This window comes from Heterocephalus glaber, unplaced genomic scaffold (genome assembly GCF_053883595.1).
Source record: "Heterocephalus glaber isolate CG9 unplaced genomic scaffold, H.glaber_assembly_v1.0 deba00001185, whole genome shotgun sequence".
Taxonomy (NCBI): domain Eukaryota; kingdom Metazoa; phylum Chordata; class Mammalia; order Rodentia; family Bathyergidae; genus Heterocephalus; species Heterocephalus glaber.
The window spans coordinates 114,672-186,760 of NW_028258208.1; the positions used below are offsets into that span (position 1 = coordinate 114,672).

General features: G+C 37.2%; 2 protein-coding genes and 1 pseudogene across 2 annotated transcripts; 2 read left to right on the plus strand and 1 right to left on the minus strand.

The window, feature by feature from the left end:
* The first annotated feature begins 10,325 nt into the window (after positions 1–10,325).
* On the plus strand, positions 10,326–10,976 carry LOC147828245 (olfactory receptor 14I1-like). Its single transcript, XM_087210705.1, has one exon. It carries the CDS (start codon positions 10,326–10,328, stop codon positions 10,974–10,976), a length of 651 nt encoding a protein of 216 aa, XP_087066831.1.
* Positions 10,977–44,019: 33,043 nt separating this feature from the next.
* LOC147828246 (olfactory receptor 14I1-like) lies at positions 44,020–45,000 on the minus strand. The gene has a single exon (XM_087210706.1). The coding sequence runs from the start codon at positions 44,998–45,000 to the stop codon at positions 44,020–44,022; it is 981 nt and encodes a 326-aa protein (XP_087066832.1).
* Positions 45,001–60,856: 15,856 nt separating this feature from the next.
* LOC106008712 (olfactory receptor 14I1-like) lies at positions 60,857–61,983 on the plus strand (annotated as a pseudogene).
* The last annotated feature ends 10,106 nt before the right edge of the window (positions 61,984–72,089 follow it).

A 72,089-nucleotide genomic window follows, 5' to 3' on the forward strand; every position in this document is an offset into this window, starting at 1 on the left:
TTCAGCCAAAAATAAAGCCCACTGGCCCACCATAAACATCACAGATGTGTATAGTGTGTCATATCTCTCTTACCATCTGTAGAGTCTTTGGGTGGGTCACGGGCCTCTAATCCCAGAAAATGGTAAATAAGAAAACTAGGAAAACCTGTTTTTCTCCTGTGAGACTTTTACAAGGTCTCAAAGTTTTTTGGCATTCTTTTAACAAACAGACTTGTGGAATTTCCCAGAAACGACTTAATTCTCTTAGTTAACAAACTTCTTGTGATCTATTCTTACAACTAGATAGCTGAATTCTACCATTTCCCACACTAGAGGATACAATTTATAGAAAAAATATGCCTGCCTAGTTATTTTGAGATTTTCCTCCTATTGGTTTTGTTGAGCCCAATCTGTTTCTTCTAAAAGCTCCTTGTTACTCAAAGATGATAAGGAAGCTAAAAACATGACTCTCATCAGTCACTTGCTTCCTTCTTTGGTGCTTTCAGACAAAGATTATAACTCTAATTTCTGAGATTAATACAAAAGGAGCTTTTCTGACTGGTCAATGACAAGCAGAACAAAACTGCCTCCTTGGGCAGTTCTGATCTGGCTTGTGGCACTTATTATTGGTGACACCAGAGTGTATTAACCATATTTATGTTTCACAAATGTATATGCCTTCAAAGAAACAAAACTAAAAAACTTCTCATCATACTAGTGACTTTCAGGCTAAAATTATTTCTGGTGGTAAATATTTAGGCTCAATGTCTGGCTTTCCCTTATGTATTTTCCAATTATTTGTGATAAAATAATGTCAATTCAACATGACACATCCAGTTAAAGATGCAAACACTTTTTCAGGGTTATGCTTACTTGATTGTTATGTGTATGTCATACATATATTACATACATGCTCAAAAAATTTATAGTACAATGTCACATAAAATGTCTACAGACAGATATGTTCATCTTAGATTATACTCTATTAAAAATAACAAATTTAGATAAAAATTTCTTTATGTTATTTGATACAATGATATCATCAGGATTGTAATGCTGTTATGATTTGTTTCCCTCAAGATTAAGTTTTCTGTATAAAATTTTAAAATTGCTATATGTTAATATTATATAGGGATTCAAACTGTGGGGCAATCATGATTGTGAAAAATTATCATTTCCCTAATTAACCCCTAAATATTTTTGCTGACTCAGCATATGTTGTGGAGCTTGTACAAGTGCATAATGTAATGATGAGACACTTTCATATGTTTAGACATTTACAAGGACTGTCAAGCAACACACTATCCTCTTTTATGTTGTAAATATATGCTTTCACTCTACCCTTCCTGGTCCTATAGTGGCAGGCAATGCACTGGATGATGTTCTTGCTTCTCATCAGTTCTTTCATAAAGTATCTAAAGCCCATGTCCACTCCTTCCTTATGACAGATAATCCAGCTAAAAAATGGTTCGTAGTAGTCCCAACTGCAGAAAGAGTTAAGATCTATTCCTAAAACAGGAGCCAACACAGATGGATAGACAATAAAATTTAACAAATAAACATAACTCATCATATCCCTTCTGATAAATTTAAATCTATTCATGTTTCTATAGATAGCTGCTCTGATGAAATATATGCCACCTCCCAGTATAATGAATCTATAAAACATGAAAAATATCTTTAAATTCATATTTCTCTGCAATAGCATTATACTCATATATTAAAACAGAATATGGCTCTATTTTATACTTCCAATTCCCTATGAACTTTCCTTCAACTCCGGAATATTATGTGAGCCTAGGAACATCCTCAAACCCCATGAGAAAAGCCAGAGCAAGGCAATGAGCTCCTCAAAATCCAATTATTAAAACAACAAAAATGTGGAATATACTGGGAAGACTTCTCCTGTAGGAAAAATGACACAAAGCACTTTTTATTTTCATGTTTTAAAAATTGTGATTCAGAAGGTTTCACAGCTGTGTAGAACAACTCACCTCTGAAGCTGAGCAGACATTGCAAAGCATGAGAATTCCTTTCACTTCCAAAAACCTGTTTCTTGCAAAGGTTACATAAATCACTTACAAGTCCAAAATTAGAAAGATAAAAAGACTCCTGGTATTTCTGAGTTTTCTAACATATACACGACATATAATTAGTGTGATTTATAGGGCTCTTGCTATTACCTCATCTGTCTTTGACATAGTTACAGAGGGAGATACAAAACCACCTTTTTTTTCTAATCTCATCTCATATACAGGCAGAGCTTAGCTTCCACTTCATGGACACTTAAGAACTATGGAAGGGACTATAGCCACTCTAGCTATTCCAGTGTTTGTCTTCTGTTTCACCAGACATAGTATCTCCTGGCAGAAAAATTTCCATTATGCATAATCACCAGTATTTCCAATAGTGGTTATTGTATTCCATTCCAGCCAAAATAGTATATTAATAATTATAGTATCTTTTAATTAAACATTCTTCATAGTATGATACTTAGAAAATGAGCCCAAGCTTGGCACCCCACCCATATCATCCATGAGTGGATAGGAAGTATCACTCTTAAACACATTAGCTGGATGCTTGAACATATCTGACAAAAGCACTATCTAGGCATTTTGATCACAACTATTATTGATGCTTCTACATTGACCACTACTGTGGCTATGGCATCAGTTGCCTAGATTCACTCTATCCAAACTGCTCAGACAATGAATGGCTATTTACAAAATATTACCTCAGAATTACTGACTCAAGCTACTACTGACAAAGAAATTCTAGAAAGACTTGATGCCCTGGAGGTACCTGTCATCTGCCTTGGCAAACACCAACAGGCCCTATGGACATATACTCAACTTAATTGTGATGCTTGGTGGTGCTCAATGTGCATTACTTCTATTCCCTTTAATCATTCTGAATCTTGGGAGAAATGCCAGTACCAACAAGGTGCCTTTAGTGCAAATCTAGAAATAGACATTAACAATCTTAGGACTAAATACAAGCTTGACTTCCTAAGCTTTAAACAGAGCTTTGCAACCTTACTTTAGTTCATCTCAATGATATTACCTACTGTTTCAACACTTGAAATTGTTTCTCTGTCTTCAACCTTCACATTTGGGTTCTTATAGTTATTGGAACAATCATTTTTCTGCTCTTTCTTGAAGTACTAAGAGAATTCTAAAATGTGTTCCAATGCACCCCCTGTGCATAATGCCCAATGACCTTTCTATGCCAAGCCCAACACTGCCCTGCCCTCTACCCCCTCTTCTCTGCTCAATGTGAGATATAAGACAAAAAAGGCAGAAACGTGTGGAGACGCTGGCTGGTGGAGTGATTGGATTGAATTTAAAGACCAAAGGACACTTAGAACAATAGAACAAGCTCCTCGAGTGCATGTTTAAAGATTACAGCAAATCTTCAGAGCAACAGCTAAGCAGAATCAACAATAATGTATTCTTAGAGACATTTGTCCCAGTTGTTATGCTTCATGTGCCCTGAAAAATTTGCTTAACCTAGGTTGACCTGTGGCATGTAGCAAACCATCCTGTTTCTTCCCTTCTCCTGTTCAAAATTCCTATATGAGTGTTTTTCTTCTACCTTTTTGTTCTCACATCCTTGCATTGCAAATAAAAGGACAGGAGTTTCTCAGCTTGGCACTGTTTTTCTGAGACTATCTCACACTAATATGTCTTGGTAAATCAGTCCTTCTGGGAATCTTGGAATATAAGGGGAACTTCAAATCTGAGCACTCTTTCATCCTCTGTGGTGCCAGAGTTATACACTGCAAGAAGGAAAGAGTAAAGGTCACTGGAAAAGAAAAGTGAATAAACAATAGAAAGAAATCAAAAGCCAGAAAAATCCAAAATGACAGGAATTAATGAACTGCTTTTAATGATAGCAATATATGTTTTCTTAGCTCTGCAATTAAAAGACATGGATTAGAAGACTGGATCAAAAACATATTCTTATGTGGTCTGGAATAAACACACCTCATCTTCAAAGACATACAGAAACTCAAATTGTTAGTACAAAAATAATACTCCAAGTGACTAGAGCACTAAATTGTCCACAAGTATCTATATTCATATCTATCAAGGTAGACTTCAACCCAAAGCTGGTCAGAAGAGACAAAGAAGGCCATCAAATAGTGGTAAGTGTAAGAGCTCTCCAAAAAGTGATAAAAATCATAAATATACATGCATTGAGCTTTTTTCTATGTGTAGTATGAGGTTTTGGTCTCATGACCTTGTTCTTATGAGGCAGAAGCAGTGGCACTATGCTAAATCCAGTGCCCTCCCCTGAGCTTTTGCACAACAACTTCATAAAAAATATTACTTGACATTAAAGGAGTGTTAAACACCAAGATAATCATGGTGGGAGACATCAACATTTCCTTATCACAAATATATAGATCACATGGACAAAAAAATCTGAAAGAACCACCAAATTTATACTATACCAAAGATCAAATGTACTGATAGCTATAGAATATTTAATTTAGTATTAACACAGTATGCTTCCATTTCAGTATGCCATAGAACCATCTTCAAAAGAAAGCATTATTTTGGCCATTAAATCTCAAAATTACTGAAACTATTTGGTATTTACACATGTGTGTCCTATTTATTTCACTTAAGAGTATGGCCTCGACATGCATCTATTTAGCTATAAATGATTCTAGTTTTTTCATTCTTTATGGCTGAGTAGTACTCCATTTTATTTAAAAAAAAACCCAACATTTTCTTTATCCAGTTTCCAGTTGATGGGCACTTGGGCTGCTTCCAAGCTTTAGCTATTACAAACTGTGTCGCTATGAACACTAGTGTGAGAAACTGATAGTGTAAACAAGGGTTAAAATGATTAAAATGAATAATTGATAATTTTAAATAGGAAAAAAGGTCCAAAGACAAAGGAGTGAAGGGAGGGGAAAGGGAAAGGAAAAGAGGGAAAGGAAAAACTATGAGAAAAGGAAAAAAATGAAGTGAAATCTATATAAATAGGGAAGGGTGGAGGGGGTGAAGGGTGTACATGTAATGGGGAAAAAAAATAAGAACCAAGATATATCAAATACAGGTACAAACATCCAATACCCAATGATAAATGTAAGTGAATTGTATACCTAAAATATAACAATAAAAGAACAAAAAAAAATCTCAAAATTAAAAAATAATTGAAAGAATCCCATACATCCTGTCAGAATGAAACTTCAAGTCAACAATAAAAGAAACTATAGAAACTGCATGAACATTAGAGGATTAATGATGTACTCTTAACTGACTGATGGTGTTTTGAACAAATTGGAGGAGTTAAAAATATGCTTCCATCAAGTGATACTAGAATAATTACTTATCAAATATGAGACAAAATATAATCAGTACTAAGAGGAAAGTTTATAGCTGTGTGTACAAACATAAAAATGGAGCAGAACCAAATCAATGACCACATGATGCACCATTCAAGGACCTAAAAATAATTAGAGGTGAAATTCTTGTTCATGGATGTCACAAGCCAGCTCTGGCCAACCACCAACTCTAAATCCAGTCTGTATTTGCTTTTTCTTGATATTGGGCAGCAGGGTTGCCAATCAATTAACTGACTCAATCATGGAGTAGTTCATTGTCCTAGAAAGTCAGCAACTCCAGGGAGAAATAATGATATGGACCACTGGTGCTCACCCTAAGAGAAGCCCATAGATATTATAAGCTACAAAAATATTGTGGGCTTTCACAACAACACTGACTCCTTTAAGGCAGGCTAGAGTTGGAGAAAAAACACAGTGCAGTGCCCACCACATTGCCAGAGTGCATTTAATCAAGGATCATTTGGAAGCTGTTAATTGAGTCTGAGCCAAGAACAACTATAGAACATCTTCACTTCAGGATTCCCATTGGTACCTTCCCACAGTGATTGGGTGAAAGAAATTTAGAAACTGGAAACTTTGAAAAGCTTTGAGGATATTTATATAATTACCTAACTCTCTTATTACTGAAAATTCCTGTTCTACTGTTTGTATAGTTACAGTTGTCAAATTTAGCCACTATTTACTGTGTGGCAATATTTGGTTTGTCTTGATGTTTAGAATTTCATTATTGAGCATTTTTTATAACTGTGTTACTTGTTCATAGAGCATGTCACTATACAGTTTGTATTTGTTACAATTACTGTTGCTGATTGCACTGCTGTTGTCAAGGTGACATAGTTTTCACTATTAATTAGGTATTTTTATGCCACAATCCAGACTGCTTTTGTGGCAATAACAATACTGTTGGTCATTCCTGGAAAACTATGTGCTGGGCCAAATATATGCAGCTTTCCCTCCCAAATAAATGCAGCGAGTTGAATCTTGTGAGAGTCACAGGCCAAAAGTTAGCCAATACCAGAATGCCTCACTGAAAAGCAGATTGTAACAGAAGAGGCCTCTGTACTAGTAATTGTGTCTTCCAAATTCATCAACCTCACTACATACCCAGGCACATACACATAACACCTTCCCCCAATCCTTAAATACCCACACAAATCATGCTCCACAAAATATTAGGAACATGAGAAGACAAGCCAACAAATGCCTCCAACTCCTTCTATGCCAATGTATGGTGAGCTGAGGGGATGGAAATAAAAACCAGGGCCAAATTAGTAAAAAGAGCATAGAGGAGATAAAAAAGAACATAAATCAGAAATGATGAGTGGGTTTACAGAAGTCAATAATGTAAAGTTAGCTCAGTTAAACAAAAAGGCAAAACATGAATGATCTGTATAGCAAACAAGTAGAGTCCATGAATATGTAACAAACAGAAACTCAGGAAATTAAAATTCTATTGAAAATACTGGCAGCAGAAACACCCAATGTTGAGGACAGAGTGTGAGAACTAAAAAATAGGTCTGCTCTTGGGGATGAATTATTCAGAGACACCTTAAAATAAAAGAACTTGGAAACTGGGTACAGCAACTGCTACATGACACAATGAAGATTAATATGAGATTAAATTGAATTAGTGAAAATCAGAAGACAACACAAAAGGCATAAAAAACCTTTTTTCTGAAATTACAGCAGAACATTTTTCAAATATGGGGAAAAATTGAACATACAGGTAAGTCTCAAACAACCACAATCAGAAAAGAACCTCCAAAAGACACATCATAGCTAAAATCCTCCAATTCCAACTTAAGGACTGAAGCTTAAAAGCTGTTAGAGAAAAGTAGCAATTCATGTACAAAGTTAATTAAATCAGTTAGAATTATAGCTGTCTTCTCAACACATACTTTAAGGGGCAGGAGAACTTGAAGTGAAGGGTTTCAATCCCCAAAAATTTCTTCTAACCTAGTATGAGATAGCCTGCAAAATTATCTTTAAAAATTTATGGGGAAACAATGTACTTCCATAACAGATGGAATCTTAAAAATTCATGACATAGAAGATAGTAGATGCAATAGCAGAATTTATTATTTGAGCAGGGTCTTTAGCCATTGTTTCAGGCACAATTTGCACACATTTAAATAATCAAAAGTTAAATAGACCTAATGACATTCACCAAATAAATAGAATCCTGAGACAAAATCCAGCAGCCAGATTTTCATGGAAAATGCATTGTATTCCAAAACCAAAATTAGTGAGGAGGGAGAAACATTTATTCATCTGAAAATATATTTGTTTTCTGGCTGAGTAAATGGCAAGTGAAATCCCATATCTTTTCATTTATCTTTTTGCAGTATTGTGTTTAGTTGAACTACAAGAAAAATATTGCTTTACACTGATGTATGATTAGAAAGGGCAGGAGTAATTTAATCTTACTTTCATATAAGTTTTGATATTTTCCATGTATTCCATAATAACACAAAACATACTTATGAAGAATAAGTAAAGTTTGGAAACTGAAGCCCTATGAGTAAATTTTTCATGGTCTGATTTAAATTTTTGAACACTTCAGTATTTGTCATCTGAAAAATACCAACTCACAGAGAGAAGCCACTCTTCCAAATGTAGAACACTTGACTATTTAATGTCAAGTGTTGGATTTATTATAGTGTAAGTAAATTAATTTTATAATCAGATATGAACTTTAAAATGTATTGATTCTCTAGTAAGGTATGAAACATTTTTAATACCTGTATATTTAATAATTGACAATCACACAAAATTTAGTTATTAAGAGCTCTGTTGTAAATTTATGTAGTCTCAATTGTATAGCCGAGAATCCTCACTAATTAGAGGCTGCAGGAAACTTGGGCTCCTTGGAGCTGGGGGTCACAGGTCCCCAGACCTCATCATAGGTGTGACCTCCATGCATCCTTGGTGGACACTCAGCAGGATCTCAGGTATTTCAGAAGCAGGGATGCATATGCCATCCACACTGGGAGTCTCACTGAGAACTGAGTTTATATTTTACTCACTGAAGTAAGAAGCAGGAGCAAGCATCTCATCATGTCTCCTAATGTGCAAATTAATATTCCTGTAGTGAAGTCTCACTCATCAATGCTCAGGTAAGTTTTTACATATTAATACATGTATTTCTATTAATATCAGAATTGCATAAGTCATATACAAACATCTATTAAATACTTTAAAATTTTAAGCCAGTGTAACTGTTTCAGTTCCTTAAGATCTTTCTGTCCTTGAAGAATAGCCAGGTTATTTCAGATTCCAGAGTTCATTTTAGGAAAGTAGTTCTCAAATGTTCTCCCAAAATCAATGTTTCATATTTGGTTCAGATCAAAGGAAGAAATCATAGTGATTGGATATTAATTACCTTGGAATGGAGCATCAGCCCATCTAAATTCAATATTTTCTTGACCTGGATTTAAAAGAGTAACAAAGAAATCTATAAGCAGATGAGATCTATGGGGCATTTCATGAAAATCAAACCAGAATTAGTATTTAAATTAGCAAACAATGTTGTGATGTTTACTATTAACAATAGGAAGGTTATTATTATTATTAATTATTTTTAATTTTATTATTAACAATAACAAATTTAACAATAGCTGAATTTTAATATATTTAATAATGTTAAATTTTTAGATATATTATTATTTTTCACTCATTTAACAATTTCTGGAAAATAAGTATTCACAATCATTCTGCTGTCCACATTTTAAATTGTGAGTTAAATAATTTCAAAATAGTACTGAGCAAATGAAGGAGATTTAGAAGGAATTATTCTTGAATTTCCTCTGCTGCACTGGATCATGATGCTTGTGAAGAATAGAAATGAATTTAGCACCTACTATAAGTAATAAGAGATGGAGAGTGGGAAGGAGAATTTTATGATTCATATCTGTTATTTTGATAAAGAAAAGTAAAAATAGATATAAGTGTGTTTGCAGGTGTAACTTACTGGATGTTAATAGTATCAACTTTACCAGTTAGTACTGATTTTGATTGTAACCTCTGTGATGAAAATATTTTCTACTCATTTAGAAAAATGAAGCAAATTGATGTAACCACATGTTATTCAGAGAAATCCATTCATATAAAATATTCTGTAAACAACTAGAAAGCTATATGAATGTGTGACTAAACAATTAAAATTATGCATGAAAAGAAAAGAAAAATTATAAATGTTTCTGTAATATCAAATTAAATATATAGTATTAACAAATATATAGATGATAATAGTTTATATATTATATTTCAATTTTGTTTCTCAACAATGAAAATAAAATAATACTGAAAAAAGTTCTTTTTATAACTAATTTAGTACAGAAAGATAATTTCTAACAAAATTACTGAAGATTTGGAATGCTTCAAACAAGCTCAGATAAGTAAGTTAAATTTACAATAATGATTACAGAATGAGGAGATTTTAGCAGAAGATTTGAAAGCAAGTAGAGGGAAGGTCAGGAGAGAAAATTGGTACCTAAGTAAATATTACAATCCATGCATAGCAGAAGGTTACATTTTGGAGACATACTTCAAGAAGTCTTTTTATTTGTTTTTTCTAAGTTAAAACGTGCAGACAAGAAAGCACAAAATGGAAACAGTGTACACATCACAAAAAGGAAAGCAGAATTTCTATGATCTGAATCAAATGTCATAAATGGTGTGCAAAGAGGGAAAGAGAGTGCTCAGCCACACACCTTTTGAAAGCACCTGAAGGGGGAGAATGGTGTGGGGTGACAAGTTGTTGTCATTCTCAGACTATTCCTGTAGAAACTAACAGGAAAGCTATCAGCAGTTTGGGAAAGGAAAGAGAAATATGTACATTTACTTGATTTCAGGATACTTTATTTTATTCATTTATTCTATCCTGATTACCTGATTAGAAGCCATGCTGTAGTTTTACCAGGTGCTGCACAATCTCCTTGTAGCATCATCAGCTCAGTTTAACTGCTGACTCTGCAGGTGGGCAGACATGGACAACCTCACAGTCTTCACAGAATTCCTCCTTATGGATGTCACAGGCTCCCGTGAGCTCCAGGTTCTGCAAGGTGTGCTGTTCTTGCTGATTTATCTGGGAACATTAACAGGGAATCTTGTGACTGTCGCTGTAACCTTGACAGACACACATCTGCACTCTCCCATGTACTTTTTCATAAACAATGTGGCCCTCCTAGACTTTGGCAGCATCTCAGTTATTGTTCCCAAAGTCAGACTGAATTCCATGACTGCTAGTATGTCAATCTCCCTGACAGAGCATGGTGCACAGATTTCCCTCTATGTTCTTTTTGCAGAGGTTGAATTTGCCTTCCTGGTGGTCATGTCCTATGACCACTATGTGGCCATTTGCCACCCTCTTCACTCTCGGCTCGTGATCACCCTGAGCCTGTGTTCCCAGGCTGCTGCTGGCTCCTGGGCTGCTGGTCTGGCCTACTCAGCTATCCACACAGGCTGTATGTTCAGACTTCCCTTCACCAAGAACAATGTGATCCAGCAATATTTCTGTGATGTTCCTCAAATTCTGAGGATTTCATCTTCAGATGTCCCGTTTTCAGAATTTGTAATCATTGCTATAAGCATTTGTCTTGAGTTACTGTTTCTCTTTTACGTTTATGTCATACATTAACATATTTTTAAGTGTGCTTGAGATGCAATCTGTGGAATCCCAAAACAAAGCCATATCCACCTGTACCCTACAGTTGGCCATTCTTCTGCTGTTCATCTTTTCGGGGCAATAGCTTACTTAGGTGCCATTGCAAAGAAACCATCCCTTAAGAATATGCTAACTGCCATGTTCTACACCATGGTACCCCCATATGTGAACCCCATCATCTACTGTCTACACAACAGGGAGATCAGTGCTGCTCTATGAAGGATGTTGAATAGATATTCTCAGTACACAGTCAAGGATTTTATTGACTAAAATACGAATAAGAACATTTCAGTTGAAAGCATTTTATTTGCAGCATGTTCTTACATTAGAATCTACACCTGTATATTATCTATTTTAGTTGCCTTTATATATTTTCTTGTCTGTTCTTGTTATGGTGAAGTTTTTTTCTTTGCTGGATATTTTGTATATGTTGTATATTATATGTCCATTTTCTGAAACACTAGACATCTGGCCCACATATGTTTTGAAAATATTTGGGATAACTTTGAGCTAAGAACAAAGTCAGGTACCATCAGGAGCAGGGCATGTATTACATGTTGCACCTTAATACATGACTGTGTTGCTGAGAGAACCTCAGTTCTGGATCTGACCAACCAAGAGAAGCATACTTAGTTGTCCTGTGAGAAGACTTTGCTGTCTGTACTGTGCTCTTTGGACTCACTCTTTCACTCTGGCTAGGATAAGTAACAAGGAGATAGGCAGGGGAACAACTCAGGCCTGAGGACACAATGGGGATATTAACACTAAGAACCTCACCAACTACTTCTGCATCATCTTCTGAAATGCTTTTGATACATTCAATGTAATTTAGGACACAAAAATCCCCTGAACTTCAAAGTATTGCAGTTTGGAAATTTTTGGGTTCTCCCTTTGGTCTGGATGAAAAGATGAACCATGTTGGCCACTTAAACATTGGCAGTAGTGAACTATAACACTGTGCACTAACACTGATTCTAGGATATCTGAAACATCATTATGGCCCTACAAAAAGAGTAGGGGCCTATGGGGGCCAGGTGACCAACGGAAATTTACCCAAGGTCCAACTTACAATAGGTACTATGGGTCTTCAAATTCATGTTGTGATGATTTCTCTAGTTCCAGAATACTTAGTTCTTGAAAGAATCTCCATTCCCCCATATTGTTTCCCTAATCTGTGGAGTGTGGACTATTGGTGGAAAATGCCAACTCAAACCCATTACAGTTGTCTACATCTGGGAAAATAGTAAATTTGAAAAGTCACATCCCATAGAAAGACTGTGGAAATTAGAGTCCCAAAAGGAATTGAAAGATGCAGAGGAGGTAGTTCTCATCATATCCTAGTTTAACTCTCCTATTTGATCTGTGTAGAAGATACATGATCTCAGATGATGGTGGGTTTCCATAAGATTTATTTAAACTGCAACTGCTATACCAGATATGGTTTCCTTAGTTGAACAGATTACCACATCTCTTGGTACTTGGTATGGAGCTATTAATTTGGCAAATGCCTTTTTCTCCATACCTGTCCACATGGCCCACTAGAACAACTGTCTTTCATCTAGGAAGGTATCACACTCTTCTTTTGCATTGATGGAATAATGCAGATTGGATGGAGTGAGCAAGAGTAATGACCACTCTGAAGTTGCTGGTGAAACATTTGAATGTCACACAATAGGAAAAAAGTCCTCCTAAAACTCAAGTGAGTTTTCAGGCCTTTGACCATGAAGTGGTGCTGCATTGTTGATCCTCCTTATCCTGAGCTTCCTTGTTGGACTGAGCAGCTACTGTACTCTCCAGCTCTCAAGCATGCACTCAGCCAATGGGGACTCTTCCATCCCTCATCCTGTAAGCCTACCTCATAATATATCCATGCATATTATAATATATTTTCTGTTGATTCTGACTTGATAGAACCCTAATAGAGGAAGCAAGCCTGGAGGAACAGCACCAGGAGAAAAATAATTAAAAGTAAAAAAATCGAAAGAGAGAAGAAGGAATAAAGTCATTACTGTTTAGTACACTTGAAGTTAATCAAACAAATGAAATACACATTCATTTGAAGGATTAATCAACTGTGTCAAAACAATGAAAAAATACAAAATGGTTCAAGTGTAATGTGGCCTGAGAAGTAATTAGCTGTCACATTTATTTAAATAAACTTCCTTGAAAGGACAGGTGAGAATCCTGACATGAGAGGGTGTGAGAGCAGATGAGAGGAGAAGAGTTAAACAGCAGAGTTGGTGAAGGATGTGGCTAGGAAAGGGGCAGTAGCACTGTGTCAGGTCAGTAGGAACAGGGTGCTCATCAGCAATTATGCTGACAGCTTCACTTGTTCCTGTGGAAACTCCATCTCTCTTCACATTCCTCAGATCCACTCTACACAGATCAGTGGGCAAAATGTGGAGAGAGCAAAAACAAAGCTTTTGAAAGACAAGATAGGAGAATATCTTGCATAGTAGAAAGGGATTGTGTAAATGAGCCATGAAATTCTCTAATATAAAAAAATTGGTAATTTATTTTATATAAAACAAAATATACACAAAGATAGGTCAGAAACTAGCAGATCAAATAAAAACTAGAAAAAAATTCTTTCATATATATTAAAATACTCATGCAGCAACAAAATCAGGTGTTTGATGGGAAAAGGGCAATAGACTTCATAAGGTCTTCACAAAAGACAAACTTTAAATGACAGGTAGATCAAAGAAAAGCTCATCAATGCAAATAGAAGTCTCAAGAATACATATTTAAATCATTTTTATCAGTAGATATTAAATGGATTTGAAAATATTAAAACTCCAAAACACTAAGTTTTGGTTAAATGTGAAACTTCATTGTTGGAGGAACTCTACAGTGATATAGCTATTTCAAATTTAAATTCTAGTGTATTTTACAGTTTGCATCTTTTTTGATTCATAAACTCTACCCTTTGGCATAGGCCCTAAATTTTCCATTTAGGAATAAGGACACAGGTACAGAATAATTTACACATCCTTTACCTGGAATAATCAAACATATGTAAGAGCCACAAAATAGGTGTGTCAGCTCTCATATGTGCATCCAGTGGAATTCCATATACTATGGAAATGTACAAACTATTTCTATAGAGGGCAGTGTGATAGGTATTGCAAATATAATATTTAGCTAAAGAAGCAAAGGCCAAATTTTTTTCTAAACATTTTTTGTTAACTTGCTTTTATTTTTTCTTTATTTTTTTATTAGTACATGTTTGCAGTACACAGTGATCACATTCATCATGGGAATTTGTACCTTTACATAACACATCTTAATTCTTTTTTGGTTCCTTTTTTCTCCCTTCCCTGCAATAGTTCTTCCCCTCCCCATTTACAAAATCTTTAGCTCCATTTCTTTTTGCTTCAATTCTTTTTTTCTTTAAATCCCTTTTGCTTTCCTTCTAGCCCCCAAACCCATTTCTTGTTCCCCTTCCTATTTGAACAAGTTCTTACTAAAATCTATCCTGTAGCAAAGCATTAAGTACAAAGCAATACCATTTTAAAAGTTCAAAATAGGAAAAAAATAAGCTATGCTGTAATATATACATAAATGGTAGAACTATCAAAAAAAAAAGACAGAGGAGACCAGTCTGCAATGGCTCTCACAGTGCCTTTCCATCCATTAGGCCTGGAAGGGAGTGGTCATGTGCTCTGGGACTAAGCAGTCCCTGCAGAGCCCTGTGTGCTGCTGGTATCCAGAGGCTGGAATGCAGGAATCATCAGCATGCTGCATTGCAGGGGCTACACAGACTCCTGTGCTGTGCTGCAGGTTTGCTGTGATCCAGGATCATAAAACAGAAGGGGATGGTGTCTGGGTTTATGGGTCTGATGACTAGTGCTGAAGGTGAGAAAAAGTAGCATCTTTTCCTCACCCTGACAGCTTCATGAATAAAGAGGGATCAACAAAAGCATAACAATTCATTAATGTAATTTTTGTGGCACTGGAGACTTCAGAAGCAAAACTCCAAAGATCTAGGGAAAAAATGTGTGTTTTCATGATGGTCATGCGGGAGTCTGATTGGAAGATAATGGGGTGTAATCTCTAGGTAATAACTTCAGGAGGGGAACTGGGCAAGGGTGGGTCCTTCATGGCCTGTTTGGGAAGTCTCCTCCCTTTGGTAGCAGGGCAGAACCCTTCTACAATGAGGATCTTAGCACCTCCTTTCAGAGGGAAGGTAGAGAAATCTTCCATGGCAGCTCCCAGGGAAGAAAGAGGAAGAAGATAAGGGGGTGTCCTTTCTGCTTCCCCAGTTTCCTCAATTTATTTCACCTTAAAATATTTAGGAAAAATATTGAGGCCAACAAGGTGCCATATTCTGTGGTGTCATATTCTGAGCCCTGAGAATTGGATTTAAAACCTTTCATGTTCATGTACATAATCCTAATAGACTAAACTAGTTGAAGAAGTTAAATGACATAGTCATCTCTGTCAAAAGTGTCCTTATCAGATAGTGCCTGCACAGCCATAGCAATGCAACCATCACTGGATGAGCCTGTGACAGGAGAAAGACTGGGGAGGTGGGAAAGGGGCTAGAAATGGAGGGCAAAGGGGAGGGAAATGGAAGTAAAGGTATGAAGATGTGATACATATATGAACTGAATCCCAATGGTGAATATATAACTAAGGAAATAAATAAAAGAGAGGAGATGGGTACCTCATTCACTGAAGAGCTTCCTGCCACAGAGAAATGATTGCAGGTGTAACAAAAAGAGGCACTGGCAGATGTGTTAGGCAGAAGCAAACAAGCCCACACTGAGAAGGCAGTGTCAGTGCTTACAGAGTGAGTTGCAGGCCAGGCTGGGGTATTTATGTGTTCTTGGGGATGTTGGTGACTTAGGATGTGTTTTTCTAGTGTCTATCAGGCTACCTATTAGTGACTGGTTCAGAATGGAAACTGTTTGCATCGGTTTGAAATTTATACATAATGTGTATATAATACTGTATCTAATGGGGAATGGAAGCCTCAGGAATTTGTGAACTTGTAGTAGAGGAAAAATACAGGTCCAATTTATAGGAGAAGAGCAGAGACTCATTTTATAAGCTTATTGTATCTTAATGTCCTTAGTATTTTTTTTTTTTTTCATTTTGGAGGCATGAGTATCCTGGAAGGGAAAATAGGCATGGTGACATTGGGTAAATTTATATCTTGAAGCTGCAATATTCTTAAAGTAAAATTTAAATGTTACCATTTTTTCTGTCTCTTTTCTTCCTACACTTGATTTCTATCCTACCTCATAGCTGTTAAGATTGTGTGAAGGTTTTCAGTTTTTGACCACTTAGTATGATATTGGCTGTTGGTTTTTCAAAGATGGCTTTTACCAGATTGAGTTAAATACCATCTATTCCAATTTTTATGTAGGATTTTTATCATTATGCATGTTGGATTTTGTCAAATGCTTTTTCTTTGTCAATTGAAATGATCATATGGTTTTTGTCCTTGGCTATATTAATATAGTGTATTACACTTATTGATTTGCATATGCTGAACCATCCTTGCATCATTGGGATGAATCTCACTTGGTTAATGTATATGATCTTCTTGATTATCTTCAGCATTCTGTTTGCCAATATCTTACTGAGGAATTTTGCATCCATGTTCATTAGTGAGATTGGGCTATAGTTCTTTTTTCAGTTGAATCTTTTTCTGGTTATGGTATCAAAGTGTTGCTTGCTTCCAGGAATGAATTTGGGAGTTTTGCTTTTCTTTCAATTTCATTGAAGAGTTTAAACAATACTGGCAATAGCTCTTCTTTAAAGGTGTTGTAGCATTCAGCAGTGAAGCCATCAGGACTCGAGCTTTTCTTCATTGGTAAGTTTTTAATTACATCTTCGATTTCATTGATTGATATTGCGTTGTTTAGAATTTTTAGGCCTTCTTCATTCAACTTTGTTAATTCATATGTATCTAGGAATCAGTCCATTTCTTCTGTGTTTTCCATCTTATTGTCATACAGGTTCTCAAAGTAAGTATTGGTGATCCTTACGATTTCTGCTGGGTCCACTGTAAATTCACCATTTTCATTCCTAATTGTATGGATTTAGCACTTTTTTGTCCCTTTTTTAATAAAATTAGCTAACAATTTATCAGTAGTCTTTATTCTTTTGAAGAACCAACTCTGAATTATTGATTTTTTGTATCATTATCTTAGTCTCCATTGTATTGATTTCTTCTCTGATCTTTATAATTTCCATCCTTCCATGAGCTTTGGGTTTATTGTGCTCTTCTTTATATAGAAGGTTGGGATTCAGCATCATTGTTTATTTGAGCTCCCTCTTTTTTCCTAATATGAGTATTAACTACTATGTACTTCCCTTGTAATACTGCTTTCATTGTGTCCCATAGATTCTGATATGTTGTATTGGCATTGTCCTGTAATTGTAGAAAATGCCTGAATTCTTCTTTAATTTATTCTTTGACCCATTGGTTATTCAGAAGGGTGTTGTTCATTTTCCATGTATTTATGAATTTCTTGGGATTTCTTGTCTGATTGATTACAATTTCATCTCACAATGGTCTGATAATGTACAGGGGATAAATTTAATTACATTGTCCTTACTTAAAAATGTTGTATGAACAGCTATGTGGTATATTTTGGAGAATTAACCATGTGTAGCTGAAGTGAATGTGTATTCTGTTTTTGTGGAGTGGAACACCCTGTAAACGTCTGTTAAGTCCATTTGTTCAAGTGTTTCATTGAGTCCTATTCTATTATTTTGTTTTTTAATTTTTGTCTAGTTGATCAATCTATTTGTGACTGTGGGGTGTTGAGGTCCCCCACTATTATTGTATTAGTGCTCATTTGATTTTTCATGTTGATTAGTGTTTGTTTTATATAGTTGGATGCACTAGTGTTTAGTGCATATTTATTCATGATTGTTACCTCTTCCTCTTGAATTGTTCCCTTTAGAAGGTCTTTTGTCTCTCTTCAACAGTGTGGGTTTATAATCTTGTTTATCTGTAAATAGGATAGCTATTCTTGCTTTTTTTCATTTTCCTGTGACATGGAATACTATTTTCCACCCTTTAACTTTCAGTCTAGGAGGTTCTTTTTGAGTTAGGTGCATTTCTTTAATTTCCCCATTAAGTTTATTGGTACATTTTAAGTATAAAATTCAGTTACATTCATCACTGGGATCTTGTACCATTACATGAGTATCTTGGTTCTTATTTTTTCCCCTTCCCCTGCCCTCCATTCACCCCCTCCAGCCTTCCCTATTTGCAAAGAATTTGTTTCCATTTTTCCTCTTTTCATATTTTTTCTTTTCCGTTCTTTCTATTCCCTTACCCCTCCCACTTCCCATGTTCCTTTAGACCTTTCATTTCTATTACAAAATATCAATTATGCATTTTAAAAATTACTATATCAAGATCTAAGTGACATTACCCCAGATTTTACAGAATTTAAAAGGATATAGAACGCAGATTACAAAAATCTTTTTTGAAATAAATTTGATAACTTCTAAGAAGTACTTGGAAGACAAATTAAGGAAACTTACTCTGGAGAAAACATAAAATTTGAATAGCACCTATTAAAGAAAGTGTATTCCTAGCTTGAAAACCTACCTATATGACAACAACAGGCTCATATACATTTTAACTGATAAATTACATCAAATATTTAAAGCAGAAAAAAGGAAAACTTCTCCCCTCATTTTAGGAAATCAAATTATGCTAATACTAAAATAGGATAAAGATAGTAGAAGCAAAATGTATGAACATAGAAATTTGTTTAACAAAACAAACTATTAGAAATCAGATATGGCAGCATATAAAAAGTGTTTTTATTATAAGGATGGCAGTGTTGGTTTAGCATTGGAACATACACCCCTAAAAGTCATCATTTTAACATAGGAAAGGAAAAAGCCATATGATACTGTCACTAGTTGGAGAAAAAGTATTGGACTAAATTCTACAGCTGTTCATGGTAAAAGATATCAGGAGACTAGAAGTAGAACAAAACCTTCTCAACAGATCAAAGACAGGTACTCCATACTTCCAGCAAAAACACCTTATTTGAATGGGGAACATACAATGCTTTCTCCCTAAGGTGGAGAACAAGGGCAGATATGCTTACTCTTCATCTGTCCATTAAACTTTGAAACATAGGCCCAAGCCAAAATAGTCTGGCAATAAAATGATACAATTAGGATAAAATTGACAAGGTAGAAGTAAACTTTATATGTAGATCAAATGATCATCTACAGAGAAAATACTAAGAAATCTCTAGGAGACCCTAGAACTTCTACTCTATATACACTTGCTATAAATGAAGAACTGGATATGGAAATTTGAAAGTTACGTAGGAGTACAAAGGACCTAGAAAAGTAAAAAGAAAAAGAAAAAAAGTGTTGGAAGTCTTTTAGTACCTAATTTTGAGACTTCCTCTAAAGCTATAGTAATCAAGTCAGTGTTGGAGTAAGGAAAGACAGAGATCATTGGAATAAAACAGAGAATCTAGAAATTGAACCACACATATATGGTCCACTGAGTTTTCAAAGATTATTTAACATTAACATTTTATAGAATATAAACTCAATTGAAGAGCAGAGAAAAGATATTGTTTGCAGCAAATGGCACTAGAACACCTGGTATCCATATATTAGAAAAATTAACCACAACCCTTTATTTCCATACATAAAAATAACTTGAAAGTATCTATGAACCTCAATATGAAAGACTAAAGCTATACAACTATAAGAAGAAGTTATAAGGGAAAATGTTTATGAACTTAGAGTAGGCAAGAACATCCTAGGATACAAAAAACATGATGTATAAAAGAGAAAACTGATAAATGAGATTCCACCAAAATTTAGAATTTTAAACTACTTCATTAAAATGAAAAGTAGTCCTTAAAGAGACCATATTTACAATGCATATAACCTAAGACCAGAATATATAAAGAACTCTTACAGCTCATTAATAGACAACCCAACTAAAAAGTAGACACAAGAAGATGATAAATAGCCAGTAAGGAAAGGTGTGCAATACTAATCAGTACAATAACAAGATTGAATTATTCACTCATTAGGGAGATGAAGTTAAAAATTTTAAAAGCCTTGTCATGACTTTTCTCTTTGCTGGATTCTCCTCCTTTGCATTTAATTTGTCATGCCAAATGGATTCACTCTGGTGGGCTTCCTGGGGTAGTGATGCTCATTGTCTTTTTCTAAGATATTATCTAAAATTTTGGGAAGTGCAGGTTTAGTATTCATGAAGTTCCTAAGGTGTTGTCATGAAAGTATCTTATTTCTCCATCAATTTTGAAAGATAGTTTTGCAGGGTACATTAATCTGTGTTGTGTGTTTTTTGTCTGGTGGATCTATCTATTTTTGACAGTGATGTGTTGAGGTCCCCCACTACAATTGTATTAGTGCATATATGACTTTTCATTTCCGTTAGTATTTGTTTTATATAGTTGGGTGCACTAGTGTTTGGTGCATAGATATTTATCATTGTCATCTCTTCCTCTTGGATTCTTCCCTTTACAAGGATGTAGTGTCTTTCTTTGTCTCTCTTAGTCAGTGTTGGTTTGAAATCTACTTGATCTGCAAAGAGGATAGCTATTCCTGCTTTTTTCGTGTTCCTGTCACATGGAGTATTGTTTTCCACACTTTAACGTTCAGTGTATGAGTTTCCTTTTGAATTAAGTGTGTTTCTTGTATGCAGCATATTGTTGGATTTTGCTTCTTGACCCATTCTGCCAGTCTATTTCTATTGATTGGTGAATTCAGACCATTAACATTGATGGTTATCACTGAAACGTATTGACTTGTCATTGCCATGACTTTTTTTTGTTGTTGAGTTCTCCCCCTTTCCATTTAATTTCTTGTCATGCCAGATGGGTTCATTCTGCTTTGCTTCCTGGGGTTGTGATCCTCAATGTCTGCTCCTAGGATATTGTGTAAAATTATTTGGAGTGCTGGTTTGGTATTCACAAAGTTCCTAAGGTGCTGTTTGTCATGAAAATATCTTATGTTTCCATCAAATTTGAAAAATAGTATTGCAGGGTACAACAATCTGGGTTGGAGGCTGTTTTCCTTTAAGGCTTGAAATACATCACTCCAAGCTCTTCTTGTCTTTAGGATTTCCATTGAGAAATCTGCTGTGATTCTGATGGACTTTCCTTTGTATGTGATTTGTTGCTTTTCTCTCACTGCTTATAGAACTTTGTTCTTCTGTTGGGTTTCTGGAATCCTAACTATTATATGCCTATGTGTAGTTTATTTTTGATCAAGGCTATTTGGAGTCCTATATGCTTCACTTACCTGTATGTCAAGTTCTTTTCCCCTGCTTGGGAAGTTTTCTGCCATCACTTCTGTGAACAGTTTTGTTTTTTTTTTGTCATCTGCACTCTCTCCTCTTTCTTCATTGACTCCAATCAGTCTTATGTTATTCTTCTTTGCATTGTCTAGCAGCTGCTGGTTGCTTTCTCATGGTGTCTTACAATTTTAAAGTGATTTTTATTTTCCTGGTCACTAATTGCAATTTTATCTTCTATATCTGAAATTCTGTCCTCACATTGGTTCATTATGCTAGGTAGACTTTCAATGGAGAGTTTAATCTTCTAGAAATCTGTTTGTTCTGTTTTATGGATTGCATTTGTTTCCTATGTTGGGATTCCATCATGTTCCTCAGCTCCTCTATATTTTTATCTGTGACCTCTGTAGATTTATTTATCATGTCTTACACTGGGGGCACAATCTCTGTTGTTATCTGAGAAATTATTTCTGATTTCATTTTTTCCAGATCCTCTTTTGTTGCCAGTTTAGGGAGTCCAGGTGTTTGAGTATCAGATTGTTCCATCTCATTTCCCTTTGGGGTTGCTGTAGGTGATCTGGAAGTCTGTTTTTCAGGCTTGTTTATGTGTTGTCTCATTTCTACTGTGGGGGAGGGAGTGCTGCTGGTGCTCAAGCAGCTCACATCTTCTGCCCTGTGAATGGTGGAATGACGGCCTGGGAGCCTCCTCCTCGGCATTGGGAATGGCTCCTATGTGCATTTCTTATATGCAGTATATTGTTGGATCTTTCATCTTGACCCTATCTGCCAGTCTGTTTTGATTGGTCAATTGAGACCATTAACATTGATGGTTATAACTGATGTTTTGATTTTTTCCTTTCATGACTTTCTTTTAGTTGGATTTTCCCCCTTTGCATTTAATTTCTTGTTATGCCTGATCGATTCATTCTGCTGGGCTTCCCTTGGTTGTGATTCTTATTGTCTTTTCCTAGGATATTGTGTAAAATTTTTTGAAGTGCTGGTTTGGTGTTCATGAATTTCCTAATATGCTCTTTTTCATGAAAGTGTCTTATTTCTCCATCAATTTTGAAAGATATCTTCTCAGGGTACATCATTCTGGGTTGGATGTTGGTTTCTTTTAGGGCTTGAAATACTTCATCCTGGCTTTTTTTTTGCCTTGAGTGTTTGTGTTGTGAAGTCTTCTGTGATTCCAATGGGCTTTCTTTGTATGTGATTTTCTTTCTTTTCTCTACCTGCTTGTAGAATTTTATTCTGTTAGGTCTGTGGGCTTTTAACTATTATATGTCTAGGTGTGGACTTTTTAAATCATGGATAGTTGGAGTCCTATATGCCTCCCTTATCTGTAGGTCTAGTTCTTTTCCCTTGCCTGGGGAGCCTTCTGCCATCACTTCTGTGAACAGTTTTTATGTAATTTTTACTCTCTCTTTCCTCATCTATTCCAATCAATCTTACGTTATTCTTCTTTGCATGGTCTAGCAGCTGCTGAATTGATTTCTCATGGGCTCTTCCTATGAAATTTTTTTTCCTGGTCACTAATTGCAATCCTGTCTTCTTTATCTGATATTCTGCCCTTACATTGGCTTATTCTGTTGCAAAAACTTTCAGTGGATTTGTTAATCTTCTGGAAATGTTTGCATCTGTTTTATGGATTCCATTTGTTTCCTGTGCTGTGATTCCATCATGTTCCTCAGCTCCTTTATTTTTTTATCTGTGTCTGTTCTAGAGTAATCATTTTTTGCACTATGGACACAATCTGTTATCTGAGAAATTATTTTGAATTTAATTTTTTTCCAGATCTTTTTATGTTGCCAGTTCAGAGATTCCAGGTGGTTGAGTATCTAGTTGTACCATCTTGTTGCCCTCTGGGGTTGCCTTAGGTGACCTGGAAGTATGGTTTTGACACTTATTTATGTGTCTTCTCATTTCAAAAGATGCAGCCTGCTGCCCATTTGTTGAGGTGAGTTTTGACTCTCCCAGTGGTCTTCAGTTCTGGGCAAGCCAATGAGAGAAGCCTTTTCTCTGCTGCTCACACCTGCACCAATTCCTAGTTTCTGAATGGTGGCCTTCTGGACCCCTGTGTTGCCATTTTGTTCTGGCAGGGTTTGGGCTGGGGCCTGTGAACACTTGGAATGATGTGTGGGCATGCATTCCTTTGGCTGGGACCTGTCCCTCTGTATAGCTGTTGTCTTGGAGGAACTTTGACTGGTGTCATGCATCTGAATACGAGTTGTGGGATCAGGAAGGCTTCCAACCAGATTTCAGAAGTCCATGCAGGTCAGGCAGCGTGTCCCTGATAGGGAAGAGTGTGAAGCTGAGTGTGAAGCCAGAGGTGAAGTGGAGATTCCAGAAGTTTGGAGAAGCCAGGAGCAAGGATCCTCTGAATAAATCTGTAAGGAGGGTGCATACCTAGTCTTAGAGAGATGCTGTGGGAACTACAACCATCTGCCAGGCCACAGGGTTCCTGTGGAGTTTACAACTTGCCACAGATTTCCAGAAATGCTGTAAGTGGAACTGTGTTATTTAATGTTATCCCTGGTGAATTTTGGACTTGCTTTGTTCCCATTACTTTATATCCTCTGGTTTGTTACTTTTGGAATGGTAATCTCTCTCTTTTGCCATTGAATATCGGAAGAGTTTAACTTTCTCTTCATTTGTACAGGGGCTTGCAGCTAACAGTTTGCCTTAAATCTCAGAGGAGGCTTTGGACTTGGATTTTTCATCAATTCTGAAATTGTTATGATTGGGAACTCTTGGAGATGGACTAAATGCTTTTTTGCATAAAGGACTATGCATGATTATTTGAAAGTCCAGCCCTGGAATTTTATGGCTTGTGCTTAGATATCCTCCCAAAGCCTCATGCTTTTTTAGGGGTGGCTTAATCTACAGTGTGTGTTTAATTCATGGTGAGGCTAGGACCAAGGGAACCAGGATTAAGGGAATGAGTGCTACTTGCCTCAAGTAGTCTAGATGAGATAAAAAGGCCAGAAAGACACTGTTAGGGTCCATTGTTGCTTTTGCTGTCCTCACTACCATGACTGTTGAACCTTTGCCACCTGCCTTGGATCAAGCTGATTATAGACTGAACCTTCTAGGAACTGAAAGCCATATAAACTTTTCCCCCTTTAAAAAAATACTGATGAAAGAAATTGTAGGTGACACAAATAAATGAAAAGGTTCTTGTCTTCCATAATTGGAAGAATCAGAATTGTTCCTTTTATTAAAATGTCCATACTATCTAATCACCTACAGATTCAATGAATTTCTTTTCAAAATTTCAGTATTATTTTTTATGAAAAACAATCTTAAATTTCTGTGAAATCATAAAAAGATGGAAGTATCCAAAGCAATCCTGAAGAAAAGTAATAGGGCTGCAATCATTTTAATACCTGACTTCAAAGTCTAGTACCAATTCACAGTCACACAAAAAGCGTGAGAATAGCATAAAATGCAGTATATTCATTATTGAATGCTGGGTTTCCCTTTCAGGCTATTGTTGACTGGTTGAGCAATTAGGATTGTACAGCTGAAGAACACTTAGATTTTCACTTTTTAAAGATAAAAGAATGGAGAGAAGATTGAGAAAAAGGTTGTTCTGAAGAAGTGTGGAAAAAGAAAATATGTCCTGCACACAGGGTAGACTACAGCAAGAGAAAGAAGAGAGTGGCCCTGAGGCCAATGGCTGCCATCTTTTATACTGCTATTCGGATTTCAGATCCAGCATCTTATCCAGGGCTTGGAAGCTCTTCAGCAAATGGGTCCTGGGCAATTTGACAGGTCTCCTTGGCTGACAGATTGTCTTATTACTTTTCTCCTTGCTGAGACAGAATACCAGACACCCAAAGTGAAAGGAGGAGAGGTTTACTGTAATTTACAGTTTGTAGTGGTTTCAGTTTTTAGTTGGCTGGCTCTGAGACAGGGTAATATGGCAAAGGGGCATCAGAGGGGAAGAGTTCTTGGGGGAGAGAGGTCAGCAAAGCAGAAGCCAGCAAGTGGTGAGCAGCAAGCAACAAGCAACCACAGCAGCCATCCTTCTGTCCCTCATATTCCATCCATATTATATACCTTTAGGGAGCGAGTACTCATACACAGGAGGACCTTCTCATGATCCACCCCCAGAGCTATGCCAAACCAATCAACTATGCTAAACTAATTTAATAATCACCCGCCCTTCATCCCAGCATCACACACTTAATCTCAGCATGACATATTCTAGATTCAGACACCTCTGAAAATGTAAGGCTTTGAGAAGACATCTAGACACGAGCCATAAGATAGGTCATGTCCAGTTGCCCAGCAGCTTGTCATGCTGTAGTCTCTTGCCTCACATTAATCCATAATTCAAGGGAGAGAAAAAGCCCAGAAATAAACCCTCACTCAAAGTCAACTGAATTATTTCAAATTACAACAAACATAGAATAGAGAATGTTATTGAAAACTTTTATATTCAGAACTTGAAAAAGAAAACAGGATGCTTATCTGATACCACACACAAATATCAACTTAAAACTTTTTCACTTGAGTCCTTTTTCTGTGTAACTGCTAGAAGAGAACATAGGGGCATTGCTCCCCTCATTCAGCTGGGCAACAACCTCTTGGATGTGACTCCTAACCTCAGACAGCAACACAAACAAGAAAACATTCACATGAGAATGCATTAAAGTAAATTTTTTTCCTGACAAAGACAAAAAGTGTACAGAGTGAAGAAACAACTTCCAAACTAGGAGGAAGTAATTGCAATCCATACGCTGATATGTGACTAATGTGGAAATATATAAGGAACTGAAGCAACTCAATGTGGAGAACACAAATAATACAGTCCAAGAGGACAGAGCACCTACAGACAGTTCTCAGAAGAAGAAGTAAATTGGCAAAGAGATACATGGAAAATCATCTAATCCCTACCAGTCATCAGGAAATGTAACCTAAAACTGCAAGGAGACATCATCACCTGCCAACTGTTAAGATAGCTGTTGTCAAAAAGACAAAGGGTGACAGTTTGGGTGAGGTGTAGAGTAAAATTACCCTGGGCTCCATTGGTGGGTTTGCACATTAGCCCAGCCCTGGAAACAGCATGGAGGTCCCTCAAAATATTAACTACAGAGTCATTATGTGATAGAAGAATCCCCTCCCTTGTATCTAAGGCTGGTAATCAATCTACTGAAGAAGTATCTGACCTCTCTTCATGGATGTATTGTTTATATAGCTAAAATATGGAAGCAACCTAGGTTCCCTCATCAGATATGGGGTAAAGTCAATGTCCAATATATACTGGGTACAATATTATACAATCTTAAAAATGGGAGAAGAGCTGGGCATGGTGGCTCATGCCTATAATAGCATCCTTTGGGAGGATGAAGCAGGAGGATATCTGCAAGTTTGAGGCCAGCCTAGGTTACCTAATGAGTTCAAGGCCAGTGTGAATTATACAGCAAGAGACTGTCTCAAAAAAAAAAAGAAGTCCTTACATTTAGATCATCATGGCTTCACTTAGAGGACATTCTATGTGACATAAGCCAGGCACAGAAAGACAAACATTATATGTGCTCATGTATATATGGACTATAACAATATTGAATGCATAGAACTACAGAGTAAAATTAATTTTAACATATTCTTGTAGAGGGGATTTATAGCAATGGAGATATATCCATCAAAGTTTAAGAATTTCAATTGCCTGGAAAGAACAACTTTTAGTCATCTGCTGCAGAGGAAGACCACTATAAGAGTAAAAAAAATTAAGCTTTTCAATTGTTCAAGAAAATAAATTTTAAAGGTTTCAGAACCCAAAATTTTAAAGTGGCTGATAGAAGTGTTAATTTGCCACATTAAAACATTTCACTTTGTACAATTTATATCAAAGTATTACACTGCATACTATAAGAACACAAAATTGTTGTTTGTCAGTCATTGAAAAATAAAATTATGAAATGAAAAAATTAGAAATAAAACTTACCCAAGAAAAAAGACTAAGTCATATTGTACCTTACTTTAAAATATACATCATAAATTAACATGAAAGTATAAAAATCTCTTAGTAAAAACATAAGTTCTGGGTAGAAAGTCAAAATAAAAAACTAAAATGTCAAAAGTTTACACATTAACACTAGAAATTAGAACTGGATTTACTTGTTCATTTAAATATTTGGAACAAAAAACCTTGACAAAAAGTCTACATATAAATGTAGAAGGACATATAGGAATTGTGCAAAGTAAATACATATAAAACATTAAAAGATTCAGAATTGTTAACTCCCTTATGTTGTAAGAGTGTTACTTAAATATAAATTTGAAAGTAATGTTGGTTAGTTTGGTTGGGACATTTATTTCACAACAAATGCAGAACTCAAATCAAGATTTGCACCTTAGACACACAATTTTGAATGTCACCTATGTCTAGATAAAGCTGGAGAACAGATGTAGCCTCCTCAGTGATGAAACTTTGAAAGTTGAGGTGTGTCAGGCATCAAAAGAGGGTGAGCCACATCCTGACCTTCCCTAGGATATGAGCTCTGGATAACAGGAGATCCATTGTACCAAACAACACTTGCTTCTGCCAAGAGCAATAAGTACAGAGACACAGGGAGCCTGATGTGCCAGTGGTTTCAATTCTGGACTGCAGCCAGTGCCTCAATGCTGAGGTTTTCCTAGACAGGGCTTCTAGATGAAAAAGACAGGAAATTAGGATTCTGTTCTAAGACACAATATCACCAATATGTGCATTAGCCACAAGTTTGTGGGTTCAGTTCTTGGAAGTCAGAAAGCAAAACACTTGTTTTAGGGTGAATCCATATGTATGCACTATTTGATGCAAAGAGCATCACACAGTGCAAGCATTATCTGCTGATCTAAAAGGAGATTCCAAAAGAAGTTTTCATTTCATTTGTCTCCATGCTACCCTGAGCTGTTTTTCTTCCCTTTCCACAGGTTGAATGCATCAACCACGGCCTGGATATTTTCATCTAGAGCAGAAAAAGAAAACACAAAATTCTAAACTACAGTTTTTTGAAGTTCGGTTGTGTTCATTTTAATTTTCATTGAATGAGAAGAGGGTTTTTGCACATATAGTACAAGGGGCTGGAAGGATCTCATTGTACTCAGGACTGAGTTGTTCCCTGTCTAAACACCTTGTTATTTATCCCAGCCTGAGTGGAAGAGTGAGTACAAAGAACACAGTGCAGACAGCAGGGTCTTCTCACAGGACCACTAAGTACACTTCTCCAGGTTGGTCAAATCCAGCACCTGAGGTTCTCACAACAGCACAGTGGTCTGTTAAGGGGGTACAAATAATATGTGTCCTGCTGTTTATGGTGCCTGTCTTTGTTTTTAGCTCTGAATCATCCCAGATATTTTCAAAACATTTTTAAGTATTGACTAGATTACTAGTTTCTCAGAAAACATGAAATATACTGCAAAGTCAGCATGAAAAGTAAAGCAAAATTTGTGCTTCATCTTAACAAGTACAGACAAAAAATATGTGCAGAGAAATCTAAAATGAGATAACCCACAATTTAGATCCCAGTTTTAAAACATACATCAAAACAATAAAACTACTTTTAACTCATAGATTGACATATATGTGTTATTTGAAAAAACTTTGACTTTGAACAGAGAATATCTGTTGAACATTCTTTGCAGAGCAGCATTGATCTTCCTGTTGGGTAGACAGTAGTGATGGGGTTCGTGAATGGGGGCACCATGGTGTAGAACATGGAAGTCAACAGATTCTTAAGGGATGGTCTATTTGCAATGGGAACAAAAACAGATGAGAAACAAAGGAGAATGGCCAGCTGTGGGGTACAGGTAGATATGGTTTTATTATGCTTTGATTCCAATATTCAGTTCTATCCAGACCTTCCTTCTCCTTGCTTTCATAGCTTTTGATAAAATCTCCTTGTGATAAAATAATTACTTAAATACAATTAAGACATTTGTGCTTGCTTTGAACCATTTCAATTCATAAACAATCCATTTACAAATTATTTTTCAATATTAAAAATATTTGCATTGAACTTATAAAAATAAACTGAAACATTAAATCTGAGGATCAGAGAATTTTTTAGAGGACAGTATGTTTTGAATGAAGAAACCACCATATCACAAAACTCAGAAGAGCATGATCCCACCTTTCCACTGATAGATTCAAGTTCCCAGGACCAGATAAGAAAATTCATCATACTTGAAAAATTGAGTAAAGTATTTCCTGGACTTTTGGGACCTCTTCAGATTACTTTAGGAGATATTTACACTCAACTTCAAAATCTTGTCCAAACTTTCAGATTGACAAATAGAAATATACACAATCCTGTGGAGTGGACTTTAATTGCAGTGGTGTTGCTGTCATTACTGACCCCTGTTCTTGGCATTCAGAAGCATTCTCTTAAAAATGTGTTATTTACACAGTTTATAGCCACCCTGCTTGAAGAATTACTCTTAAAGAATGAAGACCTTAAAAGTTTAACCATCATATTTAGAATTAGCTATTAACTAGAGGGGTATAATTCAGGAAAAGAGAATAGAAGACAAACTTCTCACTATATCTGGAATTCTAGCCATAGTCATGGCCTAGTGGTGACTGATAATAAGCTTTGTTCCAAGAAAGAGCTTTACATTCTCAAGTTTCATTCCCTATCTCCCAGCGCTTACCCAAAGAGGATAACTTCCCCAGATAGAGGAGAACCATTACCCCAATGAAAATAATCCAAGTCCTTGCATCCTTGGCTATAAGACATAATATTTTTATTTGAAAAAACTGAAGTCATAAGTTGAAACTGGAATCAATATTCAAGAAAATGTAAAAAAAGTTGTATGGAGGGTTGGATGTAAATATTATTTTATTTTCTTTGGAATAACCAGAATTTTGGGATTATTATATTAAAAATATTACCATCAACACTTTTTGTTAATACTTTAAATGTAATTAATTTCTATTGCACAAAGAATTCACATTTTTCTGTCTTTTTTATGCATAGTACTAATGATTAGCTTACAATGATATTCTCATATGTCTTTGCATGATTGTAGCAAAATGTTTTTAAGGAATCGCTTTATTTGCTTATCATCTGAATTACCAGTGGTTTCTTCACTTGGCCTTATTTCTCTGCATTAAGAGAAAATCCTCTGAGCACAGCATGTTACTATGGAAACCAATGCTGATTGACTAACTTAATTGCAAGCACTGTTACTATTAGGTCATGAATGCAAACCACATTTCAGGTTCTTTTAACTTCCTTTATCAAAATAACAAATTAGATATGGCCATTCACAGTCTTGTTTCCATCTTGATCTCCCCTTATCATCTCTGCAGTCCAAACAAGGTTTCAGGTTCCCTGTGCTAAATTCACCTTACATTTCTACTCATCATAGTGCATGCCAATCCTCCACAGAATAGAAAATATCCCAGGATCCTTCCTCCTCCTGCTCCTTCAATTCATTGATATTTTGAAATTATTTGCCTCATAATTTTAAAATATAGGCTGTGGGATGAGTATGATGCCTAATTTTCCGTAAATTTTAAATGGATGACATATAATTATATAATATCTAGAAGATCAGCATTATGATTTTATACTTTATTAAAATCAAGCTGTTATTGATATCAAATGTATTAATGACCATACCAGACAACTTAACATTTTTTGCCAATTCAAAAATATTTATTTCATGTAGTTTGATCTCCATGAAATGCCTCATAAATTTCATGAGCTTGTATAAATTTCATTACCCTTTTAATTCCAGCTCAAGAAAACATTAACTCATAAGGCCTACTGCTTAATTCCAAGATAATTTCCAACCACTATGATTTCTGTCCTGTGACCTGGGCCATCCATGAAACACAGATCTTTGATGGGCATTTGAGATCTAACTGCCTAAAACAAACATTAGAATCCAGAAAAAGACATCTATATTATATGGGGATGGAATACTTAAGTTGGTTTAAGAATATAAAGTATTTCTCAGGTATTTGTGTATGTTTTATTTCTTACTGGTGCTAAGGAAAATATATTAATCAGTATGTAAAAATTTACCTGAGCAGTGGAGTAATGAGCCTAATCTCACTGACATGAATATTGTTTTGCAGAATTTTAAGAATCTCAGCAGGATCTTTGCACCTGCTTCTTTCTTTAGTGAGTAAAACACACACTCATCTTCTCAATGAGACTCCTAGTACAGGTCACACTCAGCCCCACTTCTGAAGTAGTTGTGAGCCCAGTGAGTCTTCATCAAGGATGGGTGGGGGTCACACATTTGATGAGCTCTGGGGACCTGGTGATCCCAGACTCCAAGGAGACCAAGTTTCCTCCAGCCTTTAATTGGGAAGATTCTTCTGCCACACCATTGAGACTAATCAAATTTCCAATAGAGTTCTTTTTGGTACCACAGTTTGAAATCAGAACCTTGAACTTTTGAGGCAGGCCACAACACCATTGAGCTAAATCCCCAGCCTGTCCAAAAGAGTTCTTTTTTAAAAAATTAATTTTTATTGATACCTTTTAGGTATACAATATAATATTCATCACTGGAGATTTGTACCTTTACATAATATATCTTGATTCTTATTTTTCACCCTTCTCCTGTCCTCCCTTCAACCCCTCCATCCCTCCCTATTTGCAAAGGCTTTTTTTCCAGTTTTTCATTTTCTTATATTAATTCCATTCCCTTCTTTCATTTCTCCTACCCTTCCCACTTGCCATTCTACTCTGCACCTTTTCTTCCTATTTCACATTATCTGTGATACATTTTTATCCTTATTGACACTTTCCATTTCTCACACCAGAGAAACTACTATTAACACATTTGTGTCCTATATATTTTATTTAAGAGTAATGACTCCATGTGGATCCACTTGGCTATAAATATCTCTAATTTCTCATTCTTTATGGTTGTTTTATATAAAAAAACCACATTTTCTTTATCCAGTATCCAGTTGATGGGCAATTGGTGCTGTTTACAAGTTTTAGCTATTACAAACTGTATTGTTATGAACATAGGTACACATATATCAGTATGGTATGATTCTTTTAATACTTTTGAGAAGATATCCAGCATGGAAAATAGCTGAGTCAAATGGGATCTCTAGTCCTAGTTGTTTGAGGTATCTCTATACTGATTTCCACAGTGGTTGCACCAGTCTGCACTCCCACAAACAGTGGAGCATGGTCCCCACAACCCAGATAGTATTTGTTATTAGTTGATTTCATGATAGCAGCCATTCTTTCTGGGGTGAGGTGTAATCTTAGTGTTTTCATTTGCATCTCTCAAATGACCATGATGTTGAATATTTTTTCATGTTTATTTGCTATTTCTAGTTGTTTGAGAAATGTCTGTTCATTTCAGATGCCAATTTTTCGATTGGGCCTCTAAATTGGGGAGGTCTCATTTATTTAAGTTCTTTATATATTCTATAAGGTAGACTCTCGTCTGAGGAACAGGTGGTAAATTTTTTCTGACATTCTGGATTGTCTCTTCATGTTGTTGGTGGTTTTTCTTACTGTTCAGAAGATTTTTAATAAGATGAGGTCACAGTTGATTACCTTTGTGCTAGTTGATGTGCAACTGATGTTTTCTTCCAATGCTATGAGATGCTAGGCTGTGGTGCTGGCATCTGGGGGCACGTGGTGCTGACTTTGGCAGGATGAAGTGACAATTTGACTTCTTTGTTTCCTATCTTTATTCCGTTTATTTCTTTCTCTTGTCTAATTGCTGGTGCTAATGTTTCCAAAAACAATATTGAATAGGAACGGTGACAGTGGACATCCTTGTCTTGTTTCTAATTTTAGCATGAAGTATTTCAGTTTTTGACCACTTAATATGATATTGGCTATTGGTTTTTCATAGATGGCTTTTATCAGGTTGAGGTTGAGATAGTCTATTCCGATATTTTGCAGGGTCTTTATCATCAATGAGTGTTGGATTTTGTTGAACAATTTTTCTGCATTTATTGATATGATCATATGGATTTTGTACTTGGTTCTATTAATATTGGGTATTACATTTATTAATTTGTGGTTGTTCATCCATCTGTGCATCCCTAGGATGAATCCCACTTGGTTGGGTTATGTGATCTTCTTAATGATCTTCTGCATTCTATTTGCCAGTATCTTAATAAGGAGTTTTGCATCTATGTTCATTAGTGAGATTGGCCTATAGTTCTCTTTTTCAGTTTGGTCTTTCTCTGGTTATGGTATCAAGGTTGTGCTTACTTCCAGGAATGAATTTGGGAGTATTGCTTCCCTTTCAATTTCTCTGAAGTGTTTAAACAGTAGTGCCAATAGTTTCTCTCTAAAGGTTTTGTAGACTTCAGCACTGGCTCCAAGCTAAAATGGTAATGCAGAAGTGATCTCAGAGGAGATGTGCTTACCACATGGCAGCCAGGAAACAGACACAGAGAGGAGGTGCTGGGAAGAGTTTTTCTGCAGTGACCACCCCTAACTTGGCCCCTCTCCCAGAAGGAGAGTCACCAACTGAACTCCCCAGGATGAACTCACTGATGAGGATAGCACACATCATCTAGTCAAGACTCCAACATATGAGGCTCTAGAGGGACTGTTTATTTTTATTATTTTTTTAAAAGTACATTTCCTTTAATCTTTTTTTTTTTTGTACCAGAATTGAACTCTAGACCTTGCACTTGTGAGGCAGGCCCTGGAAACACTGAGCTAAATCCCTGGCCCCTAGAGGGACAGTTTAGATCTAAACTACAAAAGATATTTTGATGTGGTAATAAAACTGTGAGTAGGAGCCACTGGAAATATGACCAAGGTGGCATTTAATCCATCGTGTGTGTGTGTGTGTGTTTGTTCATGTATGTTACTGAAGATCACACATGTGCATGTTGAGTATCTCAGATATACTTACAAATCTCTTTGTTTTATGTAAAAATTCACTTAGCATTTTAAGTCATTGAATTAGGTAAAGAGCTTGAAAGAGAGTTCATTTAAATGCAGATTTCTTGGAGAATGTTTTTTATTCTGTGGAACCAAAGAGGAAAACCTTCAAACTAACTCTTCACCATATCACTGGGGTCAGTTCTGGAAGGTGGCATCCAGGGAGGGAAGACAGCCCCTGCAGGTACAGGGCTTTTCTGTGAGTGAGAACAACAGCCCAGCACCATGACCCAGCTCCCTCAGAGAACACCATGTAACAGCCCTGGGTCCTCCCAACAGAATGAGCTGCTGCTGCCACCACTGAATCCTGCACAACCTGAGATCTCTTCACCCTGAGCTTCTCAGGGAGTCTATGAATAGCCCCTCTTTTCACAACCAGCTCTTGTGAGCATCTCCTACCACATCACTGGTGTAGGTTGAACCAGGGACACTGAAGAGTTTGTTCAGTGACTTTTGATTCCCATAGGAGCTCAGTCTGAACCAATTGGCCTTCTTCTCAAATTGGCCTTCTTATTGGATCACTTATAAATATGGGAGCAATTCAGTGGATTTCTTCAAAGCTAGCCTACCATTCTGAAGGAGGCACTTTCAGAGTAAAACTTTCTCTGCTTTAAGGTTTTTATAAGCATTATTTTTCCTAGTGCTGCTGCTGGTCTGTTGTTTATCACTGGGGCTGCAGGTTCTTTCTGAGTTTACATTGTGCCTGCTGGACCTTCTGGAAGGAATTCTTTCAAATTCAAGTTATATGTCTCACACTATCCCATTACCAAATTTTAAAAAAGACAATACAAGAAAAGACTTTGCCAGCCATTATTCCTCATGAGTATACATGTAATATCCCCAACAAAATCCAGTCAAACCAAATTCAACAGCACATTAAAAGTAAGTTTTAACTTGATCACATGGGAGTTACTCTTGGGAAATGATTTTGGTTGAATGAATGCATATTAGTGTATTGATATAACAGTCTGACACGATGAAGTATATATTTATAGATCATCTCAATAGATGCAGAAAATCATTTGACAAAATTCAATAATCTCTCATGATCAAAACTCTCCATAAAAAGCAATCCAGTTATCACAAACCTATGATCCATATTCATACACCCTAGTTCCAGGAACCTCAAAAAAGCCCCATCTGTGAAGGATAAGGCTTTGTGGGGACATCTATATAGAAGCTAAAGCACATAGGCTAGAGCAATCCCATCCCTGGTATGTATCCAAGACACTAATATCATTCTACTGGAGAAATATCTTCATCTCTTAGTCCCTGAAACTTTGTTGACATGGAAGCAACCTAGGTGTTCCTCATCAGATTAGGAGAGAAAATCCAGCATATACACTAATGGAATGGAACTATACAGTCTTAAAATCGGGAAGTCCTGGCTTTTACTCCAAAGTGGCTGAACCCTGAGGGCTTTATGCTATTTGAAACATGCCAGGCATAATCACTTCTATGTGGAATCTCACAAAGTTAAATTCATACATCTAGAGAATAAAATGATTGCTACCAGATCCTGGAAGAGGGGGTTGAGTGGGCACCATGGGAATATTTACCAAGGAGTACAAAATTTCAACAAAACAGATTAGGCTTTAGTGATCTATTGCAGAGAATAGTAAATATACAGTCATTGTAATGCATGTTATATCTTCAATAGCTGATAAAAGTAAACTTTGAATGCTCACCCTTAAAAGTGGTAAGTGGAATGGATGATAAATTTGATAATTAATCTCAACATTCCACATTGTAAACCTTAAGGAATGCCTATGCATCCTTTAAATGGCTATGATTATATTTTGTAAATAAGTAATTACATAAAATTACTCAAAACAAAAAACTAGACCTAAAAATTTTCCAATGTAAAGGACTTGAGTATTATAATTGAAAAAGTCTAACACATAATAGTATAGCCAATAAAAATATTTAAAAAATACTAGGGGGAGTCATGTGGAAGATGCCGAGTCACCCCGCTGCATACAGGTACACCTGCCCACACCCTGCCGAGGTCCTCAGTCGTGCGGAACACACACCGAGTCACCCCGCTGCAGATGGGCAGGTCTGTGCATGACCTGCCGAGGTCCTGAGTCATGCAGAAGGTGCCAAATCACCCCTCTGTGGATGGGCAGGTCTGCCCACACCATGCCGAGGTCCCCAGGCCCACGGAGCATGTGCTGGGTCAGCCCAATGCAAAGGGGCAGGTCTGTGCAAGCCCTGCCGAGGTCCTGGGTCACATGGGGGATGCCGAGTCAGCCCGCTGCAGACAGGAAGGTCTGTGTGCACCCTGCTGGGGTCCTGAGTCACGCGGAAGACACTGGATCACAACATTGCAGACAGGCAGCCATCTGATTCCACATTACCAAGGCGCAGAGGACACCAGACCACCAGACCAATGTACTGAGTCCCACTGTTCCCGGCCCAGAGGTAGGGGCTTCTGAGCCATCGTCCCACTGCTCCTGGTCCAGAGGAAGGGGCTTCCCAGTCACCATCCATCCTGCTGCTCCCAGCCCAGAGGAAAGGACTTTTGGGCCACCTTCTGTCCTGCTGCTCCTGGCCCAGAGGAAGGGGCTTCTAAGCCACCATCCCACTGCCCCTGGTTCAGAGGAAGGGATTTCCTGGCCAACATCCCTCCGGCTGCTCCCAGCCCACAGGAAAGGGCTTTGGGGTCACCATACCTACCACTGCTCCCGGCCCCTGTCCCACCTCACCCAGCTCAGAGGAGGTAATCTGTGCAGGCGCTAACAGACCCCTGCCCCAGTCAAAATGAGAAAACAAATAAATAAGTCTCACAACCAGATTTCCAGATCACCTACAGCAACCCCAAAGGGAAATGAGATGGAATCCTCTGATACTCAAACACCTGGACCCACTGAACTGGCAACAAAAGGGGATCTGGAAAAAATGAAATCAGAAATAATTTCTCAGATAACAGGAGAAATTGTGCCCCTAGTACAAGACATGATTAATAAATCTAGAGAGGAGCTGAGGAACATGATGGAATCCCAACATAAGAAACAAATGGAATCCATAAAACAGATGCAAATCGATTTCCAGCATATGAAAAACTCCATTGAAAGTCTACACAGCAGAATGAGCCAATGTGAGGACAGAATTTCAGATCTAGAAGATAAGATTGCAATTAGAGACCAGGAAAAGAAAAATTGCTTCAAAATTATAAGGGAACATGAGAAATCAATGCAGCAGTGCTAGATGGTGCAAAAAAGAATAACATAAGACTGAATGGGCTCAATGAAGAAACAGGAGAGAGTGCAGATGACATAAAAAATCTCTTCAGAGAAATAATGGCAGAAAACTTCCCAAGCAGGGGAAAAGAGCTTGACATACAGATAAGTGAGACATATAGGACTCCAAATAGCCTTGATCAAAAAAAAAATCTACACATAGGCATATAACTATTAAGATTCCAGAAACACAACAGAAGAACAAAGTTCTCCAAGCAGTCAGAGAAAAGAAACAAATCACATACAAAGGAAAGCCCATTAGAATCACAGCAGACTTCTCAATGCAAGCCATCAAGGCAAGAAGAGGTTGGAGTGACATATTCCAAGCCCTAAAAGAAAACAGCCTCCAACCCAGATTGATGTACCCTGCAAAACTATCTTTCAAAATGGATGGAGAAATAAGATACTTTCATGACAAAGAGCACCTTAGGAACTTCGTGAATACCAAACCAGCACTCCAAAGAATTTTACACAATATCCTAGGAACAGACACTGAGGATCACAACCCCAGGATGCAAAGCAGAATGAACCCATCTGGCATGATAAGAAATTAAATGTAAAGGGGGAGAACCCAACAAAAAGAAAAAGTCATGGCAATGACAAGTCAATATGTTTCAGTTATAACCATCAACGTTAATGGTCTCAATTCACTAATCAAAACAAATAGACTGGCAGAATGGGTCAAGAAGCAAAATCCAACAATATGCTGCATACAAGAAACACACTTAATTCAAAAGGAAACTCATAGACGGAAAGTTAAAGGGTGGAAAACAATACTGCATGCAACAGGAAACTGAAAAAAAGCAGGAGTAGCTATCCTCTTGGCAGATCAAGTAGATTTCAAACCAACACTAATTAAGACAAATGAAGAAGGACACTACATCCTTGTAAAGGAAAGAATCCAAGAGGAAGAGATGACAATCATAAGTATCTATGCACCAAACACTTGTGCACCCAACTATATAAAACAAATACCAGTGGACATGAAAAGCCATATATGCACTAATACAATTGTAGTGGGGGACCTCAACACCCCACTGTCACAAATAGATAGATCAACTAGACTAAAAATAAGTACTGAAATACTAGAACTCAATCGAACTCTTGAACAAATGAACTTAACAGATGTTTACAGAGTCTTCCACCCCACAAAATCAGAATACACATTCTTCTGAGCTGCACATGGGTCATTCTCCAAAATAGACCACATACTCACATATAGAACGTTTAAGTAAGTGCAAAGGAATTGAAGTTATCCCCTGTATATTATCAGACCATAGTGCAATGAAATTGGAGAGCCATAGCAAAAGAAACTCAAAAAATTTCATAAACACGTGGAAATTGAACAACACACTTCTGAATAACCAATGGGTCATAGAGGGAATTAAAGAAGAAATCAGACAGTTCCTTCAACTAAATGACAACAACAATACAACATATCGGAATCTATGGGACACAATGAAATCAGTCTTATGAGGGAAATTCATAGCAGCGAATACACATATTAGGAAAACAGAACGAGCCCAATTAAACAACCTGATGCTGAACTTCAAGCTTCTAGAAAAAGAAGAGCAGGACAACCCCAAAGCTCATACAAGGGAAGAAATTATAAAGATCAGAGGAGAAATCAATGCAATGGAGACTAAGAGAATGATACAAAAAATCAATGAAGCCAAGAGTTGGTTCTTTGAATCAACAAAATTGACAAAACTTTAGTCAACCTTGTCAGAAAAAGGAAAGAAAAGGCCCAAATCCATGCAATTAGAAATGAAAAGGGTGAAACTACAACAGACCCAGCAGAAATCCAGAGGATCATCAATACCTACTTCCAGAACCTATACACCAATGAGATGGACAACACAGAAGAAATGGACAGATTCCTAGATACATATGAATTACCAAAGTTGAATGAAGAAGACCTAAAAATTCTGAACAACCCAATATCAACCAATGAAATTGAAAACGTACTTAAAAACTTATCACCTAAGAAAAACCCGGGCCCTGATGGCTCCACTGCTGAATTCTACAAGACATTTAGAGAGGAACTGCTGCCACTACTGTTTAAACTCTTCAATGAAATTGAAAAGGAAGCAGTACTCCCAAATACATTCCTGGAAGCAAGCATCACCTTGATCCCCAAAGCAGAGAAAGACCCAACTGAAAAAGAGAACTATAGGCCAATCTCACTAATGAACATAGATGCAAAAATCCTTAATAAGTTACTGGCAAACAGAGTGCAGAAGATCATCAAGCAGATCATACACCCTGATCAATGGGATTCATCCCAGGGATGCAGGGATGGTTCAATATATGAAAATCAATTAATGTAATACACTGTATCAATAGAGCCAAGGACAAAAAACATATGATTATCTCCATAGATGCAGAAAAAAGCATTTGACAAAATCCAACAAGCATTTATGATAAAAACCCTACAAAAAAATTGGAATAGATGGTCTCTACCTCAAACTGATAGAAGTCATCTATGAAAAACCAACAGCCAATATCATACTAAATAGTCAAAAACTGAAATCCTTCACACTCAAATCAGGAACAAGACAAGGATGTCCACTATCACCACTCTTGTTCAACATAGTTCTGGAAACATTAGCTACGGCAATCAGACAAGAGAAAGAAATAAAAGGAATAAAGATAGGCAATGGAGAAGTAAAATTGTCATTATTTGCAGATGACATGATACTCTATATAGAAGACCCCAAGAACTCCACCAAAAGTCTTCTAGACTTAATAACCAAATTCAGTCAAGTAGCTGGTTACAAGGTCAACACACAAAAATCAATAGCTTTCCTCTACACCAATGACAGACTCACTGAGAGAGAAATAGGGCAAATAATTCCTTTCACAATAGCATCTGAAAAACTGAAATACCTAGGAATCATCCTAATGAAAGAAATCAAAGAAGTCTTCTCTGAAAACTATGGCACTCTGAAAAGAGAGATTGAAGATGATATCAGAAAATGGACAGACATCCCCTGCTCCTGGGTAGGAAGGATTAATAGAGTGAAAATGGCCATACTTCCAAAACTGCTATATAGATTTAATGCAATTCCAATTGAGATCCCAGCAGCATACTTCATAGACCTCGAAAAAACAATCCAAAAATTCATTTGGAATAAGAAGAGACCCAGAAGAGCAAAAGCAATTCTAGGTAACAGAGACATGGCAGGGGATATCACAATCCCCAACCTGAAACTCTACTATAAAGCTACTGTGATAAAAACAGCATGGTACTGGCAAAGAAACAGACTTGAGGACCAGTGGAACAGATTAGAAGATGCAGAAACAACACCAGACACACTCAGCCATCTCATCTTTGACAAAGGAGCCAAACACCCTCACTGGAGGAAAGACAGCCTCTTTAATAAATGGTGCTGGAAAAATTGGGTTTCAACTTGTTAAAGATTAAAACTAGACCTATATCTCTCACCATGCAGTAAATTAAAATCAAAATGGATTAAAGATCTAAATATTAAAATAGAAACTCTGAACCACTTGGAACAGAGGTTCGGTAGAGCCCTTGAAGACATCGGTTTAGGAAAAGATTTTATGAACAAAACCTCAGTTACCCGTGAACTAGCACAAACAATCAACAAATTGCATCTCTTCTTATTAAAAAGCTTCTGCACAGCAAGAGAAACCACCAGCAGTGTGAAGAGACAACCCACAATGTGGGAAAAAATCTTCACCTGCTCTTCCTCAGACAAAGGTCTACTATCTCGAATCTAGGAAGAACTTAAAAAGATCAGATCTCCCAAATTTAAAGACCCAATCCAAAAATGGGCATCTGAAATGAACAGACATTTCTCAGACAAAGAAGTAGAAATAACAAATAAATACATGAAAAAATGTTCAACGTCACTGGTCATTAGAGAGATGCAAATGAAAACAATGCTGAGATTGCACTTCACTCCAGAAAGAATGGCTGCTATCATGAAATCAACCAATAACAAATGCTGGTGGGGCTGTGGGGAAAGAGGAACCCTGCTCCACTGCTGGTGGGAGTGTAGACTGGGGCAAGCACTGTGGAAATCAGTATGAAGATACCTCAAAGAACTAAGACTGGAAATCCCATTTGACCCAGCTATTCCACTGCTGGGGATCTTCCCCAAAGAATTAAAAGAATCATACCACAATGATATATGTGCACCCGTGTTCATAGCAGCGCAGTTTGTAACAGCTAAAACTTGGAAACAGCCCAAATGCCCATCAACTGGAGCCTGGATAAAGAAAATGTGGTTTTTTAATAAAATGGAGTACTACTCAGCCATAAAAAATGAGAAATTAGAGACATTTATAGCTAAGTGGATGCACATTGAGGCAATACTCTTCAGTGAAATAAATAGGACACACATGTGTAAATACTGAATAGTTTCTCTGATGTGAGAAACTGAAAGTGTAAATAAGGACTAAATGTATAACAGGTCATGTGAAATAGGAAGAAAAGGGGCAAAGGGGAAGGAAGTGGGAGGGCTAAGGGAAAGGATAGAAGGGAATGGGATTAATATGAGAAAATGGAAAAATAGGAACAAAATCTTTGTAAATAGGGAGGGCTGGAGGGGTTGATGGGAGGGCTAGGCAAAGGTGAAAAACAAGAACCAAGAGAGACTATGTAAAGGTGCAAATTTCCAATGATGAATGTCATTATATTGTATACCTAAAATGTACCAATGATTAGAATGAATAATCGATAATGTAAAATAGGAATAAAAGGTCCAAAGGTGTAGGCTTAGTGGGAGGCACAGGGGAAAGGAAAGAAGCGAAAGGAAAAAATGATGAGAAATTGAAGTAAAGTCTTTGTAAATAGGGAAGGGTGGAGGGCGTGAAGGGAGGGCTAGGAATGGGAAAAAAATAAGAACCAAGATGCATTATATAAAGGTACAATTCCCAATGAGAAATGTAATTGTGTTGTATACCTACAATGTACCAATAAAAGAATTTAATACAAAGAAAAAAACATACTGATGTAAAAATTTAAAAATTTATTAGTCAAAATCATATGTTCTAAGTAGAGAGCCATAACAAAGAAGAACTAATTTATAAATTAACTATAACAATAAATCAATCTTCTTATTCTTTCAAATATCTGGAGAAAAAGAAATTTGGGCAGAAAAATCTACATAAATCTAAATAAAGACAAAAATACGGCAAAATGAATTCATATTCAAACATTCAGAATTGTTGACATCCTACCTTCTCAACAGTGTCATTTAAATATAAATTAGAAAGGTATTTTTTCCTTGAAAGCAGCAAACATGACCAAGATAACATTATATTTTAAAAAGAAATGTGGATATATTAGTTATCTAGGTTGGAGGAAATATTTCATAAAATATATACAAATTAAATCAGATTTTCCCCTTATATAAATACATAATTGTCACCTGTACCTATAAAAAGCTGAAGAGCAGATGTAGCCTCCTCAGGGATGAAACATTGCAATGTGAGGTGTCTCAGGTATCAGAGGAGGGAGAGCCACATTCAGACATTCACCAGGAAATGAGCTATGGATGGCAGGAGGCCCATGGGGTCAAAGGACACTTGCTTCTAATGGGAATGGTAAGTACTGCAATGCAAGGAGCCTGATGTGCCTGTTCTTCCAGTGCTGGACTGGGGCTAAATGGGCACCAGAGCCTCAATGCTGAGATTTTCCTAGAAAGGACATCTGGACAAAAATCTAGACAATTGTGGGATTCAGTTATGAGACACAAAATTTCCAATACTGTACTTATTTTAGCCATGGGTTGAAGGATCAGATCTTGGGTATCAGAAAAATTCATTTTCAACCAATGAATTGTACACTCTATTTGATTAGAAAAATGTACCACAAATGCAAGCATTACCTTTCACTCCCCAGGTAAATACCAGGAGCAGTTACCTTTTCATCTGTCTCCATGCTAAAATCTGATAACTACTTTTCTTTATGCACAACTTTGAGTGAATAAACCATGAGGTTAATCTATTCATTCAGAGCACATGGAGAAAGCAAATTTTCAAAATAAAATATTTTGAGAATTTCAGTTGTTTTTTGTCCTAATTTTCATTAAGTGAATAAAAAGTCTTTTAGCAGATGCAATGGAAGGGGGAGGCAAGAATATCAGTGCTAATCATCCCACTGTGTCCTCAGGCCTGAGTTGTTCCCCTGTCAAATATCCTTGTCACTTATCCCAGCCTGAGTGGAAGAGTGAGTGCAAAGAGCACAGTGCATACAGCAGGGTCTTCTCACAGGACCACTCAGTATGCTTCTCCAGGTTGGTCAGTTCCAGCACCTGAGGTTCTCTCAACAGCACAGGCAGCTGTTAAGGTGGAACACATAACTCAAGCTCTCTTCTTTATAATACCTGTCTTTGGTCTTATCTGAATATATCCCAAATATTTTCAAAACATTTTGTCAATACACACAAACTTCTAGTGTTTCAGGAAGGGATACAAAATATAAAAAGTACTGAGCAAGAAAACTGAGATATAGATTTGTACTTCATCATAACAAATATACACAGAGACACACACAGACAACCAAAATACACAGTGTCAGCTAAAAATACACAGTCCAGGGGTGTGGATCAAAATTTAAGAATATAAATCATTATTGAATAAAACTACTTTCCAATGATAGATGAGACTTTTGTTTTGGCCAAGAAATTTTTAACTGAAAATGCAGAGAATCTGTTGAATAATCTGCCCAGAGCAGCATTGATCTCCCTGTTGCGTAGACAGTAGATGATGGGGTTCACAAATGGGGGCACCATGCTGTAGAACACGGCAGTCAGCAGATTCTTAAGGGATGGTTTCTCTGCAATGGGACCTAAGGCAGCCACTGACCCAGCAATGAAAAATAAAAAGACAATGGACAGCTGTGGGGTACAGGTGGATATGGCTTTGTTACGGGCTTCCATGGAATGCATCTTGAGCACAGTTGAAAATATTTTGATATATGATATAAATATAAAGCCTGCACATCCTAAGATAAAACAAATAAAAACAACAACCAATATAAATTCAGAATACTGTACATCTGGAGATGATATCCTCAAAATTTGAGGAACATCACAAAAATATTGCTGGATCACATTGGTCTTGGTGAAGGGAAGTCTGAACAGAGTGCCTGTGTGGATAGCAGAGTAGACCAGACCAGAGGCCCAGGAGCCAGCTGTGGCCTGGGAGCACAGACTCGGGGTGATGATGAGCCTATAGTGCAGAGGGTAGCAAATGGCCACATAGCGGTCATAGGACATGACCACCAGGAGGGCAATTTCCATAGCTGCAAAAAGAAGCCAGAGGAAAACCTGTGTAGCACACTCTGTTAGGGATATGGTCTTACTTCCTGTCATGGAATTGACTACAGCTCTGGGAACAACAACTGAGATGCTGCCGAAGTCTATGAGGGCCACATTGCTTATAAAATAGTACATGGGAGAGTGCAGATGTGTGTCTGTCATGATGACAGTGAGAGTCACAAGATTTCCTGTTAGTGCTCCCAGATAAATCACTAAGAACAGCACACCTTGCAGAACCTGGAGCTCCCCAGAGCTTGTGACATCCATGAGGAAGAGTTCTGTGAAGATGGTGAGGTTGTCCATATCTGCCCACCTGCCGTGGTCTCTGCAGACTCAGGGGTTAAAGTGAGCCGAGAATGCTACTAGCAGAATGCAGAACTCCCATTAGATCTGCAGTGTGGCTTATAATCAGGAACTCAGGAGACTATAAGTGGAAAAAATAAAGCATCTTAAAATCTAGTGAATGTCTGTACTTGTTTGATTTTCTTTTCCCAAGTGCTGTTATTCTTTTAGTTTCTATACTAATAGGATTAGAGAATTAAGCAATATAGTTTCTAAAATGAAATCAAATTCATGTAATCTTTAATTTTTTTAAGTTCTTTCAAAATTATTTTTCTAATCTTACCTGGACATCTCAAATATTTTTCCCATTTGCTTTAGTTTTGTGTGGCAACCCCAATCCTAGTCTATGAGAGCTCTGTCAGCTCTGGAGTTTGGAAATTCCTCATCTGCTCCTCATTTTCTAGGTTCTATGGTGGAGAATGACTGTGATTCAGTCCTTCTGTGGATGATACATCAGTTTTCCCTAACAGATCAAAAGCATGAACTGTAGCTTTCCTTGACAATTACTTTGATCTAAAGGACACCAGACTGGTAACCCCATACTATTCTCTTGCTTCAGATGCTCTTCAAGACCAATGTGTGAGCCTTTTTTTCCTTCTTTTCACTGTCATCTATTCAAGAAATGATGTCATTCTGGATGTAAATATTGGCAGTATATTTACTATTTCATTCTGGTACTTTCTTTTGTGCATATTTTATCAGAAAAAAAAGTGTTTGAAGTACTCTTACATGATGCACTCTTCTGCTAGATATGAATTCTAATATTTCATGAGGTGACAGCTTTCTCTGCAGACCTCCTCTCTGCTTGTTTTCAGAGTTTATCAAAATCTCCTTATGGTGAAATTATTTTAACCTTAATTCATTTATCTCTGCTTGTTTTGAAGAATTCAAATAAGAAAAAAGTTGCTTACTAATTTTCTTTTTAGTATTTAAGTTAGTCATAATGAGAGATGTAGATATTATACTATTGAAAATATTTTTATTGGCATTTGTAATAATTTGTAGATAATTACTTTGCCATTGCAAAACATTTACAATTTTTCTGCCTTTTATGAGCATAATAATAATTATTTGCTTATAGTGGTACATTCATATGACTTTTGAGTGTTTTAAAAATGTTTTATAGGAATTGCTTTTTGCAGTAATTCATTGACTTACATGTGGTTTCTTATCTTAGCATTATTTGTAACAAAAAGACAATTGTGTGAGTACAGAATGTCACTATCAAAACCAAATTAATTGATTAAGCTGCTTCTGCTGACATGGTGTGGATCACAGATGCAAACCACACTATGGAAATTTTATTTCCTTTGTTGGAATGACAGATGGGGGTCATCAAAACTCTTAGTCACATTATTCATCTGTTCTTATTACATGTCCTTCTTCTCAGTGCAAACAAATTCTCAAGCATTCTTGAGATGAATTCACCTTGCATTTCCATTCTGCACAGTGCATCCTGATCCTGCGCAGAAAAGAAAATCCAGATTGCTCTTCCTTTTCATTTTCTCAGCAATGCATTGAAATTATTTGGCCACAACTTTAAAATGTGAATAACACAATGAGTGAGACAGTTTATTTGCAATGTTATTAAATGGATTAAATATCACAATTTATCTAAAGAAGAATCATTATCATTTTTAATACTGTATGAATTCCTGTTATCATCAAATTGAGCATAATCATGACCATACTAGAACTCTCAACCTTTCATCTTTTGCTAATTTAGACTATGTTTAAACACTATGGTTTGATTTCAATGAAATGCTCTTGTAAATTTCATTTGCTCATACATTTGATCATTTGTTCATTACCCTTTTAAATCCATCTCAAAGTCATTATTAAATTAGCATGATATGTTCCACAGTAATTTCTAATTACTATAATTCCTATTTTTTGAATTGGGCCTTAAATGAAACACAGCACTTCCTGGACCATTTGATTTCTCAACTAATTTCTCAAGACAAAGTGTAGAATCTGGAACAATCTACACAATAGTAAACATACATCATATGTGCCTGAAATACTTATATTAGCTTAAAATTTTGAAGTATTTCATAGATACTTGTATGTCTTATACATTGCTAATGTTAACAGAAATACAGAAATTAACATGTACAAAATTACCTGAGCAGTGAAGTAATGAGTCTAACCCCACTAACATGAACGTTGCTTGTGTTCAATATTAAGAGACTTAATGGGATCCTTGCTTCTGCTTCTTTCTTCAGTGAGTAATAGCAAACTCACTTCTCAGTGTGACTCCCAATGTGGACCGTGTGGGCAGCCCTGCTTCTGAAATACCTGTGAGCCTGCCAAGTCCTCACCAAGGACATGTGAGGGTAACACATCTGATGAGCTCTGGGGACCTTGTGATCCCATATTTCTTCCAGCCTTTAATTGGTGAGCATTCTTGGCCACACCATTGAGACTAATTACATTTCAAATAGAGTCTCAAGAAGTAGTTTATGTGTGTGACACTTAATAAAGAGAAAGCATTCAGATATAATTCATGTGTCACTGGAGATTCAATGAATGTTCCAGTTCACAACTTAATATAAAATTAATTTACTGACATTATAATAAATCCCTAAAATGTTGGGTTTGCAATTGCACTTAGTGTTTTGTGACTGGAAGTGGGACATCACTCTGTGGGTTGAAGTTTTCCAAAGAACCAATGCATGATATTACAAAATCATACATGATTTATAGCAAGAACTAGAAAAATTAAAATCAGAGTGTGATAAATTCATTCATAAGGCTTCAGTTCCCTACATTCAATTATTCTTTAAGAAATCAGAAGTTGTTTTCAATCATTGTGGAATAAATTAAGAATATCAGAATTAAATAGGTATATGATAAACTCATCTCCTTACTAATCCTATATAAATGCAAAGCAGTACTTTTATTGTTCATCCAAACTCATTGACTGCCCTGGCCAGGAGGTTTCTACTCAGAAGCAGTTGACTCCTGCATAGTGTTCCCAAGCTCATGGACCAAAGATCCTTTCCTCTATTGTCACAGAGCTTCCATGTCCTCAGTGTAGGTTTTATGTTTCTAGGGGTGGGCAAGTCCCAGCACCCGGAAGGAAGCTCCCCCACCGCCATCCCAGGCTCCTAGGGCAGTGAAACTCAGCCAGTCCCAGCACCCTCAAAGAGGCTCCCAACCTCCATCCCAGGCTCCTAGGGTAGAGAGAGTGAGGTGGTCCCAGCACCTGGAAGGAAGCTCCCCTGCTTCCATCCCAGGATCCTAGGGCAGTGAAGCTCAGCTGGTCCCAGCACCCAGAAGGAAGCTCCCTGCCTCCATCGCAGGCTCCCAGGGAAGTGAAGATAAGCTCGTCCCAGCACCTGGAAGGAAGCTCTGTGCCTCCATCCCAGGCTCCTAGGGCAGAGATGTTCAGTGAGTCCCAGCACCTGGAAGGAAGCTCCCCCACCACAATCCCAAGATCCTAGGGCAGAGAAGTTTAACTGGTTCCAGCACTGGGAAGGAAGCTCCCCCACTGCCATCCCAAGCTCCTAGGGCAGAGAAGGTGAGCTGCTTGGGCACCAGAAGCAGCCCCCCCCCGTGGAAATGAGAAGACACATAAACAAGTTTCAAAAACAGATTTCTGGATCACCTAGAGCAACCTCAAAGGGAAAAGTGATGGAATACTCTGATATTCAACCACTTAGACTCTCTGAACTGGCAACAAAAGAGGGTCTGGGAAAAATGAAATCAGAAATAATTACTCAGATAATAGCAAAGATTTTGCTCATGGTGCAAGACATGATTAATAAATCTAGAGAGGACACAGATAAAAAAAATAAAGGATCTGAGGAACATGATGGAATCCCAACATAGGAAACAAATGGAATCCATAAAATGCATACAAACAGATTTCCAAGGGATTAAAAACTCCATCAAAAGTCTGAGCAGCAGAATGAACCAATGTGAGGATAGAATTTCACATATAGAAGATAAGATTGCAATTAGTGAGGAGGAAAAGAAAAATTGCTTTAAAATTGTAAGGGAACATGAGAAATCAATCCAGCAGGTACTAGATGATGCAAAGAAGAATAACATAAGACTGATTGGAGTCAATGAAGAAAGAGGAGATAATGCAGATGACATAAAAAGACTGTTCACAGAAGTGATGGCAGAAAACTTCACAAGGAGGGGAAAAGAACTTGACATACAGATAAGTGAGGCATATAGGACTCCAGCTAGCCTTGATCAAAAAAAATCTACACATAGGCATATAATAGGATTCCAGAAATCCAACAGAAGAACAAAATTCTACAAGCAGTGAGAGAAAAAAAACAAATCACATACAAAGGAAAGCCCATCAGAATCACAGCAGACTTCTCAATGCAAACCCTCAAGGCAAGAAGAGCTGAGTGATGTATTTCAAGCCCTAAAGGAAAACAGCCTCCAACCCAGATTGATGTACCCTGAAAAACTATCTTTCAAAATTGATGGAGAAATAAGATACTTTCATGATAAAGAGCACCTCAGGAACTTCATAAATACCAAACTTGCACTCCAAAAAATTTTAGACAATATCCTAGGAAAAGACAATGAGGATCACAACCCCCAGAAACCCAGCAGAGTGAATCCATTGGGCGTGACAAATTAAATGCAAAGGGGGAGAATTCAACATAAAGAAAAGTCATGACAAGGCTTTTAAAACTTTTGACTTCATCTCCCTAATGAATGTGTAATTCAATCTTATTATTTTATTGACTAGTATTTTTCTGATTCTAGAGTTGGTCACCATTCCTTGTGCTCTACTGGATATTTATCATTTTCTTATGTCTACATTTTAATTAGGTTGTCTATTAATGAGCTGTAAGAGTTCTTTATATATTCTGGTCATAGGTTATATGCATTGGAAACATGATCTGTTTAAGGACTACTTTTCATTTTATTTTATTTTATTTTATTTATTTATTTTTTTGGTACCGGGAATCGAACTTGGGTCCTTGCACTTGTGAGGCAGGTGGTGGAACCACTGAGCTAAATCCCCAGCCCCCTACTTTTAATTTTAATGATATCATTTAAAGTTCTAAATTTTGATTGAATCTCATTTATCAGTTTTTTTCTTTTATACGTCTTGTCTTTTGTATCCTAGGTAGTTCTTGCCTACCCTGAATTCATAAATATTTTCCCTTACAATTTCTTCTTAAAGTTTCATAGTTTTAGGCTTTCTTATTTAGGTCCATAGATCCCTTCAAGTTATTTTCATGTATGGAAGAAAAGGATTGAGGTTAATTCTTTATATATGGATACCAGGTGTTCTAATGCCATTTGCTGAAAACACTGTCTCTTCCTCGGCTCTTGAATTGAGTTTATATTCTATAAAATGCTAATGTTAAATAATCTTTCAAAACTCAGTGGACCATATATGTGTGGTTCTATTTCTAGATTCTCTGTTTTATTCAAATGATCTATATGTCTTTCCTTACACCAACACTGCCTTTATTACTGTAGCTTTAAAAGAAGTCTTAAAATTGGGTGCTAAATGTCTTCCAACACTTCCAACACTTTTTGTTTTTGTTTTTGGCTTTTCTGGGTCCTTTGTACTCCTACATAACTTTTAAATTTCGAGATCCAGCTCGTCATTTATAGCAAGTATACATAGACCTGAATTTTTATATATACCTTGTGTTTTCTAATCCTGCTAAATTCAAGTACAAGTTCTAGGGGCTTCTAGAGATTTCTTAGTATTTTCTCTGTAGATGATCATTTCATCTACATATAAAGATTTTGCTTCTGCTGTGCCAATCCTATTCTAATTGTGTCATTTTATTGCCAGACTATTTTGGTTTAGACTTATATTTCAAAGTCTAAAGGACAAATGAAGAGTAGGCATATATGCCCTTGTTCCCCACTTTAGGGAGAAATCATTGTATCATCTCCATTCATAGAAGGAGTTTTTATTGGAAGTATGGAGTACATGTCTTTGATCTGTTGAGAAGATTCTGTTCTACTTCTAGTTTCCTGATAGATTTTACCATGAACAGCTGTGGAATTTAGTCCAATACTCTTTCTCCAACTAGTGACAGGATCATATGGCTTTTTCCTTTCCTCTGTTAAAATGATGACTTTTGGGGGTGGATCTTCCAATGTTGAACCAACACTGCCATCCATATAATAAAACCACCTTCTACATACTGCCAGATCTGACTTCTAAGTGTTTGTTTTGTTAAACATATTTCTATCTATGTTCACACTTTTTTCTTCTATTATCTTTATCCAGTTTTAGGATTAGAACAATGTTGAGTTCCTAAAATGAGGGGAGAAGTGTTCCCTTTTTTTCTGCTTTAAATGTTTGATATAATTTATCAGTTAAAATGTATATGAACCTGCTGTTATCATATAGGTAGGTTTTCAAGCTAGGAATATACCTTCTTTAATAGGTGCTATTCAAATTTTATATTTCCTCCAGAGTTAGTTTCATTAATTTGTCTTCTAAGTTACTTCTTAGAAGTTGTCAAATTTATTTCAGAAAAGATTTTTGTAATATGCTTTCTATATCCTTTTAAGTTCTGTAAAGTCTTTGGTAATGTCTCCTAGATCTTAATATTGTAATTTTAAAAATGTATAACTGATATTGTGTAACAGGAAGAAAAGATCTAAAAGAGCAGGGGAATTGGGAGGGGTAGGGGAAGGGAAAAAAGGGAAAGAAAAAAATATGAGAAGAGGAAACAAGGTCTTCACAAACAGGGAAGGGTGGAGGGGGTGAAGGGAAGGCAAGGGGAGGGGAAAAAAATAAGAACCAAGAGACTCATGTAATGGTACAAGATCCCAATGATGAATGTAACTGTATTCTATACCTAAAATGTTCCAATAAAATTAATGGGGGAAAATAAATAAATAAAAGCTTATAATCATAAAAAAGTGTGAGATAAGTGACATGGCAAATATATTAAATTGGTCTAAATCATACCACATTGTAAACACATCAAAACATCACATTATTTATATCTTCTTTAATTTTTTGCAGAACTTTTGCATTTTAATAATTTAAGTTGAATATATTTGGGCACTGTTGCTATTTGACATAAAAAGCAATTGTATCAAAATATGCATCAGAAAAGTACTCTCATATATAACTAGAAAATATTCCTCTGCCTCATTCTTTAAACATTACAAACCCTGAACAAGTTAGCTCTTACTTTATAATTCAGGCTTGTTTAGAAATAATTCTTTAAAACATGCTTTGAGGTCCACATCTTTTACAATTTACAAAGGGTTTGATCAAATACAATGAACATTTACAGTTTAGAGGCTTTTAGGAAGCTACTGTGTTCAAGGACACTGACCCACACTTTACTGTGAGCCAGGATGCTCCTCACTCAGAGAGACCTGATAGCTAAAGGAGCTCAGCATCCAAGACTGCAACCTGGATACCAGCTCTGTCATTATGGTCCCACATTCCTGATGACTGTCCCTCCCCAGTCACTGTCCTTCAGCTGCTGGCCTTGAGATGGGGCAACTTCCTGGACTTCATATGGCTGCAGGGTTAGGTTGAGGGTGTCAGAGAATGTCAGGACCTGGGGTGTTGGGAGCAATGCTACATAATTCTAGGGATAAATCATTTGGTTAGCCTAGTTCTCTTGCCTACAGCCCAGCTACAGAATAACTCCAGTTTGGCCTCCAGTCACAACTGAGACTTCACTGATCCATTGACGCTGTGATTCTCCAGGACAAGAAACATCCTGGGAGAACAAACATCTGCTCAGTTCCTCATTGTTCTTGGACTGATTAACATCTTGTTTGCTGGAGATGTACTGAACTCTCTGCAAGCCTTCCCTTACACCTTGTTTATCCCAATGTGAACTATTGAACTCTCTGCAAGTCATTTGTTACATTTGTTTCTCCCGATGTACTGAATAAAAGGTGTGGTAATCTGGGGGCTTTGTCTTTGCTGCCCAGAGCAGCACTGATCAGAACCAAAGCCCAGCTTCTTCTCAGTCTCGTTTTTCTACCTTTCCTGTAATTCTCCGTGTGCTGCCGTGGCTCGCAGGAGACCAGGACTCACTGCAGAGGTTCTGGTAACGTCCCCTTCCCCTGTCCCCTACACTGGGGGGGCAGGCTACTTCCACCTACTTGGTTATTTCTAAGTATTTTACTATTTCTGATGCTAATAAGTGGGATTTTTTTTATGTTTGGAAAGCTCACTGTTGTTATGTGGAAAGGCATCTGGTTGTTATATATGGCTTTATAAACTGTAACACTGTATTCTGGACTAGAGCTAAGTGTTTTATTGCTAAAGTCCTTGGCATTTTCAGTACATAAAAAGATATGATCTACTAGATGATTTTACTACTTTTTTTTTTTTACAATGTAGATTCATTCAATTTCTGTTTTGTGACAAATTGCTCAGCCTAGGGTTTGAGAACTATTTGACATAAGTGACAAAGTGAATATCCTCTTCTTGTTCCAGAACATGGAGGGAAATTTTTAACATTTTAGGATTTGATATGATGTCACTTGTACCCTTGACATATATGTCCTTAACTTTAGTAAAGATCAATCCTTCTATACGTAATAGTGGAGAGTTAATAACATGAAATGATGTTAAATTGTGCCAGAATGTTTTTTCGGCATCTATTGATTGGGTTGTATGATTTTTATGCTTTAGCCTTTTTAAGTAGTGTATTACACTTATTGAATTTTGCATGTGAAAATGTCCTTGCATCTTAGGTATAAACTCCCTTTCAGACAGTGTATACTCCTTTAGTGTTCTGTCAAATTTTATTTTATAGAACTTTATGAGGATTTTAAAATCTTTTCTTCAAGAATATTTGTCTTTAATTTTCTTCTCACACTACATCATGACTCCACAAAATTCTGTGCTGTTTCACCTTCATTTCAGATCACAGTCTATAAAATTATAGTTATTCTCTGGGCATTTTCTAGGCTCATGATAAAGGGAAAACATACTGCATTGTGAACACATAATGACTCTTAAATTTAGTACACAGGCATACAAATGGTGTTAATTCTTTCCATATATATTAGGCAACAATTTATGACCAATTCTAATGATAATGGAGTATAAAGGATATAATTCTCCCATAGTGTGATCTCCATAGTGATGAATATCAAAAATATGAACAATAATACATACTACACCCAGTAAGTAGAATAGAAGACTGTTTTTCCAGTCCAAAGCTTCTATATGGAATGTGAGAAATATCTGTAGCAAAATTATGAACAAAAAAGTTGCCCTTGCCACCTGCATATACATAGGCATGTGTTTGGTGTGTGTGTGTGTGTGTGTGTGTGTATGTGAGTTTCTAAAACAAACAGCAAGATAATTATTTGCTGTTTTCAAACTAAGTCATCCTATGATATTGATTTCATTTTAAAAACAATCATGATACCTAATGTTTGAGACACATATCAGTGGATTCACACCAATTAAAATTTATTTAGCCACTTTTCCATGGGGATGCATACCTTTTAATTTACAGAAAGCTACACTGTCTCCAAATTTCTCTGCTCTCTACCTGCATCTCTTAAAAACATTCCTCCAATCAACTTCTCTTTATGGATTTGTCTTTCAAAACATACAAAAAAAGACTGATTTTCTGTGTAAGAATTCCACTAAGAAGAAGAAGAGTTTCCCAGGATGCTGGTAATAATTCCCTGGAGTATTTGGAAACATGAAATATCTGGCCATAAGAGGTATCAAAATATCTCAAAGATAACAGGTACAAAAATCACCTCCCAACAGCGAAATAATCCCAAATCCCGAAAGGCTTATGTTGGGAAGGTACAATCTTCATATTATTTTTAAATGCTATGACAGAGGTATTGAGCCTGTGTTGGAGATGCAGTAGAGGAAGTGTTAATCACCAAGAAAGTTTAGATGACACTTTTGGTATTGCAGAAGGAATGGAAAGCAGATCCTAAACAACCATGCTCATTGGGTGCTGTATTTCAAAGCATGGTGACAATAAATACAGATAATACCGAGGAATGACTGGGACTGTGGAACACATACAGCACCCCACTGAATAAAATGTTATGATGGAGACTAAATGAACTGTAAAAACGGAGCTTCACAAACAACAGTGTGGCAAGTTAGAGCCCCAATAGAGAGAAACAGCATCAATGATGTTGCACTAATCTCATATATTGAAACTACTGCCACAAGAATCTTGAAGAAATTTTTAATGTGTGTTCACTTCAAAATTCATCTAGTTTGTTATTTACAATTTTTGTATAAATAAGATTTGCATACTTTACCATAAATATTGATTTTGTGGAATTATCTTGATATTGTTATCTTGATAATTACTTTCATATCTCTTGAGGCCAACATAACTATAATCAGAAATATTTACCTGTGTTGCTGATGAATGTTTGGTCTTCTTACAGACAAGTAACACTATGTGTATCTCAGGGTACATGTATGTGAGTTTACCCTCAGGACTAAGGTATGGAAGTGCTTGAAGAAAATGTTTGCACACCACAAGTTTAACTGAATTATTTTCCTGTCAATAAACTACAAGAATGCTACTTTCTGCACACAGGATGCATTGCTGAATAGCAACAACTAATCTGAAACTTACTAGTGTTTTTAAATTATTAGTTGATTTTAAAGACTTTCTATGCATTTTTTAAGAGTTCCAAATCTTTAATTCCATGAATGACTTCTATATTTCTTTCTACTTTAAACACTCTTTACCTATCTTAAAACACATGTTCCCTTTTTCTGGTGATGTCCTGCATGAACTCATGTCTATTTGTCCCTCCCTGTCTAGTGATCAGCAGAGACACATCAATTTATGCCCTGGTTCTTGGTGGCTGACCAAGGGGTGCTGCAACTGGAGGGAATCAGCAGTGGATTGTGCACCTTGCTGTGTGTGTGTAAGAGTGCTACCTGCAGGGAGACCTTGAACCTGCGCGAATACCACTTAGCTCTATTCTTTCTTTCTATGTGAGCATTTCCCACTTCTTCTGATCTTAAAACTCCTCAAATGGTTTCTCTTTCCACAATACACACAGATGATGAACTGGTTACGATTTCAATGAAGATATTGAAATATTCAGAAGAAAATGTCTGTCTGTACTATTTCTATTGAGTGCCCACTAAATTCCCACATATCTTTCCGATTAACTCCTATCAGTGTGAAGGATTTTACATGCTGAAAGAAAAAGCCAAACCTTACCTTTATCTTACACCACAGATTTCTCCACAGTCCACATTATCAGGGATTTTTTCACACCTCTACTGTCTCTATTTTCCATCAATATTTTGATAAAGTAAGCTGGCCTCTGTAGCCCTGTGAACATGGCAGTGTGAGTCTCCAGCAGCATGTGCACATAGTTTGTGTTGTCATTTTACTCAGTTTTATAAGGATCTATTTTTATCATGGGACCAAGAAAGAAACAGCTCACGGTGCAAGATGAATTGCTTTTGCCCCCAGCTTTTCTGTCTGTTCCTAGGTATGAGAGGAGTGAAGGCCACCTCTGAGGGGTTGGTCTGCTAGGACAGGGGCCACACTGTCCCATCACACTGACCATGTATAAATGGTTTCAGAGCCCATTGTATTTAATGCTACCTTACATTTAGGGTAATTGAAATTAAAATGTATTTGTAACTTCCCCCAGTTAAAACAGTTCAAACCAGAACTCAGGTCTCCTCCAATCCCATTACCCTTCCCACAAGGTACACTTTATTTTATTAGCTTGATGAACTTGATTTACGACACCTCTCTGTGAAGTGCTGAGGCATAGGGAGAAGGAAAGTTGGTAATTAGGGGACTCTTAGGTAGTCAAATTGCAGACAGTGCAGCCAGAAGATGAAAATTACCCCACATTAATAGGAAAGTCCTGAGTATGTATTGGCAGCACCCTGGTTAGATTTTACATTTTCAGACATCACTCTATTCCTGAATACAGTGGGGGAGGTGTTTGTAATTGGTCTAGCATTTAAAGTTGTTCCAAAATAGCCTTTGCATTCCTATCACTTTGACTTTTGACCATCTCGGAAAACATCAAGGACATTGCCAAGTGGGACTGGGCTCTCACTGCCATATTCTGGGCCCTTCAGGTTCAGGCAGCAGTCCTTCCTTGACTGGCACCAGCAGAAGGGCTGGTGCAGGCATATTTACCTATGGTGCCATAACACAATCAGATTTTTGGCCATTTCTTTTGTTCCTAAGAGAAGACACTTCTACAGTGCTATCCATTTGCACTCATTCATTCATGTGTGAATTCAAAAACAGATTCAAAACCTTTACAAATATTTAAGTCAAGGTATATTGAAATTAAAAATAATATGTTCAAAATTCAGAAGTTTTACTTCACAATGTTGTATGTATGTGTGTGGAAGAGTATAGTGCCTTTTTAATAAGAGTTTTAACTATCAAGTATTTGCTAATGAATGTAATGACAAATTTTCCTAATATTCTTTGTTTCCTTTCTTTCTCTTCTCTTTCTTTCCTCCCTTCCTTTTTTTTTCGGTTTTCATGACATTACAGAGTTAAACAGGGCTTTCACACTGAGCTGTATCACCAGTGATTTTTGAAATATTTTATTTTGAGACAGGGTCTTGCTAAATTCTTAAATTGCCCAGGCTGGGCTTGAACTTGAAATCCTCCTGCCTCAGTCTCCCTGTGTGCTGGGATTACAGGCATGACCACCTCACCCAGCTACCCAATATTGTGAATGGATATGTTGTGTGTTTGTATATTTATGTATCATAAAGATAATTTGTTTATGTTATATCTCTATAAATTTATCTTCCTTAGCCTTGATTTCAAATGTTCTATGGTTCAAAGTGAATACTGATTTAACAATGACTTTTCAAGAAATAGGAATATGCAAACTATATATAATTTATAGGACTTTTTCCTTTAAGAAGCATGAAAATGTGACTAAGAAACAGGATGATTTCTGACCCTGTAGATAATGGCATATGGGAAATTTTCCATGTGGGAGTTGGGTAGCACTTTACACCTATCCTAGCATCCTAACTGCTAGTTGAAAATATCCACTAGTTGATTCAGTCTGAGAGAGGGGACAAATTTTTGCTTTGCATTAACAAGGGGGTTCAAATATGGCTTGAACTCAGACTATTAATCATTTTGCTACTAGCTTCAGTAAGTTATATTCATAAGAAAAAAGACAACAAAATTCAACTTCAAGTTACTATGCATTGTTAAATCATACAGTGCATTTGAAATGTGAAAACAATAAAATATTACAAAAACACTTGCATCCCCCTCATTTCTTTTAATAAATGTTCCATAATATTTTCTATGGTTATGTTTTCAACTGTATTAGACAGTATATTATATTCATAATACCAAAGGAAACAGTCTCATCTCTTTTCACTAAATTTTCTGAGGAGTTTAAAAATAACATCTTGGGGCAGTGATTTAGCTCAGTGGCACCATGCCTGCCTTGCATCTGCAAAGACCTGAGCTCAATCCCCAGTAACACAAAAAAAATAAAATAAAGTCTAATGTATAATACACATAAGTGTTTGAAATGCTTCTTTGACATCAATTTGCATAATAAAAATATCAAGAAAGTTTGAAAAAAATCAAGAGACTTTGAGCAAAACCAATGATTTTTAGTAACCAGTACCAAGTTTTACTGCTTATTCCTATTTTTCATTGGTTTTAATGATTTTAAATATTGCAGATATAATTAATGTTTTTTCACCTTATCATCATTACATCAATATACAACTCCATGTACATTAATCATTACTGTGTATTGCTCCCATAACTGCTTTACATAGCTTTATATATGTGCATATCCACAAATAATGTACTGTGTTCTGAATATCCACACTCATCTGACTAGAAACATGTTGCATGTAATACTTTACAGCTTCCTTCCTTTTCTTAAAACTCATGTTGAACTCTTTATACTGATGTGTGGAGGCTGTCTGTCACATCCAGTATAACTGCTACGAAATGTTCCAGTCTGGGTTAAAACGGAGTAAATCATTCACTCCCCTATGGGTATGAGTGAGAGGTTAAACATGCTGAAGCAAACCTACTCATATATGTCATTTTTAAAAACCTTGAGCATGCTTCTGTCAGCAGATGCATTGCAGCATCAAAACTCCACATCTCCAGTGTCATCACAGATTGCCAAATGACTCTCAACAATAGGAAAGGAATTTCATGTCTTCACCTCCTTGTCAAGCCACAATGTAGCAGACATATATTTTATGTGGTAGTTTTTAATCACATATATTGTCTAAATTAGTGAGCACGAAACAGCATCTAATTAAATTTTCATATGCATTTCTAGAAGTAAGATTGGACCTGTTTTTGAATTGGTAATTGGTTGTTAGTTTTTTGGTTTGATGAACTGCTTGTCCATATGTTTTACTCATATTTATCTTTTACTTTTTTATAGCTTTTCTTTATATGAAAGCTAGTGGTCCTTTGTTACTTACATTGAAAATATTTATTATTCAGCATCTGACTCTAAGACAGTGTGATTCTTTGCAATTACTTAAGAATACAATGAAATGCTTTAGGGGCCAGGGATTTAGCTCAGTGGTTCCAGCACCTGCCTCGCAAGTGCAAGGTCCTGAGTTCAATCCCCAGTACCAAAAAAAAAAAAATGTTTCAGACTATCCAATTTATATGCTTCAGAAAGACTAGCTTCAAAATTTGTCATGAGCCCTAGGTTTCTACCTGTCTTATAAACAATGATGACATTTTCCACTTGCCTAGCTGTAAAGTGAAGCAGTTATGTGCTTCCTACAGTCAGGCATTTATTGAATGAGGTGACCAAATAGACTTGGTTTAATAAACTCAACTCTGGCTCTTTGAGTGACATTTTCCAAGATCACTGACCTCACTCTCTGTCAATTCCTTTTTCTTTCATCATAACATTACATTCAATAGGACATAATGAATATTAATTGGTTATGTTTGAGAAAACAGCTCCTACTCCAGACAAGGTGCTGTGCAAGAGTTGTGGCTTTGTTGTTAATACTCTTGTTGTGCTTTGTGTATTCCAACAAGATGAGCTCTCCTCTCTTCAAAGTAGAACCAGTCATAATGTGTTTTAAAGTCATGTTACACTTCCATTCCACAGTAGAAGTAGTAAGTACTCAGACATCTCCTTCCACCAAAGGCATTGGGCAACTAGCTAGAGAGGTCTGAGCCTGAGCCCACTGAGAATGTGTAGCCAGTGCCAGTTATGGCTACAAACCTTAGTGCTCAAAAATCAGCCAGATACACACAGCTGAGGGAAACTGTTGATTTTATACCATGAATTCTTAATTAGTGTATTTGCCTTTGAACTCAGAATCTATATTTTTATAAATATACAAGTTTATTTGATAGACATTATATTTGGTTTTGGTTTTGGTTTTCTTGTTTTTATTTTTACAGTACTGGAGATTGAGCCTAGGGCTATATGAAGCTATATCCCCAGACTTTGTTTATGTTTCATTTTGAGACAGGGGAGTCTACCTAAGTTGCCCAGACTAGGCTCAAACCTGTGAGCTTCCTAGAGTGCTAGAATCCAGGTATGGACCATAATGTTGGGCCTAATGGTAAAAGTCTTAATCTCATATTCAAGCAGTATTGCATAATAGATGAAGAGTACTAATGAAAACGTTTTGGAAATGGGCTACTCAATTTTTGTCTTGGGCATATCTCAGAATTTTTTCCATGCTAAAACAGTCATTAACCATCACCTCATCTGCTGAGACAGTGTGGAGGACACCAGCAGCTCCATTTAAGGTAGGAGAATGTTGTTTCTGCAACCTTGTGTTCATATTTCATCACCTCATTTCCAATTGTTGAACATTTTCTCCTCATAATCAGGACACAGACTTCCTTGCCACATGGACAATCTCACAGCGGTGACAGAGTTCCTGCTCATGGAGTTCTCTGACATCCAGGAGCTGCTGCATGTGGGGCTGTTTCTGCTGGTTTACCTGGCAGTGCTGGTGGGGAACCTGCTCATCATGATGGTCATCATTCTGGATCAACATCTTCATTTGCCCATATACTTCTTCCTGAAGAACCTCTCCTTTCTGGACTCATGCTGCATCTCTGTCATGGTGCCTAAGTCGATTCACAGCTCCCTGGCCTGCAGCACCTCCATCTCTTACCTTGGCTGTGTTGCCCAAGTCTACTTGTTCTTTGCTTTTGCCTCTGCTGAACTGGACTTCCTCACTGTCAAGTCTTATGACTGCTACCTGGATATCTGCCAACCCTGTAATAAGGTGCTGTGATGACACCAGGAAAATACTACCAGATGGCAGCCCTCACCTGGCTGAGCTGCTTCACTTATGCCCTGGTCCACACTGGCAACATGTTTTGGGAGTCCATTTCAAGATCCAACACCATCCACCTCCACCAGTTCTGTGACATCCCTCACATGCTGGCCCTGGTTTCCTGTGAGACTTTCTTCATGGAATTTGTGACTCTGGCACTGAGCTCGTGCTTGGTGCTGGCATGATTTGTTCTCATGGTCATCTCCTACATCCACATCTTCACTGTGCTCAGGATACCATCAGTGGAGAGCCGAGCCAAATCCTTCTCCACCTGTTCCCCAAAGCTTGTAGTCATCCTGTTCTTCCTCATCTTAGGGCTCTTTGCTGCCTTGGGACAAGTTGCAAAAACCTCCTCCTCCAAAAACTTGCTGATCACTCTGGCTTACACAGTTCTGCTTCCTTTCCTGAATCCCATCATCTACAACCTTAGAAATAAGGAGATCAAAACAGCTGTGTAGAGACTGAGAAGATTTGTGCTCTGTGAAGGCAGAACTTTCATTGTGGCTGTTGGAGACTGAACCAAAGACCAAAAGCTATGATCCCATATGTCATAAGACTGACAAAAAAACTGTGGGTGGAATGATGGAAAATGTTGAAAGTTTTGTTGAATTGGAGAAAAAGTATATTTACTGTACTACATTTAGGCAGGATTGCAGGTATTTCTTCAGGAAATAAAAGCATGTTCTGTTGAAATATTTTCAAGTTGTGTATCTACAAACCCCCTCCCCCCAACCCTTTTCTTACTCTACACATATTTGGAACCCCCCAAGGCTCCTGAAAGCCCACATCATGAGCTTCATCCACAAGACTTCTTTGAAGAGAACACACACGTATGTTTTTACACCCTGATTTAGCTGTTTATCATAAGAGAACACACAGCATGAAGGATAGTTACATAGAACAGGGATGTATGCTATTATTGAATTTTTCCTAATACTTTAAGTGCATGCTTCTTTCACACATCTATTTTTTTAAATTTTATGTTAAATGTTTTATTTAAGGCTGTAAACATGAAAAAAGAACACCACACAGATTACATTGTGATGACCAAGGCAGTGTTCTACATGATAAAATCAAAACAAAACAAATTTATACAGTAAATATACCAGCACTGAACACAGTACTTGAAATGTAATCTAAGCTACATATGCATAAAATGATCTGACTGCAGGGTTATGCAAATAAAATTTTTTAGAACACCAGAATGCCAACTATTCTGACTATAAACTGACTTATTCCCCTGAAGAGTATTTTGAGACAATTTGTATATAACATGAAAAGAACTGACATAATACCTAAATGCTACAAAAATAGTTGAAAACCTATTTGTAATGCAATTCTGTATAAAATATAGTTAATCTTATTACTTTAAAAGTTTAACAACAAAAAAACCACTCTTAATAAAGGTTAAAACTTCATCAAAGAAAAATGCTCATCATTTGGATATCATTGGGAGAAAGTTGATAAAATTTTGTGGAGGGTTAAAAAGGAAGATATATAATGAAGTCGTTAGTTTAAAATTTGTTCAAAAATGTTCAAAAAGTTGTACATTTCTGCTTATACCATCTTAAAATATTTTTCTATGAACATGATTTTTACTATTAAATTGGAGGACAAAAGAATATCTTGAGGAAAGTGTTTCTCAAATGAGTTTCAAAAGCCCAAAATAATTCTAATGTGGGGTCAGTAATAAACATGTTTAGCAAACACTCTGGGTGATTATTCTGCATTCTGAAATGCCCTATGGCAAAGACCAATTCAAAAGCAAGATCATAAACACACCTCTGACATGCCAGAGGTGTGAACTTTCCACAAGTTCATGGTGTGAACACTGATTTTTGCTTTAAAACAAGTTCCAGGCATTAAGAGAAATACACATACCTCAGAAATGAACATGTGAATGTCTACAAACCCTTTCCTCTGAGGTTTTCGTTAGTTTCAAACTAAATTATATGAAGAGACAATATATGACTTCAAGCCTTGGAAAAGCAACATTTCTCATGAAATGGGGCATCTGAAAAAAACCCAAAAGTTAATCCATAAAGTGTTTACAAATGTTAAGTTATTCTAAATTTAAAACTAGATTATTAAACAAAATTAAGGTGCTATATAGCATCCTTCTGTTTTAGTATCATTTTTATGCGAAGGATTTGAAAGGTTACCATCATCATCTAAATGTTAATAAGTTATAATGATTCAATCTTATTTTAATTTAATTTTAGTTAGTCATGTGCAGGAGGGAGGCTTGGTGGTTCACCTCAGGTACATGTGCCAAGGGCGTGGAGAAGCCATCTGCCCCATAAAAGGGGAGCCAACCAGCTGAAGCAGGAAGTACTGAGGTTGGGGGACAAATGAACTCAGAATGAGAGCACTAGTTTGTGGGAGTGAAATGGAAGGGCTGAGATTGTGGTTGATCATCTTTGCCCAGAGTCACCTGGCCTCTCTGGTCCCCAGTGTCACTTGCAGCTTCGTGGCTAATGTGTAGCCTTTCTGAGGTCTGCCAGAGGGCCTTGTCCTGTTCTAGATGGCTCAGTCCTGTCACTCAGGCTTCTGCCACAGGGTCATCAGGAAGAGAGATAGCAGGGGCTCCATCAGAGTCACCATGGGACAAGAAGGAGACCTTGACTGTTGAAGGCTCTGAACTTTGAGAGATCGTCTGTCATCATTAACTTAGCCAGGACCCATGAGAAGGTGGGAAATGATTCCTAACTCCAATGGAGATGAGGCTAGATGTGTTTTTATACATGGGGATGGGAATGTTAAGTTTCACCTATATTTTTTAATGGGATATGACTATTTAAACTCATCATAATAGAACTGTATTACTAACATTTTTGGTAATTAGTTACTAAGTGAGCAATTGTATTCTCATAAATTATGATTTTTAAAAAAAATGAGTATAATCAATTTGCATCCCTGTGGGACAGGTAAAATGCAGTTTGTTTCAGAAATAAGCCAAGATAACAAGAAGGCTTATTATGCTTGGGATCTTGGTAAGGCTTTGGCTCTCTGGAAAGTAAAGGATAGACACAAGGTGGCTTTGGGGGCCTTTAAGGTCCCTCCAAAATAAAACATAAATTATTGAACCTTGCAACTCCTACCACTGAGAAGGAAGCACAGTCCCTGCAAGGCCCTTTGGGATTCTACAGACAAGAATACACACCTGTAGATCCTTTTCCAGTTCATGCCAGGTGACATATGAGACTGCTACTGTTAGTGATCCAGGGGAAGCCACTGTGACAGGTGAGTCACAGAGCAGCAGCCCTGGCACTCAGGCCACAGGAGCACAGAAACTGATGCCAGAGGTGTCTGCAAGGGTGAGGGTCAGTGTGGGTCACAACCCCCCAGCATCCTAGAGCAACCCTGTGCACCAGCCACAGAAAATGACTCCTTTTGTGAGAGCTGCATCCCTGATTGTCAGGGAAATGGAAACCAGAGCCACAGTGAGCCAGCATCTCACTCTAGTTAGAAAAGCTACTGTCCAAAAAAGTAAACATAACAAGTGCTGTAGAGGGTGTGGAGAAGAAGGAGCTCAGGCACATCACTGCTGGGAGCATAAATCGGTAGAACCACTATAGAAAACTGTAGGTTCCTTGAAGAAATTAATAATAGAAATACCATATGATCTAGCAACAGTGTATATCCACAATAAATAATCATGTTGAGGGGACATCTGCCAGCCATGGTCATTGCAGCACTACTTAGGACAGCCAAGAAATGAAACACTCGAAGTACTCTGAAACTGAAAAATGGATGCAGAAAATGTGACACAGGCAATGTCACACCACTCAGCCACAGAAAGGAGAATGAAACCCTGCATTTGTGGCAATGCTGATGGAATTAGAGCTCATGATGTCAGATGGAATAAGCCAGACACAGAAGGATAAATGCCACATGTCTCATGGAATCTAACAAAGCTGATTGTGTGGAAGTGTAGAGGGGAATGATGATTACCAGAGAAAGCAGAGGGATTAAGGTCCAGGATAGGTTCCTTGATGGTTACTAAGTTATAGTTAGAATGAGAAGCTCTATGGTGTGACAGCACAGCCGGGTGACTATGAATTGTTACATACATTGTTATATGTATTAGAAATCCAGAGGAAGATTTTGAACAATTTCATCATAAATTATGTGTCTAAAGAGATCAATGTATTTACACTGACTTGAACCACATAATTTATATGTGTATCCAAAAAATCACTCAGTCCCCCATTAATATGTAGAATTTTGTTTTTGTATGCCAATTAAATTGATTAAAATTGAGCTCTAAGCATGTTTCTGGTTGCTGGTAGAGACAGAATACTAAGCACCTGTAAGTGACATACTTCTAGAGCTGTCCCCTGTGCCCTGGTGCTGTTGGATACATTGCATTAAATGGGATGTGCAGCATCCCCTCCTAAACTGGAAACGGCCATTGGGGTAACCTTGGAACACAGTTTTGGGGAGGGCCAGCCTGAGGTATGACAGCCTAGAGAAAGAAGGAAAAATAAAGGTATTTTCTCTCCACACTCCACTTGTCCTACTAGCATATTAACTGCACTTGGAGAGGGTTGGAGTTCATGTAAATGAAGCAAGACAATTTACTAAAGTCATTAAAGTGAAACTATTCTTGTAGCTAAACATGAATAGGGTATTTTGACTATTTAGGGGGGAAATCAGCTGTTGAGATTTCCTATGAGTTTATCCAGGGGAAAGGGAGAAGCATTTAGGAGAGGGCAGAGGAGAGAAGGGAAGGATCAGATGGTTCTATAGGACCCACCAGCCCCAGCTGCTCAATGTACTTCTGATATTGTCCTATTCTTCCCTTTGGAGGCAGAAAAGTTATAGTTCTGGATCTTATAATAACTAACCATAGAATAGCAGAATAGCTATGTCTGGTATTTCAGAATAGCAGACAAATGCACAATATAATAATATTCATACTGACAAATATCCAGTTATGACATTTAATATATTCAAATAAATATACCCTACAATTTGGTTGTTCAACAGAGTCCTTTCCTCAATACTTTCTTTGTATTACAAAAGATGCCAATTTATGTTAATAGTTGATGTTTGAATTCACCCAATGTCAGTTAACTTTGAATTTCTTATTTATGTATTCATTTATTTATTTTAAAATTAATTTTATTGATACATTTTAGGTCTACAATATAATGACATTCATCATTTGAAATTTGCACCTTTACATAATCTCTTTTAGTTTGTATTTTTCCCCATTCCCCTACCTTCCCTTCAACCTCTCCATCCCTCCCTATTTAAAAAACTTTTAATTTCAAATGTTATTCCTACTATAAGTAGGAAGCAGACTCAAGAAATCTATGTTCTTTGAAATTCAGAAATGAGCTTTTCTTTGTTGGAAATGTCTAATAATTTCAGAGATTTCATACTAAACTTAATTTTAAAAATTAATACAAACTCTTATGAATACTTTCCAAACTTAATGGTAACCCAGTGATATTTACAAGAAAAGCATGTAAGTCTCCAGTGGAGGTTGGAAGGTTATAAATGAAAAATTTCATTTGCATAAAGTCATCCTGGTTTCCTGAAGGTACACAACACATGCTTTGTATTCAGGTTTTGATTCATGCTTTGTCTATGTCACATGCATGTCATTGTTGCATGGAAAGGCTGTTCATTTGCTCAAATACCGCACACCACTGGGCCAGCTTCCTGAGAGCTGCCACCACCTCCTTGTTCCTCAAGCAGTAGATGAGGGGATTCAACATGGCAGTAAGGAAGTTGCTGAAAACAGAGAGTTCCTGGTCCTGCTCTGGACTGTGAGAGGAGGAGAAATTCATGTAGATGAAGATGTTTGGCCCAGAGAAGAGACTTATGAGTGTGAGATGTGAAGAGCAGGTGGCCACAAACTTTCTCCTTCCCTTGACTGAGTTCATGCACAAGACAATGAGGAAGATAAGCATGAGGAAGCTGTGATGAGACTAAAAGGGACAAAAGCAGTATGATGCTTGTCACCACCAGTTGGGAGCAATGCTACACAATTTCAGGGAAAAATCATTTGGTTAGCCTAGTTCTCCTTCCTACAGCCCAGCTATGCCATTCCAAGACAAAATTTCTTTTTGGCCTCCAGTCACAACTGAAACCTCAATGATCTGGTGATACTGTGATTCTCCAGGACAAAATTACACCAGCTGAAGTCATCCTGGGAGGAACAAAATCTTCATCTACTCAGTTCCTCATTGTTGTTGGATTGTTACACTTTGATTATGCCAATGTACAGAACTCTCTGCAAGTCATTTGTTACATTTATTTCTCCCAATGTACTGAATAAAAGGTGCAGTAAGCTGGGAGTTTTTGTCTTTGCTTCCCAGAGCAGCACTTATCAGGCCCAAAGCTCAGCTTCTTCTCAAAGTCTCATTTTTCTACCTTTCCTGTAATTCACCTTGTGGTGCTGTGGCTTGCAGGAGACTAGGACTTACTGCAGAGGTTCTAGTAATGTCCCCTTTCCCTGTTCCCCACATTTGATGTGCAACATAGATGTGAATCGGATCCACAAGTTAACTCACCTGTGAGACAAACTCGGAGTAAAAGAGACAGCACATGGATCTCCCAGGATGGTTTCTGGACTTGGATGAGGGACACTGGTGGTAAGTGTGTCCAGCTTGGGGTAATGTTCTATCTTTGCTGAGTTACAAGTATGGGTCAGTCTCTATCATCTGAGCAGTGTAACTTTGCCAAATAACTGAAGTCACTGTTAAAGCAAGCTATAGACCCAGTGCCTAAGGATGCTGTGATAGATTTGTTAAAAGACATACAAATATAAATCCCATCTTTTCCCCAGGATGGGACAACCAACTTAATAGCATAGGAACATGTGGGTACTGATCTCCATGAGGCCCAGTGTAGAGCTGATTCTCTCTACCCCCCAAATGCTCCCCACTTGGGCCTTAGTCCACTCAGCTCTCAAAATCTCTCAGTCAATTCAGGAGATCTCAGCTACCCCTGCCCCTTCTGACCACACTTCCCCTTGTTTTGCTTCTTCCCCACTTTGCTTTCATCTCACTGCGGCTTCTGCTCCACAACCACAGTGCACTCGGGAGGACCCTAATTCTCTACCCCCACAGCCTCCTCAGGTATCTCACAAAGGTCTAGCTTCCCCTCTTGTGAAGCCCACTTCTGGGGCCAATTCCTATCACCATACCCAGCAAAAGGCTGTGATATTGAACAAGGCAGTTGGAGACCATTTGTGCTTTCCTATCTCAATTTTGCCTGAAACTGACAACTCAGAGGTGGACATGTATATTCATGCCTCATTTGATTTTAACATCATAAAGGACCTCAGGCAGAGTATCCTAACTAATGGTATCCATAGCCCCTACACAATGGGTTTGTTGGACAATGTACTTCAGACTTATTCTCTGGTTCCACATGATGTTTTTCACCTTGAAAAACATTCCTGTCCCCCGCTCATTATCTCCACCTTGAGGTGGAACTTCATTCATTAATCAGGGAACAGGCTCATAAAAATGCTCAGGGAGATGCTCAGTCGAGAGAAGTTACCATTGATATGTTATCAGACACAGGTGACTTTTGGATTTAAGCAGGCAGGCCTGTTACCCCACATCTTTCACCAGCTAGAGGACCTTCTGTGGAAGGCTTGGGCTTCTGTGCCATTTGATGGTGCACCAATGAAATCTTCTACTCAAATCATGCAAGGGCTGTTGCAAACTTACACAGAATTTGTAGCGAGATTACAATAAAATATTAGGAGACAGATTTATAATTCCCAGGCAGCACACATCCTGATTTTACAGCTAGGCTATGAAAATGCTAATATGGATTGCAAACAGGCAATAAATCATATTCATTCCTCTAAAGATCTTGGAGCATGTAGTAAGTCATGCCAAAATATTTGGTCTCCTTTATACAATTCAGTTCTGACGGCTCAAGACATCTCTCAGCATTTACATGGTACACACAGCGATTTAAAATGTTTTATGATAGAAGCCATCTATGAAAAATCAACAACCAATATCATACTAAATGGTCAAAAACTGAAATCCTTCACACTAAAATCAGGAACAAGACAAGGATGTCCACTATCACCACTCTTGTTCAATATGTTTCTGGAAACATTAGCCAGAGCAATTAGACAAGAGAAAGAAATAAAAGGAACAAAGATAGGAAATGAAGAAGTCAAATTGTCATTATTTGCAGATGACATGACACTGTATATAGAAGACCCCAAGAACTCCACCAAAAGTCTTCTAGACTAAATAACCAAATTCAGTCAAGTAGCTGGTTACAAGGTCAACACACAAAAATCAATAGCTTTCCTGTAAACAAATGACAGACTCACCGAGAGAGAAATAGGGAAAATAATTCCTTTCACAATACCATCTAAAAAACTGAAATACCTAGGAATCATCCTAACGAAAGAAATCAAAGACCTCTTCTCTGAAAACTATGGCACTTTGAAAAGTGAGATTGAAGATGATATCAGAAAATGGACAGACATCCCCTGCTCCTGGGTAGGAAGGATTAATAGAGTGAAAATGGCCATACTTCCAAAACTGCTATATAGATTTAATGCAATTCCAATTGAGATCCCAGCAGCATATTTCATAGACCTCGAGAAAACAATCCAAAAATTCATTTGGAGCTATAAGAGACACAGAATAGCAAAAGCAATTCATGGTAACAGAGACATGGCAGGGGGTATCACAATCCCCAACCTGCAACTATACTACAAAGATACTGTGATAAAAACAGCATGGTACTGGCAAAGAAACAGGCTTGAGGACCAGTGGAACACATTAGAAGATGCAGAAACATCTCCAGACACACTCAGCCATCTCATCTTTGACAAAGGAGCCAAACACCCTCACTGGAGGAAAGATAGCCTCTTTAATAAATGGTGCTGGAAAAATTGGGCTTCAAATTGCCAAAGATTAAAACTAGACCTGTATCTCTCACCATGCACTAAACTAAAGTCAAAATGGATTAAAGATCTAAATATTTAAATAGAAACTCTGAACCAGTTGGAACAGAGGTTAGGTAGAACCCTTGAAGACATCTGTGTAGGAAAAGATTTTATGAACAAAACCTCAGTTGCCCATGAACTAGCACAAACAATCAACAAATGGGATCTCTTCTTATTAAAAAGCTTCTGCACAGCAAGAGAAACCACCAGCAGTGTGAAGAGACAATCCACAATGTGGGAAAAAATCTTCACCTGCTCTTCCTCAGACAAAGGTCTACTATCTCAAATCTATAAAGAACTTAAAAAGATCAGACCTCACAAATTTAAAGACCCAATCCAAAAATGGGCATCTGAAATGAACAGACATTTCTCAAAGAAGTAGAAATAGCAAATAAATACATGAAAAAATGTTCAACGTCACTGGTCATTAGAGAGATGCAAATGAAAACAATGCTGAGATTCCATTTCACTCCAGAAAGAATGGCTGCTATCATGAAATCAACCAATAATAAATGCTGGTGGGGCTGTGGGGAAAGAGGAACTCTGCTCCACTGCTGGTGGGAGTGTAGACTGGTGCAACCACTGTGGAAATCAGTATGGAGATACCTCAAAGAACTAGGACTGGAAACCCCATTTGACCCAGCTATTCTACTGCTGGGGATCTTCCCCAAAGAATGAAAAGAATCATACCACAGTGATATATGTACATCCATGTTCATAGGAGCGCAGTTTGTAATAGCTAAAACTTGGAAATAGCCCCAATGCCCATCAACTGGAGACTGGATAAAGAAAATGTGGGTTTTTTATAATATGGAGTACTACTCAGCCATAAAAAATGAGATATTAGAGACATTTATAGCTAAGTGGATGCACATTGAGGCAATACTCTTCAGTGAAATAAATAGGACACACATGTGTAAATACTGAATAGTTTCTCTGGTGTGAGAAACTGAAAGTGTAAATAAGGACTAAATGTATAATAGGTCATGTGAAATAGGAAGAAAGGGGGCAAAGGGGAAGGAAGTGGGAGGGCTAAGGGAAAGGATAGAAGAGAATGGGATTAATATGAGAAAATGGAAACATAGGAACAAAATTTTTGTAAATAGGGAGGGCTGGAGGGTTTTAAGGGAGGGCTGAGCAAGGGTGAAAAACAAGAACCAAGAGAGACTATGTAAAGGTGCAAATTTCCAATGATGAATGTCATTATATTGTATACCTAAAATGTACCAATTATTAGAATGAATAATCGATAATGTAAAATAGGAATAAAAGGTCCAAAGGGGTAGGGGTAGTGGGAGGCACAGGGGAAAGGAAAGAAGGGAAAGGAAAAAATGCTGAGAAATGGAAAAAATGGAAATAAAGTCTTTGTAAATAGGGAAGGGTGGAGGGCATGAAGGAAGGGCTAGGAATGGGGAAAAAATAAGAACCAAGATGCATATATAAAGGTACAATTCCCAATGAGAAATGTAATTATGTTGTATACCTACAATGTACCAATAAAAGAATTTAATACAAAAAAATAAAAAATATAAAATGTTTTAAATGTGGAAAAATGGGGCATCTCAGAAAAAACTGCAAAATGAAAGTTGCTTTACAAGCTGACCCAGAGCCACTGAGTCAGGCATCAAGAGAAAATAAGTTACCATCTGGCCTTTGCCCTCAATGCCAAAAAGGCATTCACTGGGCTAAAGATTGCCACTCCAAATATTATAGGGATGGTGCACTGCTGCCAGGAAATGGTAATTGAGCCTTTCCCTGGGCTTGGGAAACAATAGGGGATCAGAGCTATAGGGCTGCAGTCCCCCTGAGTCAGCAGTACCCAGTTCAGGCCCATGTATACGTACAAAATCAGAT

Coding starts and splice junctions, on each gene's coding strand:
- LOC147828245 (XM_087210705.1), top strand. CDS start 10,326: ATGGACAACCTCACAGTCTTCACAGAATTCCTCCTTATGGATGTCACA.
- LOC147828246 (XM_087210706.1), bottom strand. CDS start 45,000: ATGGACAACCTCACCATCTTCACAGAACTCTTCCTCATGGATGTCACA.